The 72,089-nt window shown below is 38.2% G+C and overlaps 5 protein-coding genes and 1 pseudogene across 10 annotated transcripts in view; 5 read left to right on the top strand and 1 right to left on the bottom strand.

Annotated features, from left to right (window-relative positions):
• The window catches only part of LOC113671136 (methyltransferase-like protein 27), a 26,332-nt gene extending 23,949 nt beyond the window's left edge, over positions 1–2,383 (top strand). For 3 of the 4 annotated variants that reach the window (XM_089193937.1, XM_089193939.1, XM_089193936.1), the window contains exons 2-4: positions 308–437; positions 1,268–1,643; positions 2,054–2,383. In XM_089193937.1, coding sequence (XP_089050063.1) covers positions 309–437; positions 1,268–1,643; positions 2,054–2,232 — 684 coding nt within the window. In that variant the 5' untranslated portion in view covers position 308 and the 3' untranslated portion in view covers positions 2,233–2,383. Of the gene's footprint in view, positions 137–307; positions 438–1,267; positions 1,644–2,053 lie in introns of all 4 variants that reach the window. The other variant, XM_089193938.1, reaches the window with a different exon arrangement.
• Positions 2,384–10,964: 8,581 nt separating this feature from the next.
• Positions 10,965–15,835, top strand: LOC149034373 (methyltransferase-like protein 27). The gene is made up of 4 exons (XM_089192964.1): positions 10,965–11,077; positions 13,178–13,307; positions 14,170–14,545; positions 15,381–15,835. Exons 2-4 carry the CDS (start codon positions 13,179–13,181, stop codon positions 15,557–15,559), a joined length of 684 nt encoding a protein of 227 aa, XP_089049090.1. The 5' UTR covers positions 10,965–11,077; position 13,178; the 3' UTR covers positions 15,560–15,835.
• An 18,745-nt stretch (positions 15,836–34,580) lies between these two features.
• On the top strand, positions 34,581–41,723 carry LOC113673326 (methyltransferase-like protein 27). 3 transcript variants are annotated; one of them, XM_027189718.2, is made up of 4 exons: positions 34,581–34,696; positions 39,299–39,428; positions 40,231–40,606; positions 41,389–41,723. In XM_027189718.2, exons 2-4 carry the CDS (start codon positions 39,300–39,302, stop codon positions 41,565–41,567), a joined length of 684 nt encoding a protein of 227 aa, XP_027045519.2. In that variant the 5' UTR covers positions 34,581–34,696; position 39,299; the 3' UTR covers positions 41,568–41,723. The 3 variants fall into 3 exon arrangements, with proteins under 3 accessions (XP_027045519.2, XP_089050814.1, XP_089050815.1); XM_089194688.1 differs by lacking the exon at positions 34,581–34,696 and adding an exon at positions 38,136–38,234; XM_089194689.1 differs by lacking the exon at positions 34,581–34,696 and adding an exon at positions 38,147–38,246.
• A 17,025-nt stretch (positions 41,724–58,748) lies between these two features.
• Positions 58,749–67,645, bottom strand: LOC149034372 (uncharacterized; annotated as a pseudogene).
• On the top strand, positions 60,303–62,082 carry LOC113673307 (methyltransferase-like protein 27). The gene is given in 4 exon segments (XM_027189698.2): positions 60,303–60,431; positions 60,802–61,177; positions 61,848–61,871; positions 61,874–62,082. Coding segments are annotated over 4 exon segments (738 nt in total).
• Positions 67,646–68,062: 417 nt separating the features above from the next.
• Positions 68,063–71,888, top strand: LOC113673314 (uncharacterized). The gene is made up of 4 exons (XM_089194681.1): positions 68,063–68,139; positions 69,121–69,475; positions 70,270–70,407; positions 70,991–71,888. The coding sequence occupies exons 1-4, from the start codon at positions 68,068–68,070 to the stop codon at positions 71,479–71,481; spliced, it is 1,056 nt and encodes a 351-aa protein (XP_089050807.1). The 5' UTR covers positions 68,063–68,067; the 3' UTR covers positions 71,482–71,888.
• The last annotated feature ends 201 nt before the right edge of the window (positions 71,889–72,089 follow it).

Raw genomic sequence — 72,089 nt, 5'->3', positions numbered from 1 at the left:
TATGAAGTTTTTCAACTTGTTACTCAAAGAACAGCTTGGCTAAGAACGTGGATGGGAAATGAATTGCTTTTGTAAACCTCGTCTTCCAAGGATCACTTTGTCAGTCAATCATCAACCCTACAGAGTGGCACAAAAGGCGAGTGACGTGTCAGCGAGTGACGTGTAAAAAAAACTACCGTAATTTTACACGTTAGCTGTTGAGGCTTTTCTCAGGGCTTGAAATAATTACAAAGCACCGCACTTCATATACTAGAAGCCTTCATCAGACAACTGTATATGACATTTTGCATTTTGTTCCTTAATATAGAATGGATGAGAAGCATTTAAAAGCAAGCTTAATGAAGTACTTCGGAGAAACAACAGCAAAAGTAACCAAAGAAACAACCGAAGATGAAATCAAAAGTATCTATGCTGCACGGTCAGCAACATATGACGAGGTACTCTAAAATAGTAACATGATAATAATAAGGGTCTAGGAGAAGATGTGGCACATTGCTGTCTGACCCACCGGACACCTGATGCGTCATTCAAGGTTGCGTTTCTCGAATGTTCCATTACTACTAGAACATTCGGGCCCGCTACAACATTCCTAGATCTTAATTAAGGGAATAATAGTGCAGTCTTAGTATAGGTAATCAAAGAATTTGGAGTGCCAATTTGTGGTCTTTGAAAAGATTTACATGTGCTTATTTATTCCAAACTGCACGAGAAAAATCGTGTGATTACGTATTTATAACATACATGAAAAAATACGAGATAGTTTATCATAACCATGCAGAAGCAAAGCGCGCGCATCAAGTGCAAAAATAATTTATTTAAACCCTGCAAGTGACATTTTGCGTGCGGTCAAAACAATCGCATGCGATCAAAACAATAACATACAATGATATTTTCACATCTCTAAGGCGCAAAAAAGTTCAAAATCCGGTTAAACAGTTCAAGGATATTGTGCGGTCTGGTTTGGCACTGAATTAACTCTCTTCTGCATTGAATTACATTAATTAACCAATCAGAACTGAGTAATTTCTCATGTATCTTATTAGCTCAACAACTAGTTTATTATACCTTGTTGCCCAACATTTCTTTTGTTTAAGTTCAAATTTCTTAAAGTAAAATCTCGATTTTGATTGAAAACAGATCAGCTTTTCGAGTCCGTAAAGTTACCGGAGCTCTCGAGGAAAAGGGGCCCAAGGCGACACCAGACTTGTGTCGTCTTTATCGAACATCTCTAATCGTAATAACCGGCTTGAACTTTTTCATCTTATAGGAACATTCAGCGGCGCGCACTTCATATTTCAAGCCACTGGCCGAATCTTTGCATAAAGCCCTTAAAGAAATTTACCAGGACAAACCAATGAATCAGATCAAAATCATTGACGCTGGAGCTGGGACAGGTCTGATTGGAGTTGAGCTCAAGAAACTCGGATACACCAACCTATGTGCTTTGGACATCTCAGCTGAGATGTTAACGGAAGCAAAGAAGAAAGAGGTCTATACTGAATTCATCTGCACGTCTTTGAACGGGCAGCCGATACCTCAGATTAAATCTAGGCAATTCGATGCTTTGATTTGTGGTGGGGCACTCATTACAGGACGTATCGGCTCATCTGCTTTCGTGGAGATGATAAGAATGGTTCAAACTGGTGGGTCTGAGTATGATTTTAGATTGAGGAGCTAACATGTAAAATATTCTCACAAGTTTTTTGCTGGTTTGTTTTTTTTGAAAACTCAAATCATGAGATAGATCAGGTAATGAAAACTCACGTAACACCCTTCTTGATAAATTCCCTTAACATCTGGCATCTGACCTTCAAATCATCTGCTGAGGTCAAATCCTCTCTCTGCAAATTCGCTTAAAGAAATTTTTGATGTATCAAGGTCACGCCCCCAAGCTGGTCTCAACTTCTCTTTGGATGATGTCACAGGTTAACGGTTAACCAACTCTTTGAGTTAAATCTAATGAATACGTGGACAAATAAAAAAAAAAATGGAAACTTCCTATGATAAAACCTTACAAGATCCACACTAAATTCCAGTGCTAACTTCTTTGCAGATGGCGTTCTCTGTTTCAACATAATGAAAAAGGAATTAGAACACTATCAAGAGATGATGACGGAGCTGGAAAAAGCTGGCGAATGGACGTGCATGTCCAAAGAGTCTTCACCTTTCTCTGCAGCCGAGGACATGCCCAGTGATTGCTGGGGGTTCGTTTACAAAGTTTCGAAGCACTAAGAAACATGTATCATGGCAGCTACGCCTAACTTATCTAGGCCACACTGGAAAATCATTGTTTTAGCTAGCTTGAAACATCAGTTATAATGCTGCTGTGAAGTTTTGATGTTTAAAAAGCAAGTATATGAAATAAATCAAACTGCTTAAACTACATTGTCCTGATGTTGTACTTACGTATTTGCACGTGCCGGTGGGCGGCGAGCCCGTAGCCATTTCAAATATTCGTTTAAGGCTTGTGTTTCGTTTCCTGATATTTTTTGTTGTATTTTAATGCAAATTAAAATTTCGAAACTACCGATTCATTTTTCAACATCGAGGAGTTCTCTATTTTGAAAATAAAGCCATTTCTAATTTCGGTTTTTCTTCGCTCGACGCAAAAGGTGTAAAATATGAGCTCTCGTGTGACACTTTATTCCCTGTGCATTAGAAAGATTAGAAAATGTGTTTAGATCAATGTTTACCATTTCAAAATCGATAACCAATCGCTTTAGAAGCGAAAAAAGACAGCAAATGCTTGCATTACTTCATGGCCGCCATGAACTTGGCGTTCCCATCCGAAGCGCTATAAATTTACGTCAGACATTTTGGCTAATAACTTATCAGCGAAAATGGCTACAGACCTGAAACTTGGGAAATATTCTATAATAGCTCACTCTCTATTGCAATCGAGCTCTATAGACAACGATGGAGATTGGCGAAGACTACAACCACCATGAAGGACCAAAAAAATATATAAATAGTAATAATTAAAGATTGGTAAAGTGCGTTCGATCTTTAGTAAAAGTCTTTTTTATTTTATTGATTGCGCAGAGAAAAAAAATCTGTCTTCAGCTCGAGACGGCCAAGCAAACATTTGCATGTGAGATCGAGGCTATTTATGCCACATAGCCAGCTAGCCAGCCAGTCCAAAATGGCGCCCAATGCCTGAGGGACTAGTCCATAAAACCCTCGAGAGTGATTTCCTTAAAAACGGCACGATTAGTATGCGTTCCCCAACGTCGAGCGCAATTATAGGACGAGGCAACATTTTCTCAAAAATTAACGGCTGCATGTAAACATATATACCGTGCGCTTTCACGCGAACGGAATCGAAATAAAGGTGTTCGACTTCAAGTTAATAGACTCTGCGGTTATCAAATATTTCAACTGAGACAAAACTTAACAAGATTTTTGGCAGAGTAGATTAATTTTGAAATCTAGTGCATATGGTACTATACAAAGTAAATCTCACAAATGACATGGAATGCATCCTATCGTTTACAGTTGTTTTTTTTTTAAGGTCATTAGTGTTCTTACCCCACAAGTTACAAACTGGAGAAAAGACTTCAAAGTTAGGGTTTTCAACAACAGTTTAATGATCAGGAGGACACCTTCGAGAGCATCACAGAGTACATATATTCGGACTGACTGACTGAATTACGTACGTACTATCGAATTGACTGACCCACTTAAAGACAAATTAATCGTCAGCCTGGTTGACTTGCCAGGCAATCAAGTTTTAACTTACTTCATGTTTCTATGTAGAAGAGCGAGAATAAATGAGTTCAAGTCCATTTTGCAACACTTTGGATTTTCACGACATGTTACCTTAAAATAAACAATAAGCAAATAGAATAATTAAATCTTACGAGAAAAATAGAAGACCCTCGATGCTGGGCTAACCGTACGGTAAAAAAATAGTGAAGAACTTGTGAAATATTGAAATTTTTCTCTGCGAATGTCATGTTATCACTCACATTTAGGAATATTCTGAGCAGCTCCGTTTTCTTCTGAACAGATTCCAGCAATGCAGATGTAGCGGTCTTATAAATGAAATAAATCTCAGAACCAGATTGAAATGACTTTATAAGTGCAGGATTGATATCTGTGTCGTGTTTGTTAACGCCTCTGTTACATGTTCAAAACTGAACATTTAATGTTTGCAATCACTAAATATGTACAAGGTGTTCAAAGGTGTAAAGTATACAAAGGTCCGTGCAATAATATAGTAATACATGTTGGTGCAACGAAGCATGTGATACATAGTTGTGTAACATGTTCATAAAACGTTGGATATACGAGAACACTTTACCTGCTTTGAACAGTAAATTTCGTAGGCTTGAAAGAAATCTACGCTCTCCGAAAGAACGCTTCCAATGTTAACGTTAGAAAATTCGCTAGATGTAATAAAGAAAGAAGAAGTCACTTACAAAGACAACTGAAACGTGTGTTAGAAATACAATTTGGTCCTTCAACATATTTCAGATTTATGCTGTTATGTTCTAAAGCTATCTTGGGGTATACCCTACGGTATACATGAATGACAGAATCCTACGAGCAAGCGTTCGAGTTATCAGAACTGGGATTTGCATCCATTTTTGCAAGCTTTCTCTGCAAATGTTTTAGAAAGTTCTCTGGATAACCTTGGAATTCGGACTAGCATAACTTTTAAACGATACTTGACATAAGGGCGTAACAAGTGGCAGCTCTGTTATTGACAGTTCTTTCAGAGTCTGTCACGTGACCGTTTAATATAAAAGGTACCTCATCGTTATGAAGGTCATTCAAGGTCTTTTCACTTCAGAGAACGCTACCCTCTTAACTGACAAATTCCAAATGAAATTTTGTCTTTGATGGTGTGTACCGCGGCAGCAGTGGTGTTCCTACTTGCACGTAACTAATATTGTGTTGTAATAACAAACAAATACTTCGAAAAAAATGTGTGCCTACAGTACCATGCACCAAAGTTGTCAGGCCAACGAGCCTGATTTCAATCATCCATGACCAAATATAGTCATAACATGAGATTAGTCAAACCACCCTGTGCAGTGAGACAAAGGTATTGATTGATTAACGCAGTCAGCTGTGACCGACTTGACCGCATGATTCTGAAGTTTCTCGCTTGAATACATTTCTAGATCAGGTACACATGGTTTTAGTTCGGCTACACGACTCTCAAACGTCGCAACCTCAAGACAGCTGTGCACCCATGAACAGATTCAAGACCATCACTCCACAAACTTATTGAAGCAGAGATACAAAAAACCGTTGATTCAATCAATTCCTTTTCATTATATTTTCTTCCAACATCTGATATCTCCATGTTCTATACAGGGTATCCACTAGTTAACCATATTGTCACTTTGAATTAACAATTAGTTTATACTTTAGCGTACGCTCATGGCCGATATACGGGAAATTTAGACAGCGACAGAGAAGTTGCTCAAGGCGCTCCATGTCTCCATGAACGCGCGTATGAACCAAGTGTTTTAAAACAACATAAACGCAGTTGTGTATATATATATATATATATATATTGTTTTTTTGCAATTTAAATCTTTTGGGAAAAGACGTCACTCGATAAATGCAAAACAGATCGAATTTTTATTAAAAAAATCTCTAAAGAAATAACGGTTTAACAATTTGCTCTTAAACTAAAACAAATAATAGTTTTAGCCAAAATGTACTTTTGAGTATTTTAAAATCTTATCGCCAAGTATTCTGTACTACTTTTATCTAAGATTTTGATCAACGGAGAACGGAGAATGGAACCATTTAGTGGCACTTTGAAAAATTCTGACCGCCGGGCTTTATCCGTGTCCGGCAATCTAATCAGAAGCGTACAAAGTGTCGACAACCGAGCGATGTTATAGGCTGCACGGCACGGAGAATTTGTCCACTAAAAGCCAACTATCTTTGACATTTCTAAACAAACATCTGATAATCTTAACAAGTTTGAAAGAACCTGTTGGTGGAAATTCTGTGGAAAATTTCTGACGGCCAGACATTTCATCTATTTTAGGACGTACCTGGTTGCAGGGCATTTAGAGACAGCGTATTCTGAAACTAGAGAAAATGATAGTTATAGCTACTTTTAAGTATTTTGAAATCTGATCTTCGAGTATTCTCTAATATTTTTTATCTAACATTTTTTATAAAGAAAAGCTAAATATACCATTTATGAGCGAAAAATGTCTGAATTCTTTGCGTTTAAGCGACCTGCGTAATAGAATCGCCATGCTTGAGTCATTGTCTACTTTGTAGACGTCGTGGTCTAAAATAACCATTCAAGGCCAGGTGACTGGCATGCCCACCCATGCACAAATCACAAGCACAATTCAGGGAGAGGTCAGTAAAAAGTATTCAGAGAGAATCAAATTGTAAGAGTCAAAGAAATTAACCAGAGTTTCACAGACTGGGGTAAAATTGGATGTAAGTAGAATTGATTTTGTATTAGAGAACCGAGAAAGGCAGATCGAGAGTACTTGGTGCCTTTCGCATGGCGGGCTTGACAGCGCATAGTTTCCTCCTTAAGTGCGAACCAACATTATAATGAACTCTTCAGTAACGCGTTTTTTTTTCGCTCAGCTAATGTAAGGTTTTCACATCATTAGTATGAAAATAGTAGCCTTAAAACTGTAATTTCGATAAAAATTTAAAATTTACATTAGACTTCCATTACAAAGTATTGTGAAGCATTGAACGCGAGTGAAAGCAAATTCAATGATGTTCTCTTGGTTTTTCCGATGATGTTCACTTGCCGCAGATACATGGTAACCAGAAATTAGTGTTGTATGCTGAACAGCTTGTTCTTGATTCATTGCATTGTATGATTGTTGTTCTGATTGTCACGTTTTGTTCACCATGAAAATCTAACACCATAGACCGTGTATTTGCTTCCCACAATTTCGGAAATACTATAAGAAGTGGTTAGGATTTTGAGGCAAATTTATAATAAATTCAACAGAAACATTGAGACTAGTGCTATTGTTTGTTTTGTCTGCGGTGGAGAACTGCACTTGACGTGAAGATTAGCTTTATTTGTTTTATAAAGGGCATTCAACTCTTTAAAAACATGTTTCGACAGTTCTACTATTATCTTCATTTCTGTATAATACAAAGTACAAAGTTGAATTAAAGTGTGTAACAAAACGCTGATTGGACAAAACATACAATAGTAACAGAACAACGTATGCATTTACAAGGAAAGTTTTAAATTAACACGATAAAGGTGATGATTAAGTGTAGGTCTCTCCCATTGATTGTGGATACCTTCTTTGATTTTAACTTGAAAAGTTGTGGACGCGTGATCTAAGATGTTAAAACACTCATCAGAACAGAGTGTGACATTGTGGAGAATTATGTAGATGTCTGAAAATGTGAGAGACGAATCGATTCCAGGCTAACCGAACTGTAAAAATAGTACAGTACGTGTGAAATATTGAAATTTTACTCTGAGAAGGTCAAGTTACCACTCACATTTAGGAATATTCTTAGCAGCTCTGTTTTTTTCTGAAGGGATTCCAGCAATGCAGATGCAGCGGTCTTATAATTGAAAAAAATCTCAGAACCAGATTGAAATGACTTTATAAATGCAGAATTGATATTTGTGTCATGTTAATAAAACGTTGAATATGCGAGGACACTTTACCTGTTTTGATCAGTATATTTCGTAGGCTTGAAATAAATCTACGCTCTCAAAAAATTCTTCAAACATTAACATTAGCAAATTCCAAGATGTAATAAAGAAAGAAGAAGTCACTTACAAAGACAACTGAAATGTGTGCTAGAAAAACAAAATTTGGTCTTTCAACATATTTCAGATTTGTGCTGTTATCTTCAAAAGGCTTCTGGGGTATATTCTACGGTATACATAAATGACGGAAACCCACGTTTTGCAAGCTTTCTCTGTAAATGTTTTAAACGATGTCCTGGATAACCTGGGAATTCTGAAAGAGCGTAACTTTTAAACGATACTTGACATAAGGGCGTAACAAGTGGCAGCTCTATTATTTACAGTTCTTTCTAGATTCCTTGATTTGGCTAATTCATGTACACTCTGAGACAACAAGCCACCAGAACATTGTCGTTATGAAGGTCATTCAAGGTCTCTTCACTTCAGAGTACGCCACACTTAACTGACAAATTTCTAACCGGCATTTTTGTCTTTGATAGTGTGTGCCGTGGCGACAGTGGTGTTCCTACTTGCACTTAACTCATATCGCGTTTTAATAACAAACAAATGCGTGCTGTGACGATAGGTTTTCGCTCGCTAACTGGAAACTGAATCTTCGCGGACGGCACAATAACAACTGGGGGAAATAACTCTGAGACGACTTGGCAGCGAGAACGGAAACTCGCCACGATTTCCTGGTACACGGAGATCTGCTTCGAGCGAGCTTATACGGACGTCAAGGATAAGACAATCTTTGGTTCCACAGTACTTTTATTCTAGGTCAGGCCAACAAGCGACATGACCTCTAGCATACTCTAGTTTGTAATCATCAAAGCTGTACAAGGTACTTGCTTAAGAAGTAACTGGTGTGAAGTGCTATGGTGTGAAGTGCTATTGTTACACAAATCGCAATATTTGAATAGGGACACAAAGGAGCGGAAAAAAGTCTCTTTGGAGTTAAACGAAAACTACTTAAATATTCCATCTGTTTCTACGACGGAAAGAACCTCAAAATTAAAAAGACGGATGCAATAAACTCTAGGCCATTAAAGTAGGAAACCTAGGTGCGAATTTACAGCTCTGATATAGAAAAAAATACCTATCTTAATTGCAGTAGCGCAGCTTAGGAAATAAAAAACGGAAAAGCAATTAAAAGTTTCTGCTTATTTATGCAAGATTGGTTTGGAAACCATCGCATGAAAAGAAATTAAATTTACGAGCTATCTACCATGAAAACCAATGTTTCCAGAAAGACCATTAACACTTATATTTACCTAAAAAAAACCATGTAATAAATGACAAAAGTGCCGACAAGCAGGTGCATAGTAAAAGCGAGTAATCAATAAAAATCCATTCTAAAAGCTACTGTGGTTTTTATACATTTTTTGATTTTTTTTAAATGAAGGGACTTGAAATGGTTAAATGTGAAAGTTTACAAATAACTATGTACCGAATAACACACACGGGAAAATCAGTAAATTTTCCCGTAACAGTGCCTACAGTACCACCCACCCAAAATTGTCAGGCCAATGAACCTGGTGTCAATTGTCCACGACCAAATATAGTCATAACATGAGATTAGTCAACCCACTCTGTCCACTGAAACAAAGATTTTCATTGATTAACCCAAGCAACTGTGACCGCATGGGTCTGAAGCTGTTCGCTTGTATACATTTCTAGATCAGGTACACACGGTTTTAGTTCGGCTACACGTATCTCAAACGTCGCAACCTCAAGACAGCTGTACGTCCATGAACAGATTTAAGACCATCACTCCACAAGCTTATTGAAGCAGAGATATAAAAAACCGTTGATTCCATCAATTCCTTTTCATACATGGTATCCACTAGTTTACCATACTGTCACTTTGAATCAACAAATAGTTCATACTTTAGCGTGCGCTCATGGCCGATAAACGGGAAGTTTAGACAGCGAAAGAGAAGTTGCTCGAGGCGTCGTTTAAAATCTTTCCACGCGCTCCATGCCTCCATGAACGCACGTATGAACCAATTATTTTAAGAAAACGTAAACGCAGTCGTTTGGATACTGTTTTCTTGCAATTTAAAACCTTTGGGGAAAAACGGTGCTCCATAAATGTAACACAAATCGAAATTTTGCTTAAAAGCCCTAAAGAAATAACAGTCTAAGTTTTAACTGCGACAGAGAAGTTGCTCGAGGCCTCGCCGAGAGCAACTCTAGCTTCTTGAGTGATCTCAAAACTTTCCACGCGCTCCATGTCTCCATGAACGCACGTATGAACCAATTGTTTTAAGACAACGTAAACGAAGTCGTTTGGATATTTTTTTCTTGCAATTTAAAACCTTTGGGAAAAAACGGCGCTCCATAAATGTAAAATAAATCGAATTTTTACTAAAAAAAGCTCTTAGGAAATAACGGTTTAACAACTTGCTCTTAAACTAAAACAAACAATAGTTTCAGCCAAAATGTACTTTTGAGTATTTTAAAATCTTATCGCCATGTATTCTGTACTATTTTTATCTAACATTTTGATCATTGGAGAATGGAACCATTTAGTGGCACTTTGAAAAATTCTGACTGCCGGGCATTTGGTCTATTCGAGACCGTGCCCCCCAATCTGATCTTAAGCGTACAACTGCAAAGTGTCGACAACCGAGCTATACTATAGGCTGCACAGCACGGAGAATTTGTCCACTAAAAGCTAAATTAGTCTTACACATTTCTAAACAAACATCTGATAATCTTAACAAGTTTGAAAGAACCTTTCGGTGGAAATTCTGTGAAAATGTCTGACTGCCAAACACTCTGTCTATTTTAGAACGTACCTGGTTGCAGGGCATTTAAAGACAGCTTATTCTGAAACTAGAAAAAATGATAGTTGCAGACAAAATGTACTTTAAAGTATTTTGAAATCTGATCTTCGAGTATTCTCTTATATTTTTATCTAACATTTTTATCAAAATGGTGGAAAAAACTAATACAGAATACTTGGTGATCAGATTACAAAATCGGTTTGCACATTGGAGGTTTAACAAAATACCACGTGCTAATCGAAAACTATGATTATAAGGCGAGGCAAATATTGCAATTAAATATTTTGTGGCAAAAGCTTTATTTAAAGAAACACTAAATATACAATTTATGAGCGAAAAATGTCAGAATTCTTTGCGCGACCCACGTAATAGATTCGCCATGCTTGAGTCATTGTCTACTTTGTAGACGTCGTAGTCTAAAATAACCAATCAAGGCCAGTTGATTGGCATGTCCGCCCATGCCTATCGATAGGGACTATATAAGCATGTACTTCATAGTTCATTTTGTAGCATGCGCAGCACAAATCAGGGAGAGGTCAGTAAAAAGTATTCAGAGAGAATCAAATTGTAAGAGTCGAAGAAATTAACCAGAGTTCCACAGAGTGGGGTAAAATTGGATGTAAGTAGAATTGATTGTGTATTAGAGAACCGAGAAAGGCAGATCGAGAGTACTTGGTGCCTTTCGCCGAGTATGGTGGACTTGACAGCACATAGTTTCCTCCTTAAGTGCGACCCAACATTATTCTGAACTCTTCAGTAATTTATTATTATTATTATTATTATTATTATTATTATTTTGCCCAGAAAATAGTAACCTTGAAACTGTAATTTCGATGAACAAATCACAAGCACAATTTAGGGAGAGGTCAGTAAAAAGTATTCTGAGAGAATCAAATTATAAGAGTAAAAGAAATTAGCCAGAGTGGGCTTGACAGCACATAGTTTCCTCCTTAATTGCGACCCAACATTATTCTGAACTCTTCAGTAACGTATATTTTTTGCTCATCTAATGTGATGTTCGCAACATCATTAGTATGAAAATAGTCGCCGTTGAAACTGTCATTTCAATGAACATTTAAAATTTACATTGTACTTCCATTCCAAAGTACTGTGAAGCATTAAAGAGGAGTGAAAGCAGATGCAATGAAGTTTTCTTGGCTTTTCCACCAGAAATTAGTGGTGTATGGTGAACAGCTTAGCTTGTCCTTGATTTATTCAGTTGTATGATTGTTTCTCTGATTGTCGTGTTTTGCTCACCTTAAAAATCTAACACCATCGACCATGCATTTGCCTCCCACAATTTCGGAAATACTATAAGAAGTGGTTAGGATTTTGAGACAAATTTATGTTAAATTGAACTGAAACATTGATACCAGTGATAAGGTTTGTTTTGTCTGCGGTGAAGAAATGCACTTGACGTGAAGATTAGCTTTAGTTGTTTTATAAAGGACATTTAACTCTTTAAAAACATGTTCTTCTGTCATCTTCAGTTCTGAATAATACAGAGTATAAGGTTGAATTTAAAGTGTGTAACAAAATGCTGATAGGACCTCTCACATTTTCTGACATCTACATAATTCTCCACAATGTCGCACTCTCTGTTCTGTTGAGTGTTTTAACATCTTAGATCACGAATCCACAACTTTTCAACTTAAAATCAAAGAAGGTATCCAGACTCAATGGGAGAGACCTACACTTAATCATCACCTTTATCGTGTTAATTTAAAACTTTCCTTGTAAATGCATACGTTGTTCTGTTACTATTGTATGTTTTGTCCAATCAGCGTTTTGTTACACACTTTAAATTCAACTTTGTACTTTGTATTATTCAGAACCTTCAACTCTGTAAATCACTGCAGTTATACATGAAAGAACGTAGATAATAGCACGTTCTAAAGGCCGCACACAAAGCTATATACTCTTATGATTGGCCCAGAAACCCTCAGCTTGAGCAAGTAAAACATGCTAGAAATTTACGGTCATCAAGTACCATAAATCTAGTCATTCCCGATGCCTTGGACACTTTTCAGTATAATGCGGCAGCCCTCTTCAATTCTCTACCATCCAATGTTAAATGCAATGATAATTTAAAATCCTTCAGTAAGCAAACATTATGTATTTTAAGGGAGCGCTGCCGGAATAAGGCGGAATAATTTCTTGCCCAGTTTTAAATAATGTATATATTGTATAATTACATTTTACTGTTTATTACCTAGCTTTTTGCAAATTCATAATTCAGATTTATGTATTTTTATTTATTATTTATTTTTTTTTAATCTCATATCAGGCGAAGAGCTATACCATGGATGTACCGATCATAAACCGTTATTATTATTATTATTATTACTATTATTATTATTATTATTATTCATTGCTCGCTGCCAGTTAGAAGGCTAAGCTATGAATTTTTTTCAACTTGTTAAAGAACAGCTTGGCTAGGAACTTGGATTGGAAATGAATTGCTTTTGTCAAACTCGTCTTCCAAGGATGGCTTTGCCAGACAATCCTCAACCTTACAAAGTGGTGCAAAAGGCGATTGACGTGTTAGCAGCTGATTGGCGATAACAAGCACATGTAAAAAAAAATAATCGTAATTTTGCACGTGTGCTGTTAAGGCTTTTCTCAAGGCTGAAATCATTACAAAGCACCGCACTTCACATAATAAAAGCTTTCATCAGACGAGTGCATATGACATTTTGCATTTTGTTCCTCAATATAGAATGGATGAGAAGCAGTTTAAAGCAAGCTTAACGAAGTATTTCGGAGAAAAAACAGCAAAAATAACCAAAGAAACAACCGAAGATGAATTCAAACGTATCTATGCTGCACGGTCAGCAACATATGACGAGGTACTCTAAAATAGTAAAATAATAATAATAATGGTCTGGGGGACCATGTGGTACATCTCCGTTTGACCCACCAGACACCTTATTCATCATTCAGGGTTGCGTTTCTCGAACATTCGAGCCTGCTGCAACATTCCTAGATCTTAATTAAGGGAATAATGGTGCAGTGTTAGTATAGGTAATCCTATGATTTCGAGTGCAATTTGCAATAAATGAGCACGAGTAAATGTTTTCAAAACAAAATTTCACGCGCCCTTAGGGCGAGTGCAATTTGTGGTCTTTTTAAAGATTCACATGCGCTTTTTTATTCAAAATTGCTAAATACTGCTCTATTATTCCCTTAATTAAGACCTAGGAACTAGAGATAGTTTATCAAAATTATGCAGAAGTAAAGCGCGCACATTAAGTGAAAAAATAATTTATTCAAACCCTGCAAGTGACATTGTGTGTTTGGCCAAAACAGCCGCGTACGATCAAAACAATAACATACAATGATATTTTCAGATCTTTCGGTTCGGGGAATTGTGCAGTCTGGTTTGTTACTTCTTTGCAATGAATTAACCCTCTTCTGCATTAAATTACCTGAAAACTTCATGTTTCTTAACCAATCAGAACTGAGTAATTTTTTCATGTATCTTATTAGCTCAAAAGCTAGTTTATTGTACCTTGTTACCCAATATTTTCATAGTTTAAGTTCAAAATTTTTAGGTCAAAATCTCGATTTTGATTGAAAACAGATCAGCTTTTCGGGTTCGTAAAGTTACAAGAGCTCTCCAGGAAAAGGGGCCCAAGGCGATATTAGACTAGTGTTGCAGTTATCGAACACCTAATCTTAATAACCAGCTTGAACTTTCTCATCATATAGGAACATTCAGCGGCGCGCTCTTCATATTTCAAGCCACTGGCCGAATCTTTGCATAACGCCCTTAAAGAAGTTAAACAGGACAAACCAAAGGATCAGATCAAAATCATTGACGTTGGAGCTGGGACAGGGCTTATAGGATTTGAGCTCAAGAAACTCGGATACACCAACCTATGTGCTTTGGACATCTCAGCTGAGATGTTAAAGGAAGCAAGGAAGAAAGAGGTCTATACTGAGTTCATCTGCACGTCTTTGAACGGCCAGCCGATACATCAGATTGAATCTGGACAATTCGATGCTTTGATTTGTGGTGGGGCGCTCATTCCAGGGCTTATCGGCTCATCTGCTTTCGTGGAGATGATAAGAATGGTTCAAAGTGGTGGGTCTTTCGCAGGAGTTTACCGAGGCACAGGCACGGATGTCTTCGGGGAGTGTGTTCCGTGGCTAATTGTTGGACTTGACGCTAAAGAATCATTTATTCGCAGTTTCAAAGCATCTGTGGGTGAAGAAATTTGCCCACAATGTTTTTAATCTTTCAAACGCTGTAAAAAAAAGAAACAACTACAACAAAAACGGACACTACCCTTTAAACATCATACTTTGATAAACCTTTGAGGAAATAATAATATTTTAAGCAAAAATGAAAAAAAAAGATCATTTGAGATTGAGGATATATCAAGATTTTACAAAACGTGAAAAATCCTATCAAAAGTTTTTTGAAAACTCAAACCGTGAGATAGATCTGGTAGTGAAGACTCACGTAACACCCTTTTTGATAAATTCCCTAAACATCCGGCATCTGACCCGTAAATCTTCTTCTGGGGTCAAATCTTCTCTTTGCAAATTCGTTTAAAGAATTTCTTGATGTATCAAGAGCACGCCCCCAAGCTGGTCTCTTCAACTTCTCTTTGGATGATATTACAGTTTGTAGGTTAACTCTTTAATTCCTATGAGTGACCAAGACAGAATTTCTCCTTACAGTATCAATATGATATCAAGCAGACAAGTAATTGGAAAACAAAGAATATGTCAATTAACCAACATCATAGGAATTATATGACAGACATAAAAGAGGTCCAAGGAGTGAAAGGGTTAACCAACTCTGTGAGTTAAATCTGATAAATACATGGAGAAATATAGGAAAAAGGATGGAAATTTCCCATGATAAAACCTTACCAGAAACACACTAAATTCCTATGTGAACTTCTTTGTAGATGGCGTCCTCTGTTTCAACATAAAGAAAGAGGAATTAAAACACTATCAAGAAATGATGACAGAGCTGGAGAAAGCTGGCGATTGGATATGCATGTCCAAAGAGTCTTCACCTTTCTATGCAGCCGAGGACATGCCCAGTGATTGCTGGGGGTTCGTTCACAAAGTTTCGAAGAACTAAGAAACATGTATCATGGCAGTTACGCCTAACTTATCTAGGCCATACAGGAAAATCATTGTTTTAGCTAGCTTGAAACATCAGTTATAATGCTGTTGTGATATTTTGATGTTAAAACAAAGCAAGTTTATGAAACAAATCGAACTGTTCAAACGACATTGCCCTGATGTTGTACTTACAATTTTGCAAATGCCGGTGGACGGCGACTGCCCGCAGACATTTCAAATTTTCTGTCACGGCTTACGTTTCATTTCCTGATATTAAAATTTCGAAAATATAGATGCCTTTTTCTTGAATTTGAACACAGTGGTAAAAATAAAAGCTTTTAAGGTGGAACCGATAAGTACCAAGACTCTCCAAAAATTTAAGGTCAAGACGGAGAAGAACTGCTTATCCACTGAACAACTCAGGGGTCTTAGTATTGACTTAAACATTCAACACAAACTCAAAAGTTGTTTTCGAAGCATAAATCTAACACAACCCTTGGTTTTTATTTGTCTTCCACCATAACAGTCCAAAATAAGAGGGGATATTATGGTTTAACTCCGAAAGACGAAAGACCCCTGAAGCCTTCAGAAAGGTTTCAGCATCGTGCAGTTCTCTATTTTGAAAATAGAGCCATTTCTAATTTCGGTTTTTCTTTGCTCCACACAGGAAAGCTGTAAAATATAAGCTATCGTGTGACATTTTATTCCCTGAGCACAAGAAAGATTAGTAAATGTGTTTAGATGAATGTTAGCAATTTCAAAATCGATTACTAATTACTTTAGAAACGAAACAAGACAGCAAATGTTTGCAGTACTTCATGGCCGCCATGTTGGTATCCCTTACATGGGCATCAACTTGGCGTCCCCATCCGAAGCGCTATAAATTTATGTTAAACATTTTGGCTAATAACTCATCAGTGGAATAATGATTGGAAATATGTGAAAATCATATATGTGCGCTGCAGGGAAGAATCCTTGCAGCTATCCTTGCAATCTATGCAGCTATGAACACTAATGAACGAGTAGTTGAAATAAGACCTAAAAAAAATTCAGGCCCGTACGGGATTTGAACCATGACCTACGGGCCTGAATTTTTTTCAGGTCTTATCAAACTTCTCATTCAGTAGTGGTCATAGATGTGAGGATCGCTTATATCCGTCATCAGTGGAAATTGCTGCAGACCAGAAACTTGGGAAATATACTACAATAGCTCACTCTCTACAGTAATCGAGCTATGAGGACAACGATGAAGATTGGCGAAGACTAAAACCAACATGAAGGACCGAAAAAATCTATAACTAGTGATAATTAAAAATTGATATAGTACGTTCGATCTCTAGTAAAAGTTTTTTTTTTATTTTACTGATTGCGCAGAGAAAAAAAATATCGGTGGCTTCAGCTCAAGGCGGCCAAGAAAACATTTGCACGTGAGATCGAGGCTATTTGTGCCACATAACTAAGTCAGCCGGCCAGCCAGTCCAAAATGGCGCCCAAAGCCTGAAATCGCATGGCATCACGATCGATTCCCTTGGAACTAGTCCATGAAACCCTCGAGAGTGATTTCCCCAAAAACGACACGATTAGTATGCGTTCTCCTTCGTCGAACGCAATTATACGACCGTGCGTTTTCATGCGAACGGAATCGAAATAAAGGTGTTCGATTTCAAGGTAATAGATCCTGCGGTTATAAAATATTTCAGCTGCATGTATAATTACCAAATTTATAATTAAGCGGAGATAAAACTTAACAAGATATTTGGCAGAGTAGACAAATTTTGAAATCTAGTGCGTATGGTAGTATACAAAGTAAATCTCACAAATGACATGGAATGCATCCTATCGTTTACAATTGTTGTTTAAGGTCATTAGTGTTCTTACCCCACAAGGTACAAACTGGAGAAAAGCCTTTCAAAGTTAAGGTTTTCAACAAACAGTTAAATGATCAGGAGGACACCTTCCAGAGCATAACAGAGTACATATATCCGAACTTACTGACCGAATTACGTACCTACTATCGAATTGACTGACCCACTTAAAGAAAAAATTAATCGTCAGCCTGATTGACTTGCCAGCCAATCAAGTTTTAACTTACTTCATGTTTCTTTGTACACTTTGGATTTTCACGACATGTTACCTTAAAATAAACAATAAGCAAATAAAATGATTAAATCTTACGATTTCACATTTAGGAATATTCTTAGCAGCTCCGTTTTCTTCTGAAGGGATTCCAGCAATGCAGATGCAGCAGTCTTATAAATGAAAGAAATCTCAGAACCAGATTGAAATGACTTTATAAGTGCAGAATTGATATCTGTGTCGTGTTCATAAAACGTTGGATATACGAGGACACTTTACCTACTTTAAACAGCACATTTCGTAGGCTTGAAAGAAATCTACGCTCTCCAAAAGTATGCTTCAAACGTTAACGTTAGAAAATTCCTAGATGTAATAGAGAAACAAGAAGTCACTTACAAAGACAACTGAAATGTGTGTTAGGAAAACAAAATTTGGCCCTTCAACATATGTCAGATTTGTGTTGTTATCTTCTAAAGGTATCTGGGGGTATACCCTACGGTATACGTGAATGACGGAATCCCACGAACAAGCGTTCGAGTTATCAGAACTGGGATTTGGATCTAATTTTGCGAGCTTTCTCTGCAAATGTTTTAGAAGGTTCTAACTTTTAAACGATACTTGACATAAAGGCTTGACAAGTGGCAGCTCTGTTATTTTCAATGCTTTCTAGATTCCTTGATCTGGCTAATTCATGTACACAGAGTCTGTCGTGTTGCCCTTTAATATAAAAGCCACCTGATCATTATGAAGGTCATTCAAGCTCTCTTCACTTCAGAGAACGCCACACACTTAACTGACAAATTCCAAACGAAATTTTGTCTTTGATGGTGTGTACCGTGGTGGCAGTGGTATTCCTACTTGTACTTAACTCATATTGCGTTGTAATAACAAACAAAATACTGCGAAAAAAATGCGTGCTAACAGTACCATCCACCCAAAATTGTCAGGCCAACGAACCTGATGTCAATCATCCATGACCAAATATAGTCATAACATGAGATAAGTTAACCCACTCTGTGCAGTGAAACAAAGATTTTGATTAATTTACCCAAGCAGCTGTGACCGCATGGCTCTGTAGCTGCTCGCTTGTATACATTTCTATATCATGTACACACGGTTTTAGTTCGGCTACACGACTCTCAAACGGTGCAACCTCAAGACGGCTGTGCACCTATGAACAGATTTAAAACCATCACTCCACAAGATTATCGAAGCAGAGATATCAAAAACCGTTGATTCAATCAATTCCTTTTCATGAAATCTGATATCTCTATGTGTTATACAGGGTATCCACTAGCTATCCATACTGTCACTTTGAATTAACAATTGATTCATACTTTAGCGCGCGCTCATGGCCGACATACGAGAAGTTTAGACAGTCACAGAGAAGTTGCTCGAGGTGTCGTTTGAAAACTTCTTACGCGCTCCATGTCTTCATGAACGCGCGTATGAACCAATTGTTTTAAAACAACTTAAACGCAGTTGTTTATATACTGTTTTCATGCAATTTAAAAATTTTGGGAAAAGAAGACACTCCATGAATGCAAAACAAATCGAATTTTTGCTAAAAAAATCTCTAAGGAAATAACGGTTTCACAGCTTGCTCTTTATCTAAAACAAACAATAGTTTTAGCCAAAATGTACCTTTGAGTATTTTAAGAGTGGTCGTCTGTAAAACTTTTGTTGAAAATAAAAGAACTGAAATTTTTTCAAACTTTGCCAGAACATAGGAATGAATGGCCTTAGTTACGGAAAAATATCAAAAATGTCGAAAAAAAATTATTTTGGGAAAACGGTGGCATTTTGTGTTTTGGGGGTTCATAATCGTATTTTCCCGGTGAAATAGGGCACCTCAAGGTAACGGCCGAAAAAATATATTTCGCCAGCATTTCGGAAACCACATAATAATTCTAAAACAAGAGGTGTTTTTTAAAGGTTTTAAAGTATTTTTTTATTCCAAGATTCCTTAAAAAACAATTTTTTTGCTAGTTTTCTAATTCAAGTAAAACTTCACCCATCAAAACATAGCTCAACTTTGGCGACTAAAATCGGCCATTGTTACATGGCTCCATAAACTGATACAATAACCATTGTCAAGAACAAGGTTTCTTCGTTTAGAAACTGCAATAAAACTTTGGCTACTTAAACTCCGAATTTTTAGAGAGATTTATATAAGCGTATTTGAGCTCAAGAAGCGCGTCACATGACCAACGTGACTTGCACGTCATACTAAAAAAAAGATTCCAAAACATTCGAATTCCCTCTTATATCAAATAAAAACTTCGAAACAGGTCTCCTTCATATTCAACATACATATAATTTTCTCCTGAAGCCAAAGAGTCAAGGCAATCTGGGCAGTTTTCGATAGTCTAGCATCTGCAAATTGCTGGTCTATGTTGTTACAACGGCTATACTCGCAACTAATACCAACCCAACAATAAAAAAAAAAAAATTTTACATCAGAAGGAATTGCCCAGACTACAATTACACAAAATGTTACCTTTAGAGGTGGTTTTCATGCCAAGAGTATGTACTTTAGCCCGCTCCACCGTTTTCAACACTTATCCATGCTACCATTTCTCGCCACTGTAGGGCGATCGATGGTATGTGATTGCGTTACACACAGGAAGCCCATTAAGTAGAATGATGCGGAAGATGACCAACGTTTTTGACAGAGCAAGGTTGGTCTTTATAAATCCTTTCGATCTAAAACGTGAGGTTTTCACTGCCAATTTTTTTTAAAACAAGGCTACAAAGGGATAATCACATATCGTAGCCGCGTATGGCGCATATGCATCTATTGTACTTATTTCTATCAAGACAATTGGAATAATGTTAGTGTCTCTCTATTCCAGGAGTCCTTACTTTCTGAATACGAAGACTATGGTCACTTCTAGCTGGAAAATAAAAAATAAATAAAATCTCTCCCAAACCCAGAGGTGGTTGTCTGGAATAATTCCTTAAAGAGCATACATAGAAAATGTCAGAGTTCAATTCTTCCATTCTTCTGCTGTAAGCTCCCATAATTTGTTCCTATTTTCCGTGGAATTCTCCCATTGGATGTTGCTGTATTTAATTCTTCAATCTTCTTACTTAGTTCCTTTAATTGCCCCTTGCTAAGTACATTCATTCAGCCTAAAGCTTAAAGACATACTTGGAAGTTCCAAGAAACAAATTGTGCATTGGATCAATGACATGAAATCGAACACAGTCAAAGTATTCAAAGAAGTTTCCAAAGATTTTTGAGCCAGAGTGTGCTCTCTTCTTCTCAGAGAATCAAGCGCTAAGGAATAGTGATCTTCCATCCCCGTATTAAAGTTATCAGTAATTAACGGATGGTTATACATGTTTTCAGCGATATGCTGATAATCATTCAAAGGACTCATTCAAGAAAAAATAAATCATGGAATTTAAGCACTTAGCACGTTACAATTTAAACATACTGTGGTCAAGAAACTTTAAAAGCATAACCTTACTACCATACTTTAAAATTGATGGGAGGTAAGAGAACAGTTGAGGGTACGGAATGAAAGGTATGAAGACAAAGAAACAATATTTATTGTGATTAATTCTGTGATTGGTGGATTTAGCCGAGTGGATTTAGTATGAGTGACTGCTTCAACGGTCCGATTTCAGGTGTCCGATTACAACAAACTGCCCGATTACACTATCTGATTAAAACTTTACGGAATGATTAGTGATGCGAATGTACCAAAAACATTTGAGGAATTTGGAATGGTTATGATCAATCTGAAATAAAGTAATCCTGTAGGCTTGGAGGCTCATCAGGAGGTTAAATTCTTACATATCGCTGTAAAGTTAAATGGATATCCCATTCTGAAAGCAAAGAACAGAATGATGTATAAACTGGAATGTTGGAATGTAAAATAAAGTATTAATTGTTTAGGTCGTCAATCAGTAGTCAGTCGACAGAAACGAGCACGATTTTCTGCAAAATTGACTGGAGAGCAAAGGATGATGGGATGTGAAGCTTTACGGACTTAGTAACAGTATTTTGCCTCTGAGGCCTCTTTTTAAAAAGGGTTAAGGAGTCTCTCGGAAGATTTTTTCCACCTCGCCATACATTTCTTATTATTTTTGTTCAAAGATACCCTTAGGGGTGATTCAGTGCGGGTAAGACTCGATGATCTATTCCGTAGTCTTCCAGAAAGGCCACTCACAGTTTAGAAATAAGATGTATTTAAATACCTCGAGAATATGTGCGCTGAAAAGCCAAATTAATCTTTGACATTTCTAAACAAACATCTGATAATCTTAACAAGCCTGAAAGAACCTATCGGTGGAAGTCCCCTGAAAAATTTTTGACTGCCATTCATTTCGTCTATTTTAGAACGCTCCTGGTTGCAGGGCATTTAGAGACAGCGTATTCTGAAAGTAGAAAAAATGATAGTTATAGCAAAAATGTACTTTTCAGCATTTTGAAATCTGATTTACAAATACTCTCTAATATTTTATATCCAACATTTTTTCAAAATGGTAGAGAAAAATAATACAGAGTACTTGGCGATCAGATCACAAAATCGGTTTGCACATTTGAGGTTTAACAAAATACCTTGTTGCCTTCCGCTGAGCGTGGTGGGCTTGCTTGACAGCACATAGTTTCCTCCTTAATTGCGACTCAATATTAGTCTGAACTCGTCAGAAACGTATTTCTATTTGCTCAGCTAAGGTAATATTCGCAACATCATTAGTATAAAAATAGTAGCCTTGTGGAACTGTAACTTCGATGAACATTAAAAATTACGTTCGGACTTCCATTCCAAAGTATGGTGAAGCATTGAAGGCGATTGAAAACAAATGCAATGAAGTTCTCTTGGTTTTTCTGATGATGTTCACTTGCCGCAGATACATGGTCACCAGAAATTATTGCTGTTTGGTGAACAGCTTTTCCTAGATTCATTCCATTGTATGATTGTTGTTCTGATTGTCATGTTTTGTTCGCCTTGAAATCTTACACCATAGACCGTGTATTTGCTTCCCACAATTTCGGAAATGCTATATGAAGTGGTTAGGATTTTGAGGCAAATTTATAATAAATTCAACAGAAACATTGAGACTAGTGATATGGTTTGTTTTGTCTGCGGTAAAGAACTGCACTTGAAGTGAAGATTAGCTTTATTTTTAAAGAACATTCAACTCTTTAAAAACATCTTTCGACAGTTCTTCTATCATCTTCAGTTCTGAATAATACAAAGTATAAGGTTGAATTTAAAGCGCACAACAGAATGCTCATTGGACAAAACAGACAATAGTAACAGAACAATGTATGCATTTACAAGGAAAGTTTTAAATTGACATTATAAAGTTGATGATTAAGAGTAGATTTCTCCCATTGAATGTGGATAGCTTCTTTGATTTTAAGTTAAAAAGTTGTTGAAGCGTGATCCAAGATGCTAAAACACTCATCAGAACAAAGAGTGGAGAATTATGTAGATGTCTGAAAATGTGAGAGGTCTTATCACTGACCAAGTGATGAATGGATGTGTTGAAGTCCTAAATGTAATAACATTTGGTCCTAAATGTAATAAAGTCCTAAATGTAATAACATTTAGTCCTAAATGTAATAACATTTAGTCCTAAATGTAATAAGCCTCCAATGAAATCGTTTGACTCCTGCAGTGCATTGTTGTTATGGCGGACATCCACAATGATATGTAAGTGACAGCTGTTTCACCAAAAAAAACCGCTGACCAGTATACATGTCACATTATGGGCTCACTGATATCAATCAGCGTCTTTTTACTTGCTAGACATAAGAAATATCAGCAGTCGAAGTATGGTCCTTAAAGCGGTTTATCGATCGAGTTGAAGAAAATCATTTCCAGCCCAAAGTGGGCTAGTGCTTGGCTGGAAGCTTAATAGGATGGAATCGATTGGTACGTAACCATTAAGACTTTTTGGAAAAGAAATTGTCTACAATTGATGATGAACTAAGTCTTTAGTAGTGATGCACCATTTTAGAGCAGTTTGAATGATTTCGCTGTGTCACATGTTAATCCAAAAGAAAATTATTATTATTAGTAGCGTTATTGAAATTTTGCACATCAATGTTATTCAGTGTCGATTGATTCTGATGAAGCATTTGAGTTCATTTTTAAGAATGACTATCCTGATTTATTCAATTTTGAACTTAGGGTATTGCATTTCCAGCCCTCTATGGCTATACTCCACCTCAGTAATCAGTTCATGTACCATATGACTATAAGTGGAAACTGTTGAGCTTTCTTTTTTCATTCATCTATTTATCTATTCATTTTCTTCCCTCACGGCGGGGAGAAGAGGTGAAGACAAAGAATGAAATATAAACTTGAGATCAACTGTAAAATATACGTTTTCCTAATATTTCGGTTCGCGGAACTGATGAACCCGTCATAAGGGGCTAAAGGAAAAAAATGAATGGTTCATTAGACCGTCAACTGACCATCATGTGTTGATTGGTGTAGCTCAATGGTTCAATTTGACTCTTGCGTGGAAAAAAGGTAACATGTCAAGACCTGTGATCGTGAAATGGGATAGCATATGATTGGTCAGTCGATATCTTGCTCACTAGTCACTTTATCAAATAGCTAGCAGCGCACGTGGGCAAGATGAAGCGAATCCTGTGTTCTGATTGGCTACCTGAGCGGGCATGATGGGCCCACCCTCGCCCGCTCGGGATACCCCGTATTGATCCCACGCAAGAAAACTTACAAAGTTCGTAACTTTTGGACAATGTTTGCATATACATAGAAAAAAATAAACGACCCTCTTGGGTTTATTGTACTGCAAACACAGTTGGCTTTCACTATCGGCTCTCGAAATAAACAGGCCATTCTTGATTCTTATCAAAGCGAAATCTTTTGCCATACAATGAATCCTTTAATGATTAAGCCAAGAGAATATAAACTCTCTTGACCAAGCTGGTATGGTCAAGATTACTGGATATTAGCCTCGTTCTTTTTCTACTTTTTTATGGACCGTGACCTCGTCTCCGTCCATAAAAACGCAAAAAAAAAAACTCAGCCAATATATAGCCATTTTGACCTCACGCTCGGTCAATAACGCCTATGAATATATTTTATGCAGACCCGTACAAATCTGGCAAGGGAAGACCGTACAAAGAATGCCCCTCTGAGCCCAGAATTTGTCTAACGTATAAGTCGGTGGACTTCTTTTTCCTTGTAATTCGGTTTATTAAGTGTTAACTTCAGCACTGAAGACAGAAGTATTTCGTCAAAATCTGTTACACTGAAGAGTCTGAGCCAATGATATAGAGAGGGCTATTAGTCAACGTTCTCGTTGCTTTTGCGTCCGTCAATTTGATGCCAAAAGTACATCAGTATCAGTATAAGGTTTTGTAGCCAATGCTTCTCAACCTACCTCTTTAACAAATAAAAAGACGCTGATTAATATCAGTGAGCCTGCAATAATCCATAAATATTGGTCAGAGGATTCTTAAGTGCAACAGCTGTCACTTTAATATTTCAATGTTAGCGCAGTTAAACGATTGCATAGGAGGCTTATTACATTTAGGACCGAACGTTATTACATTTAGGACTTTATTACATTTAGGACCAAATGTTATTACATTTAGGACTTTATTACATTTAGGACAGTTATTACATTTAGGACTTCCACATGGATGTCTGCGGGGGATCTGTTTTGTGGCTAATAGTTGGACTTGACACTAAAGAATCGTTTGGTCGCTGTTGCAAAGCATCTGTGGTTGAATAAATTTGCTCACAATGTTTTGAATCTTTCAATTTGATTGTCTTTGATTTGTGGTGGGGCGCTCATTCCAGGGCTTATCGGCTCATCTGCTTTCGTGGAGATGATAAGAATGGTTCAAACCGGTGGGTCTTTCGCAGGAGTTTACCGAGGCACAGGCACGGACGTCTTCGGGGAGTGTGTTCTGTGGCTAATTGTTGGACTTGACGCTAAAGAATCATTTAGTCGCAGTTTCAAAGCATCTGTGGTTGAAGAAATTTGCCCACAATGTTTTGAATCTTTCAAACGCTGTAAAAAAAAACAACCACAACAAAAACAGACACTAGCCTTTAAACACCATACTTTGATAAACCTTTGTGAAAATAATAATATTTTTTGACAAAAATGAAAAAAGGATAATTTTAGATTGAGGACATATCGGGAAAAACCTGTAAAATCCTATAGCAAGTTTTTTGCTTGGTTATTTTTGTTTTTTGAAAACTCAAACCGTAATGAAGACTCACGTAACACCCTTCTTGACAAATTCCCTTAACATCTGGCATCTGACCCGTAAATCTTCTTCTGGGGTCAAATCTTCTCTCAATTTGCAACCAGAATTCGCTTAAAAGAATTTCTTGATTTATCAAGAGCAGGCCCTTAAGCTGGTCTTGAAGATGTCAATTAGGGTATCATTGGTTAATCCAATACCAAATTCCCCTAACTACCATCATAGTAATTGTATGACAGACATTAAAGAGAAATACTACAGAGATCTTAGGAGTGAAAGGGTTACCCAACTCTGCGAGTTAAATCTAATAATAACATGGACAAATAGGAAAAAGGATGGAAATTTCCCATGGTACAACCTTACAAGATCCGCACGAAATTCCGATGTTAACTCCTTTGCAGATGGCGTCCTCTGTTTCAACATAAAGAAAGAGGATATAGAACACTATCAAGAGATTATGACGGAACTAGAGAAAGCTGGCGAACTGATGTGCATGTCCAAAGAGTCTTCACCTTTCTCTGCAGTCGAGGATATGCCATGTACAAGAAACATGTACCGTGGCAGTTCAGCCTAACTCATCTAGGCCATACTAGCCTTGATCATACTTTCAACATCATTTATGATGTTTTTGTTATGTTTTGATGTTAAATCAAAAGCAAGTATATGAAATAAATCAAACTGTCCAAACGACATTGCCCTGATGTGGTACTTACAGTTCTGCACGTGCCGGTATTCACTGAACAACTCAGGGGTCTTAGTATTGACTGAAACATTCAATATAAACTCAAAACTTGTTTACGAAGCACAAATCTAACACAATCCTTGGTTTTTACTAGACTTCCACCATAAATATCCAAAATAAGAAGGGATATTACATTGTACCTCCAAAAGACGAAAGACCCCTGAAACCTTCAGAAAGGTTTCAGGATCGTGCAATTCTATTTTCTATTTTGAAAATAGAGCAATTTCTAATTTCGGTTTTTCTTTGCTCGACATCGGAAAGCTGCAAAATATGAGCCATCGTGTGACATTTTATTCCCTGGGCATTAGAAAGATGAGAAGATGTGTTTAGATGAATGTTAGCAGTTTCAAAATCGATAACTAATCCCTTTAGAAACGAAACAAGACAGTAAATATTTGCATTAATACATGGCCGCCATGTTGGTGCCCCTTGCATGGGCATCAACTCGGTGTTCCCATCCGAAACGCTATAAATTTATGTCAGAAATTTTGGCTAATAACTCATCAGCGTAAAGCAGAAATTTTTTTGGGATCACTTTCTGAAGGAGCTCAGACACCAGGCTCAATTAGGTAACCAAGCCTTCTGATGATTTGTTAACAATTCTACACTCACCTCCCCCGACTGGTTGAAGTGCGATGGGGCTGGGGGACAGGGAGGGGAACATTTTTGTTACTTGCGCGAGAAAAAACAAATGGGAAGTTATCTATTAACCCTATTTTTTTTGTAATTTTCGCGGGAAAAGATATTACCTCATCTCGCTGCGCTCCGTTCAAATACGAATCTTCTGCCTTTTGCTAAAATACGCCTTCTTCGTGAATTCTGAACACCACTCACGGTCAAATGGAACCAAAGGGAATTTCAAACCTAGGAAATACTTACCTCTGAATAGTGTCTTACAAGCTCTGCTCTCGGTGACATGTTTTTCCGAAGGGCTCGCTGGATTACAGCACAATCGCAAGAAGTGCACCTCATCGAGTACAGGTCTTGAAAATGTATTCAATGTTAAAAAAATCCCAGCGGGCAAACAACATTAAACTTTCGGTGAACGTAATCCTTTTTTTAATGGACCACAAAATTCGTCATAAGTGTAGTAATCCGCTTATTTATTCTTGACATTAAGCTGATTTCGACATAATAAAGCAATTGGTATCAATCATATCAAAATACGTATTTGACAACTTGATAATCTTGTTAGAATATCATAGGAAGTTGTACCTTTAAAGAAGCTACGAGTAAAATCTGTAAGGCCCTTTCACTGTTTATAGCGGTAAATTTATATTAACCCTGGAAGCTTTGCACGTCTTAGTTATTTGCTTGATTATTTTTTGACGCTGTTGTGTTGAGCATCCATCTGAAGTGTGCGTATACGAGTGCTCAGGGTGCATAGAGTGAAAATGGTACGCAAACCTAATAATTTCGACCACTCCAACCCTCCCAGCCCCACCCTCTACAAAAAATGAGTAGTTTCCGGACCATATTGACTTGAAATTTTACACCTGGAAATTTCTAAATTGACTGATGCCTCACACAAGGGAAAATTATTTTCATATCAAAACTGTGCACCACTGAGGCCTTGCATTAATAAAAAGGCTATTCTGGTATGTTCCACTAATTATATTAGGTCAGATGCGTTTGCAACAAAGGATGGAAAAAATGAATTATTATTATCATTAACATTATTATTATTATTATTATTGTGTTACATACTCTTAACCAAATTTGAAACTTTACCACTCCCTCCCTTAAAGCAGCTACATGTCTACAATATAGGGCCTTCTTAAAAGTCCTCATTGTTTAATGCCTCAAGGCTTGCTAGTTTGGCAGTCAGAGGAAAAGGAATACATGATAATAATGATTATAATGAAGATTGAAATATCAATTCTAACTGAGCAATGACTCGGGATACAGGAAAAAAGACATTGATTGCATTACATTAGGTGGCTTGATCCAAATGTGCCAAGAAAGTATTTTTTTTTGTTTGGTACATAATCATAAAAAAGCCCGATATTCTGTAGTTGTAAGTCATGGAGTGAAATTCAGCACTTAAACTATATTCAATAGACCTTACTGTAGTTTTCAACACCACCTTGATGGGTTGGTGGGCAGGTGTGACCTTGCGGTATTTGTATAAGACTTCAATGTCAAATAGTTTTTGTGAAAATTCTGTTATGATAAAAATATCAGTAATATGGCAAACGTAAGCAACAGTTGTACACGTTACAGGAAAAGGATTCTTCTGTAAAAAATTTTTCTTCTTGCAGACCAAAATTTCCTGAAAAAAATAACAGACAATGCATGGAAAATCTATTACAAACTACAGGGCAGATTCAAGGACAGGTCCATAGCCACTATGAATTAAGCATCCCTACCACTCCCAAAATGCATTATCAGTTGCCCCAGATGTCCAGGCAGTCCAGGGAACAATTTAAACATTAGCTCAGTCTTGTGTTATCAGATCAATTGTTGCTAAGAGTGCATTATTTCGTGACAACGTACTTCAACAAGTTAGGTATACATAAAGTATATACCACAAAAGCAAATGATTTCTGGTGTTATCGCTAATTGAGATATCAGATCAAGAAAGTATAAGGTTATTAATAAAGAGTTGGATTGGACAAAAAAGGTCACGCAAGCAAGAAAAGGCTTGGGCACAAATTCAGTAGGCTTGGCTACCGAGTTGAGCCTGGTTTCTAGGCTCCTTCAGAAAGTGATCCCAAAAAAATTTGTGCCAGCGGAAATGGCTACAGACCTGAAACTTGGGAAATATTCTACAATAGCTCACTCTATAGAAATCGAGCTATGAAGACAACGATGAAGATTGGCGAAGACTACAACCAACATGAAGGACCGAAAAAATATATAACTAATAATAATCAAAGATTAGCAAAGTGCGTTCGATCTCTAGTTTTATTTTACTGATTGCACAGAGAAAAAAATCGGTGTCTTCATTTCAAGGCGGCCAAGAAAACATTTGCATGTGAGATCGAGGCTATTTGTTCCACATAGCTAGCCAGCCAGCTAGCTAATCCAAAATGGCGCCCAATGCCTGAAATCGTATGCCATCACAATCGATCCCCTTGGCACTAGTCCATTAAATCCTCGAGAGTGATTTCCCCAAAAACGACACGATTAGTATGGGCGCAGCAACGTTTTCTCTCAAGAATTGAAGGCTTGATGTAAACATATATACCGTGCGCTTTCATGCGAACAGAATCGAAATAAAGGTGTTCGATTTCAAGGTAATGGACTCTGTGGTTATCAAATATTTCAACTGCGTATATAATTTCCATATTTATAATTTATCGGAGACAAAACTTAACCAGATTTTGGCAGAGCAGACAAATTTTGAAACCTAGTGCTTACAAATGACATGGAATGCATCCTATCGTTTACAGTTGTTGTTTTAAGGTCATTAGTGTTCTTACCGCACAAGGTACAAATTAGAGAAAAGACTTTCAAATTTAAGGTTTTCAACAAACAGTTTAATGATCAGGAGGACACCTTCTAGAGCATCACAGAGTACATATATTCGGACTGACTGACTGAACTACGTACGTAGTATCGAATTGACTGACCAACTTAAAGAAAAAATTAATTTTCCGCCTGATTGACTTGCCAGCCAATCAAGTTTAACTTACTTTACGATTCGATGAACAGGAGCGAGAATAAATGAGTTCAAGTTTTGCGACACTTTGAATTTTCACGACATGTTACCTTAAAATAAACAATAAGCAAATAAAATGATTAAATCTTACGGGGAATATAGAGAAGTAGTTGATTCCAAGCTAACTACTTTAAAAAATAGTTAAGTACTTGTGAAATATTGAAATTTTACACTACGAAGGTCAAGTTACCATTCACATTTAGGAATGTTCTTAACAGCTCCGTTTTCTACTGAAGGGATTCCAGAAGGCATAAATAGATTTTGCTCGGCAACTTTTGAACAACGTTTAGCGCTTTCAGCACCTTTTTATACTGCGAGCAACCTAAAGCAACTTTTGCCTTCCTTGGCAACTTTTTTTTAGTCAACAAATAGTTGACTAGTACATCCTATTGAGAGGATATCGACCCTAATGAGGTTACCATAGTCGCTTGGGCAACTCTTAGTAGTCTTGCAAGAGCTTCAATTTCGAGAAAACGCAAAATTCACGTCAAAGAAGGGAAATACAAACAGCGAGGAAGCAGTAGCTCGACCTTGTCCCCAGGGAAAAGAAACACAACATGCTCTTGGATTCGCGTGAAAGACTATCCAAAACAACATTTCGCAATGGTGAGTAGAAATTTGCGTTGTAACGCTTGCAATGAGACCCTTTCATTACAGAAAAGCTTAATCGACAAGCGTATAAAGTCAAGCAAGCATGCAAACGGAGTTGCTCGCATCACGAAAGACAAGAAGCAAAGCCAGTCAATCATGGACTGTGTTAAAAGGCGAGACATGCGTGAACACCCCAGTGGATCGACATTGCCTGCGGAAATCCGTTTGTTCCGATTTGAAATAGTCGCGTGTGTTATTTTTGGAGGTATACCACTATTAAAAGTGGATATTCTACGTCCTTTGCTGGAGAAATATGGCCATAGATTAACCTACAGCGCCAACCTCCCTGAAATCATTACAGTGGTATTGGAGTAAGAAAGAGAGAAACTCCTGAGAGAGCTTGAAGGTGTGAAGAAGGCCAGTGTTACTTTTGATGGAACAGCCAGAATGGGTGAGGCCCTTGTTGCTATTGTTCGTTTTGTTCAGGAAAACTTCATACCTACACAGCGCCTTATACGACTTGAAGTACTAGCAAAGACATCGAAGGGAGATGAGCTGGCCCAGAGGTTGATGTCTTGCCTTGCTGTGAAGCATAACTTTGGTCCTAACACGATCGTTGGTGAATCAGGGATGGGGCTTCAGTGAGTGGGGCAGCCTTGCGACAACTCATTTTTTTCTACTCTAACCTGTTTGACGTTGTGTGGTAACCATACAGATGCAGCGGTCTTATAAATGAAAGAAGTCTGAGAACCAGATTGAAATGACTTTATAAATGCAGAATTGATATTTGTGTCGCGTTAATAAAACGTTGGATATACGAGGACACTTAACCTGTTTTGAGTAAATTTCGAAGGCTTGAGAGAAATCTACGCTCTCCAAAAAAATGTTTCCAACTTTAAAGTTACAAATTCCTAGATTTAATAAAACAGAAGAATTCACTCACAAAGACAACTGAAATGTGTGCTATAAAACAAAATTTGGTCTTTCAGCATACTACAGATTTGTAATGTTATTCCGCCCACCCTTCCATACCCCTTCCCTCCCCCTCCCCCCCCCCCCCCCGCCCCCTGATAAAACATGCCCTTACTGAGGAGCTAATAGCGCTGGTTTCTTTTGAATTCCAAAGTTGAAATTACAAGTTATGAAAGGCGGCAAAAACTGATCAAGAAAACAACGGTAAAGCAGTTTCCGTTGGGAGCTCCCCTGTGTCATGATTACACCTTGGCATCAGTATTCATGTTCTCCATACTGACCTCCATACATCAAGGAGAATTTATTTAATAATCAAGAGCTTCTTTACTAACTGATCATTTCCTTTACTCTCGTAAACTTAATGTGTGATTCAGGGGCGATATTGTGAGAAGAAATTAGATTCTGGTCACTCTTAGGTGATTGTAGGGTTTAAGAACCAGAATAATATAAGAACAATCATGCTCCAGCCTTGTACTCATTAATTACCTCGTCGCCTTTTGCAACGAATTCTTCCAAACTTTTCTGAAGCTTTGTGCAAAACCCTGAATTCATCTCTAGAAATTCCTGGTGACAAAATGAACATTTGATATCACATTTGTTTTCAAAACTGTATTTAGTTTTTTTTTTGTTTCTGTTATCGTGGAACAAAGGGATAATTAATCTTCATATTTAATAATTAGTTGGGACACTTCTCCTGAAAAACTTTAAAAATCCCTCGTGAAGAATTCCTGAAAAGAGAGACCGAAAAATACAATTTTGAATGCTCATGCATTTGAAAATTCCTGATTGGTTGATATATTTTGTTATTCATTATGTTCGGGTTATCTTGACGTGGGAAAATATCGTATCGGTAGATTGCAGGTACACTTTATGGACTAACACTTATTACTAAAATTGCGTGATTTTTCCACAAACTATATATCAAATTGTTCCATACGCTCGAGACTTTCTACCTGTTAAGTTGTTTAAGAATTGTTTCTTCAAAAACCCTTGGTTCCAAATACCGCAAAATGTACCTTGAACTTATAAGTTCCCCTCTGGCTCAGACTGACAGCCAATCCACAAAAAAAATTCTCGGACTATAGAACTATACATGAATGTCAAAATTATTAAGCTGAAAAACTCCAGTATAAATACTTCCTAAGCTAAACGCTCAAATCAAAAAGCTCCAAAATTGTAGAAAAATTGTAAGATATGATTCCTTAATTGTTAATTATTAACAGGATAATTGAAATTCCACACAAAACTGTTGGCTCAAACCCCACTTAGAGGAACTATTGTTCGTTTCCCTTAGGAGTACGAGTGAGCGCTGTTGTACTATATACATGAATGACGGAAACCCACGAGGAAGCTTTCGAGTTCTTAGAACTGGACTTTACTTCCAACTTTGCAAGCATCCTCTGCAAATATTTTAAACGATGCCCTTGATAACCTTGGAGTTCTGATGAGCATAACTGTTAAACGATACTCGACATAAGGGCGTAACAAGTGCCAGCTCTGTTATTTGCAGTTCTTTCAAGATTCCTTGATCTGGCTAATTCATGTACACCCTGACACAGAGTCTGTCACGTGACCCTTTAAGATAAAAGCCACCTGAACATTATCGTTATGAAGATCACTCAAGGTCTCTTCACTTCAGAGAACGCAACATTCAATCAATTCCTTTTCATGATATTTCCTTCCAACATCTGATATCTCCATGTTCTATACAGGGTATCCACTAGTTAACATACTGTCACTTTGAATTAACATTTGGTTCATACGTTGGCACGCGCTCATGGCCGATATACGGGAAGTTTTGAGAGCAGCAGGGAAGTTGCTCGAGGCGTCGCCGAGAGCAAGTCTAGCTTCTTGAGTGATCTCAAAACTTTCCACGCGCTCCATGTCTCCATGAACGCACAACGTAAAACAACGTAAACGCAATTGTTTGGATACTGTTTTCTTGCAAATTTGAAACTTTTGGGAAAAGACGGCGCTCCATAAATGTAAAATAAATTGAATTTTTACTAAAAAAAAAAAGCTCTTAGGAAATAACGGTTCAACAACTTGCTCTTAAACAAAAACAAACAATAGTTTTAGCCAAAATGTACTTTTAAGTATTTTAAAATCTTATCGCCAAGTATTCTGTACTATTTTTATCTAACATTTTGATCGATGGAGAATGGAACCATTTAAAGGCACTTTGAAAAATTGTGACCGCCGGGTATTTGGTCTATTTTAGACAGTGCCCCGCAATCTGATCAGAACCGTACAATTGCAAAGTGTAGACAACCGGGCAACATTATAGGCTGCACAGCACGGAAAATATGTCCACTAAAAGCCAAATTAATCGTTGACATTTCTAAACAAACATCTGATAATCTTAACAAGTTTGAAAGGACTATTCGGTGAAAATTCTGTAAAAATTTCTGACTGCCATTCATTTCATCTATTTTAGAACGCACCTGGTTGCAGGGCATTTAGAGACAGCTTATTCTGAAACTAGTAAAATGATAGTGATACCCAAAATGTACTTTTAAGTATTTTGAAATCTGATCTTCGAGTATTCTCTAATATTTTTATCTAACATTTTTTATAAAGAAAAAAATACAATTTATGAACGAAAATGTCGGAATTCTTTGCGTTTACGCGACCCGCGTAATAGATTCGCCATGCTTGAGGCATTGTCTACTTTGTAAACGTCGTGGTCTAAAATAGCCAATCAAGGCCAGTTGATTGGCATGCCTGCCCATGCCTATCTATAGTGACTATATAAGCATGTACTTCATAGTTCATTTAGTAGCATGCGCAGCACAAATCAGGGAGAGGTCAGTAAATAGTATTCAGAGAGAGAATCAAATTGTAAGAGTCGAAGAAATTAACCAGAGTTTCACAGACGGAGGTAAAATTTGATGTAAGTAGAATTGATCGTGTATTAGAGAACCGAGAAAGGCAGATCGAGAGTACTTGGTGCCTTTCGCTGAGTATGGTGGGCTTGACAGCACATAGTTTCCTCCTTAATTGCGACCCAACATTATTCTGAACTCTTCAGTAATGTGGTTTTTTGCTGAGCTAATGTAATGTTCGCAACATCAGTAGAGGGAGAAAAGTAGCCTTGAAACTGTAATTTCGATGAGCAAATCACAAGCACAATTCAGGGAGAGGTCAGTAAAAAGTATTCAGAGAGAATCAAACTGTAAGAGTCAAAGAAATTAGCCAGAGTGGGCTTGACAGCACATATTTTCCGCCTTAATTGCGACCCAACTTTATTCTGAACTCTTCAGTAACGTATTTTTTTTTGCTCAGCTAATGTATTGTTCGCAACATCATTAGTATGAAAATAGAAGCCTTAAAACTGTAATTTCGATGAACATTTAAAATTTTACATTGTACTTCCATTCCAAAGAATTGTGAAGCATTGTAGTCGCGTGAAAGTAAATGCAATGAAGTTTTCTTGGTTTTTCCGATGATACATGGTTTTTTGCCGCAGATACATGGTAACCAGAAATTAGTGTTGTATGGTGAACAGCTTGTTCTTGATTCATTGCTTTGTATGATTGTTGTTCTGATTGTCGTGTTTTGTTCACCTTCAAAATGTAACACCATCGACCGTATATTTGCTTCCCACAATTTCGGAAGTACTATAAGAAGTGGTTAGGATTTTCAGACAAATTTATGATAAATTCAACAGAAACATTGATACCAGTGATATTGTTTGTTTTGTCTGCGGTAAAGAACTGCACTTGACTTGAAGATTAGCTTTAGTTGTTTTATAAAGGACATTCAACTCTTTAAAAACATCTTTCGACAGTTCTTCTATTATCTTCAGTTCTGTATAATACAAAGTACAAAGTTGAATTTAAAGTGTGTAACAAAATGCTGATTGGACAAAACAGACAATAGCAATAGAACAATGTATGCATTTACAAGGAAAGTTTTAAATTAACATGATAAAGTTGATGATTAAGTGTGGGTCTCTCCCATTGAATGTGGATAGCTTCTTTGATTTTAAGTTGAAAAGTTGTGGAAGCGTGATCTAAGATGCTAAAACACCCATCGGAACAGAGTGTGACATTGTGGAGAATTATGTAGATGTCTGAAAATGTGAGAGACGAATCGATTCCAGGCTAACCGTACTGTAAAAATAGTAAAGTACTCGTGAAAATATTGAAATTTTACTCTGTGAAGGTCAAGTTACCACTCACACTTAGGAATATTCTTAGCAGCTCCGTTTTCTTCGGAAGGAATTCCAGCAATGCAGATGCAGCGGTCTTATAAATGAAAAAAATCTCAGAACCAGATTGAAATGACTTTATAAATACAGAATTGATATTTGTGTCATGTAAATAAAAAGTTGGATATACGAGGACACTACCTGTTTTAAACAGTAAATTTCGTAGACTTGAAATAAATCTATGTTCTCAAAAAAATTCTTAAAACGTTAACGTTAGAAAATTCCAAGATGTAATAAAGAAAGAAGAAGTCACTTACAAAGACAACTGAAATCTGTGCTAGAAAAACAAAATTTGGTCTATCAACATATGTCAGATTTGTGCTGTTATCTTCTAAAGGCATCTGGGGGTATACCCTACGGTATACATGAATGACGGAAACCCACGAGCAAGCGTTCGAGTTATCAGAACTGGGCTTTACTTCCAATTTTGCAAGCTTTCTCTTCAAATGTTTTAAACGATGCCCTGGATAACCTTGGAATTCTGAAAGAGCATAACTTTTAAACGTTACTTGACATAAGGGAGTAACAAATGGTAGCTCTGTTATTTACAGTTCTTTCTAGATTCCTTGATCTGGCCAATTCATGTACACCTTGACACAGAGTCTGTCACGTGACCCTTTAAGATAAAAGCCACCTGAATATTGTCGTTATGAAGGTCATTCAAGGTCTCTTCACTTCAGAGAACGCCACACTTAACTGACAAATTTCTAACCGGAAATTTTGTCTTTGATGGTGTGTACCGTGGCGGCAGTGGTGTTCCTACATGCACTTAACTCATATCGCGTTATAATAATAAACAAAATACTGCGATAAAAATGTGTGCCTACAGTTCCACCCACCCATAATTGTCAGGCCAATGAACCTGATGTCAATCGTCCATGACCAAATATAGCCATAATATGAGATAAGGCAACCCCCTCTGTGCAGGGAAACAAAGATTTTTATTGATTAACCCAAGCAGCTGTGACCGCATTGGTCTGAAGCTGCTAGCTTGTATACATTTCTAGATCAGGGACGAACTGATTCAAGACCATCACTCCACAAGCCTATTGAAGCAAAGATATCAAAAACCGTTGATTCAATCAATTCCTTTTCATGATATTTTCTTCCAACATCTGATATCTCCATGTTCTATACAGGGTATCCACTAGTTAACCATACTGTCACTTTGAATTAACAATTGGTTTATACTTTAGCGTGCGCTCATGGCCGATAAACGGGAATTTTAGACAGCGACAGAGAAGTTGCTCGAGGCGTCATTTCAAAACTTTCAACGCGCTCCATGTCTCCATGAACGCACGTATGAACCAATTGTTTTAAGACAACGTAAACGAAGTCGTTTGGATATTGTTTTCTTGCAGTTTAAAGCTTTGGGAAAAAACGGCGCTCCATAAATGTAAAATAAATCGAGTTTTTACTAAAAAAAAAAAAGCTCTGAAGAAATAAGGTTTAACAACTTGCTCCTAAACTAAAACAAATAATAGTTTTAGCCAAAATGTACTTTTGAGTATTTTAAAATCTTATCGCCAAGTAGTCTTTACTATTTTAATCTAACATTTTGATCAATGGAGAATGGAACCATTTAGTGGCACTTTGAAAAATTCTGACTGCCGGGCATTTGGTCTATTCGAGACTGTGCCCCGCAATCTGATCTTAAGCGTACAACTGCAAAGTGTCGACAACGGGGCGATATGTTCACTAAAAGCTAAATTAATCTTTGACATTTCTAAACAAACATCTGAAAATCTTAACAAGTTTGAAAGAACCTTTCGGTGGAAATTCTGTGAAAAGGTCTGGCTACCAGACACTTCGTCTTTTTTAGAAGGTACCTGGTTGCAGGGCATTTGGAGACTTATTCTGAAACTAGAAAAAATGATAGTTATAGCCAAAATGTAGATATTAGATATTTTGTGGCAAACTAAATATACAATTTATGAGCGAAAAATGTCTTAATTCTTTGCGTTTAAGCGACCCACGTAATAAATTCGCCATGCTTGAGGCATTGTCTACTTTGTAGACGTCGTGGTCTAAAATAGCCAATCAAGGCCAGTTGATTGGCATGCCTGCCCATGCCTATCTATAGTGACTATATAAGCATGTACTTCATAGTTCATTTAGTAGCATGCGCAGCACAAATCAGGGAGAGGTCAGTAAGAGATATTCAGAGATAATCAAATTGTAAGAGTCGAAGAAATTAACCAGAGTTCCACAGACTGAGGTAAAATTTAATGTAAGTAGGATTGATTGTGTATTAGAGAACCGAGAAAGGCAGATCGAGAGTACTTGGGGCCTTTCACTGAGTATGGTGGGCTTGATAGCACATAGTTTCCTCCTTAATTGCGACTCGTATGAAGATAGTAGCCTTGAAACTGTAATTTCGATGAACATTTGAAATTAACATTGGACTTCCATTCCAAAGTACTGTGAAGCATTGAAGACGAGTGAAAGCAAATGCAATGAAGCTCTCTTGGTTTTTCCGATGATACGTGGTTTTTTGACGCAGATACATGGTAACCAGAAATTAGTGTTGTATGGTGAACAGCTTGTTCTTGATTCATTGCTTTGTATGATTGTTGTTCTGATTGTCGTGTTTTGTTCACCTTCAAAATGTAACACCATCGACTGCGTATTTGTTTCCCACAGTTTCGAAAATACTATAAGAAGTGGTTAGGATTTTCAGACAAATTTATAATAAATTCAACTGAAACATTGATACCAGTGATAAGGTTTGTTTTGTCTGCGGTAAAGAGCTGCACTTGACGTGAAGATTAGCTTAGTTGTTTTATAAGGGACATTCATCTCTTTAAAAACATGCTTCGACAGTTCTTCTGTCATCTTCAGTTCTGAAGAATGCAGAGCACAAAGTTGAATTGATAGTGTGTAACAAAATGCTGATAGGACCTCTCACATTTTCAGACAACAACATAATTCTCCACAATGTCGCACTCTTTGTTCTGATTAGTGTTTTAAAATCTTAGATCACGCTTCCACAACATTTTCAACTTAAATTCAAAGAAGCTATCCACATTTAATGGGAGAACTTTCCTTATAAATGCATTCATTGTTCTTTTACTATTGTTTGTTTTGCCCAATCAGCATTTTGTTACACACTTTAAATTTAACTTTGTACTTTGTACCATTCATAATAGTATCGTAATTATACACGTGTGTGTTAAGGCTTTTCTCAGGGCTCGAAATCATTACAAAGCACTGCACTTAATATAATAAAAGCCTTCATCAGACAAGTCTATTTGACATTTCGCATTTTGTTCCTCAATATAGAATGGATGAGAAGCAGTACAAAATAAGCGTAACGAAGTATTTCGGAGAAGCAACAGCAAAAGTAACCAAAGAAACAACAGAAGATGAAATCAAACGTATCTATGCTGCACGGTCAGCAACATATGACGAGGTACTCTAAAACAGTAAAATAATAATAATAATGGTCTGGGAGACCATGTGGCACATTGCCCTTTGACCCACCGGACACCTGACCATCATTCAGGGTTGCGTTTCTCGAATGTTCCAGGCTACCGACCTGTAATACCAGTAATACCTTTCACGAGCCCGAAGGGTGAACGCAATTTGTGGTCTTTGAAAACATTTACACATGCTTATTTATTCCAAATTGCTCGAGAAAAATCATGTGATTACGTATTAATAATATACATGAAAAAATACTAGATAGCTTATCATAATTATGCAGAGGCAAAGCGCGCACATCAAGTGCAAAAAGAATTTATTCAAACCCTGCAAGTGACATTGTGCGTTCCGTCAAAACAACCGCGAACGATCAAAACAATAATATACAAAGATATTTTCACATCTTTAAGGCGCAAAAAAGTTCAAAATCCGGCTAAACAGTTGAAGGAATTGTTCGGTCTGGTTTGCTACTTCTTTGCACTGAATTAACCCTCTTCTGCATTGAATTACCTGAAAACTTCATTTATCTTAACCAATCAGGATTGAGTAATCTTTTCATGTACTTTATCAGCTAAAACTTGTTTATTTTACCTTGTTGCCTGATATTTTCTTTGTTGAAGTTCAATTTTTTTAAGGAAAAGTCTCGATTTTGATTGAAAACAGATCAGCTTTTCGGGTCCATAAAACTACCGGAGCTCTCGAGGAAAAGGGGCCCAAGGCGACACCAGACTAGTGTCGGATTTATCGAACACCTAATCTTAAAAACCAGCTTGAACTTTCTCATCATATAGGAATATTCAGCGGTTCGCGCTTCGTATTCGAAGCCACTGGCCGAATCTTTACATAACGCCCTTAAAGAAAATTACCAGGACAAACCAAAGGATCAGATCAAAATCATTGACGCTGGAGCTGGGACAGGGCTGATTGGAGTTGAGCTCAAGAAACTCGGATACACCAACCTATGTGCTCTGGACATCACAGATGAGATGTTAAAGGAAGCAAAGAAGAAAGAGGTCTATACTGAATTCATCTGCACGTCTTTGAATGGGCAGCCGATACCTCAGATTAAATCAGGGCAATTCGATGCTTTGATTTGTGGTGGGGCGCTCCTTACAGGACGTATCGGCTCATCTGCTTTCGTGGAGATGATAAGAATGGTTCAAACTGGTGGGTCTTTCGTAGGATTTTACCGAGGCACAGATATAATTGACCCACGGATGTCCGCGGGGAGTCTGTTCTGTGGCTAGTTGTTAGACTTGACACAATCAATCATTTGATCGCGTCCAAAGCATCTGTGGTTGAAGAAATTTGCTCAAAACCTTTGAGGAAATAATAATTTTTTTAACAAAAATGAAAAAAAGGATGATTTTAGATTGAGGACATATCAGGATTGTAAAAAAGGAAAAACGTGTAAAATCCTCTGGCAAGTTTTTTGCTTGGTTATTCTTGTTTTTTGAAAACTCAAACCGTAATGAAGACTCACGTAACACCCTTCTTGATATGTTTCCTTAACATCTGGCATCTGACCCTTAAATCTTTTTCTGGGGTCAAATCTTTTCTCTGCAAATTCGCTCACTGAATTTCTAGATACATCGAGAGCACGCCCCCAGGCTGGTCTCTTCAACTTCTCTTTGGATGATATTACAGGTTATAGGTTAACCCTTTAACTCCCATGAGTGACCAAGACGGAATTTCTCCTTACAGCATTAATATGATATCAAGCAGAAAAGTAATGGGAAAACAAAAGATGTTAATGAGGGTGTCATTGGTTAAGCCAATACCAAGTTCTATCATCATAGGAATTGTATGGCAAACACTAAAGAGAATTACTAGAAAGATCTCAGAAGCGAAAGAGTTAACCAACACTGAGAGTTAAATAAATGGACAAATAGGAAAAAGAATGGAAATTTCCCATGATAAAACCTTAAAAGATCCGCACTTCTTTGCAGGTGGTGTCCTCTGTTTTAACATACTGAAAGAGGAATTAGAACACTATCAAGAGATGATGACAGAGTTGGAGAAAGCTGGCGAGTGGATGTGCATATCCAAAGAATCTTCACCTTTCTTTGAAGCCGAGGACCTGCCCATTGAATGCTGGGGGTTCGTTTACAAAGTTTTGAAGAACTAAGAAACATGTACCATGGCAGTTAAGCCTAACTCATCCAGGCCATACTAGAAAATCATTCTTTTAGCCGACTTGAAACATCAGTTATAATGCTGTTGTGATGATTTGATGTTAAAACAAAAGAAAGTTTATGAAATAAATCAAACTGCTCAAACTACATTGCCCTAATGTTGTACTTACGTTTTTGCGCGTGCCGGTGGGCGGCGAGCCCGCACCCATTACAAATATTCTTTTACGGCTCGCGTTTTGTTTCCTGATATTTGTCATTGTACTAATTTCGAAACTACCAATGCTTTTTTCTTGGATTTAAACACAGCAGAGAAAAACAGCTTTTAAGGTGGAACTGATAAGTACCGGGACTCTCGAGAAATTTAGGGTCAAGACGGAGAAGAAACTACTTGTCCATTGAACAACTCAATGGTCATAAAATTGGCTGAAACATTCAACACAAACTCAAAACCTGTTATCAAAGCACAATTCTAACACAACCCTTGGTTTTTACTTGACTTCCACCATAAAAATCCAAAATAAGGAGGGATATTACAGTTTACCTCCGAAAGACGAAAGACCCCTAAACCTTAAGAACGATTTGTAAATAGAGCCATTTCTAAATTTGGTTTTTCTTTGCTCGACACCGGAAAGCTATAAAATACGAGCTATCGTATGACATTTTATTCCCTGAGCACAAGAAAGATCAGAAAACGTGTTCAGATAACAATTGAAAAATTGATAACTAATCACTTTAGCAGCAAAACAAGACAGAAAATGTTGCATTACTTTATGGCCGCCATGTTGATACTCCTTGCCACCAACTTGACGTTCCCATGCTAAGCGCTATAAATTTATATCAGACCTTTTGGCTAATAACTCATCAGCGAAAATTTCACAGACCTGAAACCTGGGAAATATTCTACAATAGCTCACTCTTTCTAGCAATCGAGCTATAAAGACAACGATGGAGAACGGCGAGGACTACAACCAACATGAAGGACCAAAAAAATATATAATTATATGACGAGGCAACATTTTCTCCCAAGAATTGACGGTTGCATGTCAACATATTTACCGTAGGCTTTCATGAGTACTGAATCTAAAGGCAGGTGTTTGATTTCAACGTGGACTCTGTGGTTATCAAATATTTTGGTGTTTTCAAGTACATATGTAATTACCAAATTTATAATTTAGCTGAGACAAAACTTAACAAGATTTTGGCAGAGCAGACGAATTTTGTAGCCTAGTGCGTACGGTACTTTACAAAGTAAATCTCACAAATGACATGGTATGCATCCTATCGTTTACAGTTGCTATTCAACCCTTTAACCCCTTAGAGTGACTGGCATCTAATTTCTCCTGACAATATCACCGCTGAATCACACATTATTGTCATGAGAACAAGACGATCTAAGATCGTAAGTCGGGCTACAGGTAGACGCGCTATTACAAGTGTTGACCATTCACGGTGCGCAGTGGTTCTAAAAGAAATACAGAGGTACCATGGTTCTTGTTTGTGGGCGTGGCGTAAAATTTTTTCACCCTTGAGAGGCACCAATTCTATAACGACACACTGTCACATATTTTTGGTGCAATACCCTGACAGGTATTACAGAGGTTGCTGCTGTGGACCTTTTTAGGCTGGACAGCCCAAGAGGTACTAAACCCGCCCTTTTTAACCTATGAAAGCTATAATGAGCACCTCAATCCCTTTCTAACTTTCTGAGCCTTATTACACTGTAGATGGTGTGCTTAAATGATGAAGAAAAAGTAATATGCTGAGTTTTGCTGTTATTCTTTAAGAAGGTTCGGTTAAGAAATTTGTTAATGAAACAAGTCAAACACATGCTGGTTCATTGCAAATAAATTATGAGATCTTTATCACATATAGTCTGTGTATTCATGTACTGTTTGAATCATTTATGATCAATAGCTTGGTAAGACAATGGGATCCCATTGGAGGTGTCAGTATGTTCTATAGCTAGTTGGAAAGTTTTGGACCCTCAGTGGATTGATGGGGTCTATAGCTCACCTAGAAAATTTTATCCTCTTAATTTTAAGATATCCTATCTAGTACATTTCATAAATCTGTGGTCTCCAGTGATAAACAGGATCCCTCAAAGGATTTTTCTGAAAGTGGGAAGCCATCTGTAATTTTATGCAGGGTCTAAACTGGGATTGGCAGAATCCCAGATGCAATCCCGCCTGGGATATGATTTCCCAGGTGGGAAACTATCTGAAATTTGAGGCAGGATCCTAAGACGGATTTGGGATTCTAGGTTTAATCCTGCCTGGGATGTGCTTTCCCAGGTGGGATGCTATTAGGAATTTAAGGCGGGATCCCAACTTCAATTGGCAGGATCCCATGTGGGATCCCATGCGGGATGTTCCATAATCCCAGGTGGGATCCCATGTGGGATGTTCCATAATCCCAGGTGGGATCCCATGCGGGATGTTCCATAATCCCAGGTGGGATCCCATGCGGGATGTTCCATAATCCCACCCGGGATGTTCCATAATCCCACCCGGGATGTTCCATAATCCCACCCGGGATGTTCCATAATCCCACCTGGGATGTTCCATAATCCCACCCGGGATGTTCCATAATCCCACCCGGGATGTTCCATAATCCCACCCGGGATCCCATGCGGGATGTTCCATAATCCCAGGTGGGATCCCATGCGGGATGTTCCATAATCCCACCCGGGATCCCACCTGAAAAAGGCGGGATCCCACCTGGGACACACATGGGATCCCAGGTGGGATTGGCGGGATCCCACCTTATATTTTTACCTGGGTTATACAATGTATTATTTGCCTTAAGCCATTGCAAGGCTTGTAAGGCAAAGTGAGGCCTTACTGCTTGAAAGTATACATGACCTCTGAATTGTGAATTAACAGGATTATATCAGATCTCTCAGGAGGGCATGGCAAAAGACTACTTGTTTGATCACATTCAACCGGTACATTACAAATTGCACCTTTTACTTTTCTCTGTTGACCTTTGGGCATAACGATAATCTTTTCAAATACTATTCTCTGAGCTATTAGTATCTGCTCTAGTTTTTAAGAGAGGCAAGCTCAAGTGTATCATCAACATACATGTTGTTTATCACAGCTTAACAAGGAACTTTACCTTGTTTAACTTTTGAGTTACATGTATTACAAACATACCTCTTACCATCAAATGAAGTCTGAATGCTAAAATAGTGTTGATTGGAGTATTTAGTACTTAAGAAGTTTTTAACTGATTTCTCATACAGCATTCTATTACATACACAGCATACATTATAAGGACCTTCTCTGATTTTCTCTTTGAATTCTTTAATGCAGACATCAATAGTTGGGATTGTCTCACTCTCATGCTGTAGTCTAACTTTGTATTTGATTTTTTTTTTTAGAACTTACCTGTTGCAGTCTTTTCTTTTTTGGAGCAGGTTCCATGTTGTCATAATTGCATTTTTGTCTGTGCTTTTCCATGATGTGTTTGATTTGATGAAGGTCCATGTTAGATGTGCAAGACAAAAATTGCATTTCATAGTGAACAATATCTGCTTTAAGTTTCTTTGTAACAATGTTAGAAATGGCTTGTACTAATGGTGGTTTACCACTTATTTTTATTTGTTGTATTGCAGGGTTCACAAGTATCTTCATAGGTCAATAAGGAAAACGTGTACTTTACTCTGACTGTTTGTTGAAAAATACAAGTAATACAGTAACTTGCAAGCCACAATAATAAACCTGTATTTCCACTGTAGTTGTTGAAAATTAAGTTTTCCAACTTGTTTTTTGTATTGTTTAAACTAGTGGATAACATCCCATAGCTTTGAGCTTTATGTTGAACTGATATCTCAACTCCACAAATATCAAGACTTGTGTATAAATCTGCCATTCTTAGACACCTGTTGATGCCCGTGTTATGATATAATTTATTTCCTTGGTCAGCTATGCAACAAAGAGTTCTGGAATTTCAATAACTACAAGACTTTGCCACTGAATGACACATTGTATAAAGCCCCACAGCAGAACATTGTTTGCAAGAGCAGTTGTGTTCTTCTCTCAAATTGTTCACTCTAGTTACTTCATATGTACTAATCTGCACTCCTCTAAGTTCATAATTGTCACTGAGGGAGTGTATAGTCTGGAAACACTGTACTAAGCCCTGAATAGATGGTACTTCTAATAGTACACATGTACCTGAGGGATGGCTTCTACCATATTCGTCTCTTGCATGAGAGTCAAATATCTTATAATTCCCATTATCAGTATGATAGATACTGACACCGATACATTCTATTGTCAGAATAAATGAAGAGTAATTTTGTGATAAGAGTTATTCAAAAGACCTGTCTCTAGACATACTGTGCTGATATCCCTCAATTATTGAATTAAGTGTAGCTTTCACTATAATTAAGTTGGTAGTTTTCCTCAGACAAATCAATCATTGACAGTAGGTAATTCAGTTTGCAGTTTAAATACACCTGCCCTGTAAATTGTGACAGCGTTGAATACAATTAAGAACCCATCTCCAAAATTTGTACCAGGTCATCGCAGGTATGTATTCCTTTTATCTTCTTATAAATCAAAGCAATCAAACTCATAGCAACACATTGTTTTCCAGCATTTTCACCAAAAGTACACAATATCACCTTCACTATATGGTGCCTTCATTGTTAGAGTAGGATCAATACCATATATAGGAGGTCCAGGATTTGTTTCAATGTCATTACACAGATTCAGCGTAGCACAATGACCTCTGTGGCTCGTATTCTTGTACACACTTAATAATGTATTACAGCTATACAAAGATAGATATTTGCCCAAAGACTCTCGACAACTCGACGATTTTCGATTCAGTGTTGACCGTGTAGAATGCCATTTTTTTCTCTTCTTTTGTACAAACTTGATACTGTCATTATTGCTCCTTGTTCTAAGTCTGCATTTGACGTAGCAATACATTTTTTACGAGACAGAAATTTTTTAAGCATTCGCCTGCACACTAACTTCTCTATTTGTTTGTTTTTACAGGTATTCTGCTGGGCTCAAGATCGAATCGTCTTCGCACATGGTAATCACCATTGTTAATACTACAATGATTAACAAACATCGCATAACGAGACCTGAATTCTTTTGCATATTTTATTTCTTTTGCAACATCATTTTGTTGTGTACACAACGCTGATTCGCCACTCTTTTGTTCTATACATAGCGCTACATTGTCCAATACATCATCACATTCATTTGACACCACTTCGTTTGGTACCAAACAAACATTCCTCCTCAACAATATGCGCACAAATGCGACAAAACTACTGGAAAAAATGGAAAAATAACAGCTGATAATGTACTCTGTTTGAGCAAAAACATAACGAATGTAAGCTTAATAACCACGAGAGAGGTCATATAAATATAACAACCATGTTTGTCCTCACTCTGATGAAAGTCCAACATGGCATCTTTGTCGTCGTTTCCTAGAGTTTGATAACGAGGCACCTTGTCTTTATCAGCAAATGTTCTTCGGTCACTCTGTCCACATTTTCTGTTCACTGATAACTCATTTGATTTCTGGTTTGATTATAGTGTGACCTTCGCTAAATCATTTTATTCTTTTGCTATTTTGAGTTCGCGGAACGACCCGTTTCGAAATATACGCTCATTACACAGGCCATCTTTTAGAGTGGGTCTACCGCGAACGGTGTGTAGGTCTGTATGCCTGAGCGTAGAAAAGATGACACCATTCGCTAAGGGCGACCCTAAAAGCCGGAACGGCGGAATGGCGGAATGGCGGAATGGCGGAAAATGACCCCAAATCCTAAAACACGGAACGGCGGAAAATGACCCCAAATCCTAAAACACGGAACGGCGAAAAATGACCCCAAATCCTAAAACACGGAACGGCGGAAAATGACCCCAAATCCTAAAACACGGAACGGATGTCAGGGCATGTTGCACAAATTTTGTACAAAGACACCAAGCGCTTGGCTCATTTATCCTCACGACGATAACGCGCGTGACTAAAATTAAGTGTTACTAATTTTTTCCTTTCACTGAGTGGTATAAATAATAATGAACCATTATGCATGAAAGATAACTGCGTTTTCGCGTTGTAAACCTGTTTAGTTACCTTTTGTTATGCAAAATTTGCCATGAGTTTTAGTCGCGGCATAAAAAGTCGCACAGCATGTGAAAACCAACTCGACATACCACATTACAATAAACAATTATAACTTTGACACGTTTCCTGGTCACGTCTGCATTGATTTATTGAAACAATAATATCTCATATGCTTGTAACTGTGAGAACATCACAGGAACGTTTTCAGGCTTCTCAAAATATGACAACGTTCAGCCCTAGCTCCAAACTTAGACTAGCGTGAGAGCAAGCCCTCGTTACGAGCCCTTCAATACGAGCGTCTTTTCATCCACGACTAAGTTTTGGGACTTGAGTAACACTAGTTGAAGCGAGGTTTGCAGTGTGTCACGCGCGTGGGAATTTCTCATGGCGTGAAAAGACAAAAGAAAGTTAGCAGAAGGAAGCCGTCAAGAAGAATTTAAAGAATTTCTTCGCGACCAGGTGTCCAAAATACCACCGTGCCCAAACTTAGACTAGCGTGAGAGCAAGCCCTCGCTACGAGCCCTTCAATACGAGCGTTTTTTCATCCACGAATAAGTTTTGGGACTTGAGTAACACTAGTTGAAGAGAGGTTTGCAGGGTGTCACGCGCGTGGGAATTTCTCATGGCGTGAAAAGACAAAAGAAAGTTAGCAGAAGGAAGCCGTCAAGAAGAATTTGAAGAATTTCTTCGCGACCAGGTGTCCAAAACACTACCATCCTTCTGTGCACACGGTTCCATGCACACAGCTTGAAACCTAACGATATGTTTACTTTTAATCCCATGGAGTATTTTTGCCTCTTTGAGGAAAAGACGCTTTTCCTTCTCGTCCTCACCTAACAGTTTTTTGATAACGACCTTCTCAGAATTGTTTCTCGCCACAAAAACCAAACCATAGGATCCTCGACCGATAGCCTCTTCTTTGTCTCGCAACTGCTTCCACTCGAATAATGGTAAACCATGACAATCCAAAGATCCGTCTGAATTACACTTCCCTTTCAGAAAGGGCAATTTAAACGCCATAGAATTGATGATTTGCAATTTGTTGAGGAACAGAAGAAATCCGCTGAACGAATTGGTGAAATAGCCTCTTTTTTGTTTAGAAAGTTTATTTCTTCGCTGATATGTAAGCCGTAAATTTCACAATAGGATGGTGGTCTTTTGGACACCTGGTCGCGAAGAAATTCTTCAAATTCTTCTTGACGGCTTCCTTCGGCTAACTTTCTTTTGTCTTTTCACGCCATGAGAAATTCCCACGCGCGTGACACACTGCAAACCTCGCTTCAACTAGTGTTACTCAAGTCCCAGAACTTATTCGTGGATGAAAAAACGCTCGTATTGAAGGGCTCGTAACGAGGGCTTGCTCTCACGCTAGTCTAAGTTTGGAGCTGGGGCTGAACGTTGTCATATTTTGAGAAGCCTGAAAACGTTCCTGTGATGTTCTCACATTTACAAGCATATGAGATATTATTGTTTCAATAAATCAATACAGACGTGACCAGGAAACGTATCAAAGTTACAATTGTTTATTGTAATGTGGTATGTCGAGTTGGTTTTCACATGCTATGCGACTTGGGGCTGAACGTTGTCATATTTTGAGAAGCCTGAAAACGTTCCTGTGATGTTCTCACATTTACAAGCATATGAGATATTATTGTTTCAATAAATCAATACAGACGTGACCAGGAAACGTGTCAAAGTTACAATTGTTTATTGTAATGTGGTATGTCGAGTTGGTTTTCACATGCTGTGCGACTTTTTATGCCGCGACTAAAACTCATGGCAAATTTTGCATAACAAAAGGTAACTAAACAGGTTAACAACGCGAAAACGCAGCTATCTTTCATGCATAATGGTTCATTATTATTTATACCACTCAGTAAAAGAAAAAAATTAATAACACTTAATTTTTGTCACGCGTGTTATCGTCGTGGGGATAAATGAGCCAAGCGCTTGGTGTCTTTGTACAAAATTTGTGCAACATGCCCTGCTATCCGTTCCGTGTTTTAGGATTTGGGGTCATTTTCCGCCGTTCCGTGTTTTAGGATTTGGGGTCATTTTCCGCCGTTCCGTGTTTTAGGATTTGGGGTCATTTTCCGCCGTTCCGTGTTTTAGGATTTGGGGTCATTTTCCGCCGTTCCGTGTTTTAGGATTTGGGGTCATTTTCCGCCGTTCCGTGTTTTAGGATTTGGGGTCATTTTCCGCCGTTCCGCCATTCCGCCATTCCGCCGTTCCGCCGTTCCGGCTTTTAGGGTCGCCCTTCGCTAAGATATTCGACAAATCCGCCATGTTCGACATGGTGGAAAGAAGGTTGCGCCTCTATTACGTGTCTGCGGTATTTCCCATCGCACGTGACTGGGCTTTGTGGAGAAACCCGAGGGTAAACCTATGGTCGGTCGCCCGACTAATAAAGGAACTGATCGGCAACTAAAGAAACTCTTGATTGTTAGACAAATTCTCCTTGTCAGCAACTTAGTTATTGTACAGAGAACAGTATGGAAATATGAATACTGATGTTACGGTGTAAAGGGTTGAGGTCATTAGTGTTCTTACCCCACAAGGTACAAACTGAAGAAAATCCTTCCAAAGTTAAGGTTTTCAACAAACAGTTAAATGATCAGGACACCTTCCAGACCATCACAAAGTACATACAGTCGGTTTGACTGACTGAATTACGTACATACCATCGAATTGACAGACCCACTTAAAGACAAAATTAATCGTCTGGCTGATTGACTTGCCAGCCAATCAAGTTTTAACCTACTTCATGATTCATTGTACAAGAGCGAGAATACCGCGTATCTGTAGATTTCAGGTACACTTTATGGACTAATAATTATTATTAAAATTGCGTGATTTTTCCACAAACTATATATCAAATTGTTCTATACAACTACCGCAAAATGTACCGTGAACCGATGAAATGACGCGCGTGATTAGTGTCAGTACAGGCATAAATTTGGTCCATCATATCTCTAAAGCAAACACGGTTACCTTTTTTTCCTTTGGTGTGTTTCGAGACAGATATTGGTGGGGAACATGTAAGGAACGTTTTAAAAAAATTGTTCAGTAACATTTTTTTTTTCTGAGGAATCACCTTCAAATGCCTATCACACAAAACTTTTGAAATTACGACCGATAGCGATGTATACTTACCTTCAGCAAGCTCTACCGAGAGTTGTGATACATCTTACTAAAGAAGCAAAGAAAAAATGGAAGTTGCGAGCACGGTTCAGCCCCACAAAGGAGAACCGCCTGCATCAAACGAAGATTTCGACGAAGACTGACTAAGATGCTTTCTCGCCTGCGGTTTTCAGGTCAAGACTAGAACAACAAACTCCCGTTACTAAATAATTAGTTTGTTGCGTTTTTGTTTTGTTTTCTATAGCGAAATCTATGTTAAAAATGGGTAGTGTGTTCGCTTCTGTTGCCATAACACTTCCTTGCACTAAGAGCGGCGAAGGTTCCCCTCGCTCAGTGCTCTAGAGTTTCGTTACTGTAGAGTAATTCCCTTAGCAAACCAAAAGCGAACTTTTGACGAAAGAATCAGCTGTATCGCGAGGCACGATCATTTTTCGCCGAGAGGTCATCGGGCAGTTTCACTGCAAGTTGCTCCTTTCCTCAGAGGGTGCAAAGGCAGTGGCTATCGTCGTCGAGCTGGTCAAACCGAAAACGAGTGATTTTATAATAATCTGATTCAAGTTAATCTTAAAGAGGGATTTTAAAAGAGAAAAACTTCTTTAGTTTAAATGCAGCATTGCCATATTACCCATTTCGCCCAAAGGATAAATGAATATTTCGTATGTATCGACTTTCAAACAGCACTTGGATTCGCTATCATCCAATTCAATAAAACTTGTGTTTCTTTATTTATCTCGTTGCAGTGCTGTTATCACAATGACATTGCCACCGTTGCTACTTTTAGTTTCTTAAGAGCAGGGAGAAATGATGGCTCGTGGGATTGATTTTCGGAAACCTAGGTTGGGAGAATGCACGGCCGCCTCGAGCTTGTGTTTATGCCAGCATCCGCCAGAGGTTTTGCACTGTTCACGCAACAGAATATCGGTCAGTTCAGGAAAGGGCTTGAACTTTATTACAAATGATATAGTTCTGTTACTAAAACACGATGGAAACAAGAATTGGTTCGATTTTCATACGATGAGAAAAGTGCAAATGTAGTTATGTGTGAAGACAAGGAACGTAAGTACATCTGTAGCGCGTGAAATAAACAACAACAAGGAGCTTGCCATTCTTCGCTTGCGAAATGCCAGCCGAAAAGAATCAATCGTGTTCGGTGTGGGAACAGGTCCCTTTTTTTTAGCAGAATTCATTGGTTATCTTCCCCTGATTTGACTAGTGGTATGTGTTAGTAAGAGCCGTCTTCGAAGCCGGTACGGAGCATAAGGCCAATGACTTTGAAGAGTAAAATCTCCTCGATGACAACGATCGAAACGCGTCCATTTTGGCCATACAGCTTCATCCTTTGGAAAGTAATGTATAGAAATACTCGGTATATGTGTATTATTCTTGTAGCTAACATCATTTGGCGCTCCGGCAACGCAATACGTTCGTCCTTTCCTCTGGATTTCTCCTCTCTCCATTGTAGTTGCCGACGTGTCTTCACAGTTTCCCACGTCACAGCTATGTAATATGATCGTTTTGGTTGCGCGCTTTAGAGGGACACTTTTTGGCCGCCAAATCGTACTTTCAATGCACGAAAAAGTGAACAAGGAGAACTCGTCAGGCGCTAAGGTCGATTAATTCTAATTCTGAATACCGCTATCAGCCAGAAAATCAAAAAAATTTTCGTGTCATAGGCACGTTAAGTATCTATTTTTATAAGTTCCACTCTGGTTCAGTTCTTTGACTGACAGCCAATCCACAAAAAAAATTCTCGGATTAGAACTATACATGAATGTCAAAATGAATCTTGAAGGGGGGGGGGAATTTAGCGATCCCTTGAGCTTTTAAACTGGATATTTATTGTAAAAGGGGTTTGAACTGTTGCTAGGTCGTCCAATTTCAAAGCTGAACCCCCAGATTATTAAGCTAAAAAACTCCAGTGTAAATACTTCATCATCTAGGTATGCTAGCTGAAATTGTTTTTTCCCGTTTAAGCCTAACCGGTTTTCAACTCGCACCCGTTAGTTATTTGTACAGCTCTAAGTATAGGAGCCAAATTTTCAGTGAACAAGGACAGTGCTGTATTCTGGAACGGTTATTACGTGTACATGTATTTAGAACCACTAAGTTTACTTTATCTATGTAAAAATGTATGTCTTCAACTTCTGTGCTCGATATCTTAGCTCTTGTTTTTCTTCCATACATTCGGCTAAACTTCCTAAGCTAAACGTTCTTATCAAAAAGCCCCAAAGCGACAGTTTATTGTACAAGAATGGTAAGATATGATTCCTTAATTGTTAATTATTAACAGGATAATTGAAATTCAACACCAACCCGTTGGCTCAAACCCCGCTAAGAAGAACTATTGTTCGTTCCCCTTAGGAGTTAGAGTGTGCGGTGTTCTACTGTATGCATAAATGACGGAATCCCACGAGCAAGCGTTTGAGTTATCAGAACTGGGCTTTACTTCCAATTTTGCAAGCTTTCTCTGCAAATGTTTTAAACGATGCCCTGGATAGCCTTGGCGAGGACGAGCATTACTTTTAAACGACATAAGGGCGTAACAAGTGGCAGCTCTGTTATTTACAATTCTTTCTAGATTCCTTGATCTGGCTAATTCATGTACACTCTGACACAGAGTCTGTCACAAGACCCTTGAATACAAAAGCCACCTGAACATTATCGTTATTAGGTTATTCAAGGTCTCTTCACTTCAGAGAACGCCTCACTCTTAACTGACAAATTCCAAACGAAATTTCGTCTTTGACGGTGTGGTGTTCTTACTTGCACTTAACTCATATTGCGTCGTAATAACAACAAATACTGCGATAAAAATGCGTACGTACAGTACCACCCACCCCAAATTGTCAGGCCAATAAACCTGATGAGATTAGTCAACCCACTCAGTGCAGTGAAACAAAGATTTTGATTGATTTACTCAGGCAGCTGTGACCGCGTGGGTCTGTAGCTGCTCGTTTGTCTACATTTCTGTGCACCCATGAACGGATTCAAGACCATTACTCCACAAGATCGCCCCGTCTTCAAGGTGGCCTTCTGGTATTCCTGGCTCGTATCTCGGGAGACCTTTATTGCCTTCCAGAAAACCTACGATGAGATTGTTAACACTCTTTTTACTTGCCAAGATGAAGACGAGCGTTGGAAGTTTATGCGAAGCATGTTCGATTTCGATGATTACGTCGACACAGTTCCAATTAACGCAGCCAACCTTCCCGTCACCTTCGAGGAATTCAAACGTCTCATGAGTTATTGTGTTGAGTTCTCGGGAAAGTTTCTTTACTCTCATAGTCACTCTCTCGAACAAGGCGAATTAATGACAACCATAAGGAAGTGCTAAGGGTTAACCTGCAATGCACTGGGATAGTGGAAATATTGCCTGTTATTTCACGCAAAGAAACTGACATAAGCTCCAGTGGGGTGTGTCCTTAAGCTTGCCAGTAGACTTCACCAGCTTGTCCTTATATGTAATTTACAGTTAAAACCAAACGGTCTTTACCCGTAGTTTTTGTAAGCCGTTTGGATCGGTTCTCAATCCGTTCAAATCTTTTCTATCTTAGACCACTAATATCCTCTTGAAATCGTCATATTCCAGCCATTTTCAGCGTTTGTCTGCCTTTTAAAAGACTGTCAAACGACTAACATTCTCATAAAACACAAAGCTTATCTGCGAATTAAGTGCACTAGCCTTCATAAATCGCTTTTCACCACGAAAACGAAAGCTTTAGTTTGTTACTGTAAGATCATAATTTTTTTTTTATTATTCACCATCCAACAGTTTGGTAACGAGTTATAGGCATTTATTGTTCAGTTTATACTGTATTGACGCTGAAAAACCTATTCAGGGAGCTTCAACTGATAAAGATCTGCTTCTATATCTATCTGTATATATGTATCTAGTTCAAACAGCTTAGATCGTTTCAGCAAACAATATTGGATTTTAACCGTCGCCACGAACAGCCAATGAATTTGAACAAATATTTAAAACTTTCGGGCGAAATAAAGCTATGTTAGTATTAAGAACAATTGTAATATATCAATTGCACGTTCTGCAATCATTTGCCTATCAATGTCGCTGCTGTTGACACTAGTGCACTTTGCAGAATCAGGTCATGAATATGCAGATGGGAGTGTTTTCCGAGTCACGTCCACTCAAACTGAACCTATGATTCAATTTCTTTTTTGTGAGAATACAAAACGAAGGAAAAAACTAATTCTTTTTCCATTTAAAATCCAGGTGTTTCACTTGAGCGGCATGCGCTTACCAGCTAAATTCCTAATCGAAAAACTCCACCGGAAGAACCAGAAAGTTGATATTCATTTGGATGGCGCACAAAACTGGGGAGCATTCAAACACGACCTTAAAGACATCAACTGTGACAGCTACAACGGAGGGAGTCACAAGTAGTTCCTTGGTCCCAAAGAGACGGGTATCTTGTACATGAAGAGAGAAAGTGTGCCCAATTTCTGGCCCAAAGATATTGGGTACAATGGCGGGATGCAGCCTCCGCCTACCTTCCCGGGTGACCCACTGCCAGATGATGCGTCCGGGTTTGAGATGGTTGGCCAACGGAACGATATCAACCTTATTGGGCTGCTGTATACCGTCGATCTGATGGATTTGATAGGCTTCGACAAAATCGAAAAGAGAGTCAAGTCATTGACTGAGCGACTAAGGGGCGGCTTGGACGAGGTTACGCGCGAACTCCACAATGTCTTCCTGGTCCTGACCATCAAATTTCGAGACGATGTCGGAACCGGAGGAGCACGCAGGCAAGGAAAGAGTCAAGAAGTAGAGCCAGTTAACCGAAAGTTATATATTCAGTGGCTTTGGTGTTAGCATCTCTCTCGGCTGAGAATGAAAATCGACAACTGGAAGATTTGCCACCAGCCGATTTTGGCGGTTCACCTGGAAGACTTCTTCTGTCGGTAAGGACAAAGTCAATAATTGAGTTTGCGCCAACGCACTATACGATTGTTATTCAGGGTTGCCGATTCATTTATTTTCATTCATCAGTAAAGTCGGCTATTCTTCTCAGTAAAGGGCAATTGTGTTTATATGATAAACAAAATAATACGTGGTTGCTTGTAGATATGGAGTTCCCTTCTCGTGTTCAACTCGACGAAAAATTCCATATCTACCTGCGCCAATGTATTATTCTGTATACGTTACCCAATACATGCTTTCCGCTAGATTTCAAAACCAAATTTTCCTAAACAAAAGTTCGGAAGACATGGACATGTTGATGTTAGCATAAACTAAATATCTTAGCAATAAACGATAGGGACACGTAAAATTTCTTGACTTATAAATAAATACAAATTGACCTCCTCTGTATATTAGAGAGTCAAGCCGACTCTAGTCCAACATCACCATATAGCGTAACTATTCCATTGGCTAAAAACAAGTGACTGAATCCTTACCTCTGCCATGGCAACAATTGTCATCACCCCCAAAATAGAAGTATTCCCTAATCATCGTAGAATAAAATACCCGAAAATACTTCGTTGCCTTTAATAAGCACTCCACAAGCGTAACTAACAGCATCGGAGTAAATAATTTTGCTATGAGAAAAATTGGTTCGAAAATTTCTTTAATGTCGAGAGTAGTGATATTTTCCCACCAAAATTTGACCTCTGCAAGGCAAGAAATGGCCCATTTCAAATTTCGTATCCCAATTGGGAGAAGCGGCTATGGATGTCGGACAGTGTCTAGTTATGATAGGGGCCAGTCTGCCCACAATAGGACTCATAGTCATAACTGATCATGAACCGAGGACGGAAGATAATAAATTAAACGTGCAGAAACGAAAAGTTTGGATTGGATATAGTCTATAATTGAACATGCCTTGTCAACTCTGCTTTGTTTAAGTAACACCAGGCCAGTCAAGTTTTTTGAACAGGGTTCGAATACTCTTTGATTCATTAATTAATGACAGAACCAGAAGGGCATAAATCACCTTTCATAAGATTAGAAGCGGGATCTAAATATACTTCACAATGAAAACATCAGGACACCCAATACTTAACCAGCGGCCTTAAAATTTTGGTAAAATATACTGAACAGTAGATAATCCAAACAGAAGAACATTAAACATGACGAAACGTTCTCTACCATCAGGGAACATCCACGATAAACTTGTCTATGATGAGGACAAATGTCTAAATGATGATAACGACTTTTAAAATCGAAGTTAAAAGCAAAAGGTCCCATAGAAAAATACTCCAATGCTCTCTTATGAGCCGCGTATTTGAAATTTAATTTGTAGAGATCTTGATTGATCGCCTAAGGATGAGCCTTTTTTCCTTGCCGCAAGGTTGAATACATACCGACAAAGGATTAATATTGTGTAATTGTTAGGAATAGACTTCTAAAAATTTTATCATCTTCAGGATGAGTTCAATGATAGCTTCTGTAACAAAATCACAGTTATCTAAACAAGAACGATTGTTCTTGCTCCAATATCTAGGTGGCGTAGTCAACAAGGGGATCTCACAACCATCGCGAATGTCAGACAGAATAAATTCAGAGGCTCCCAAGAGCTCCCATAGAGAATTATGGGATTTGAGGCGACATTGAACGGAATGAGAGTCAGAGGTTGAACAGGCTGCTTCTCCCTTACTGAAATAGTACCATTGTACCTCAGTTAATTGATTTTCATCAGAAGACTCGTCTTCGTCGCCATCATTTCCCATTAGTTCCAGCTGTGCTGAATTTTACAGACTGGCTATCGATAAAAGCTTCTCAGTAGAAAGCTGAACTGGGCTGTTTGAAGGTGCTCGTACATTGTGAGCTCCAGAGTCCCCCATGGGCACAGGTGAACTACGAGTCGGACGGATGAGGTGTTCGATAGCCTTTTGCAAACAGATACCGAACAAAATTTGCGTTCAGCAATTTAGCAAAAACAATAAAATTTATTCTAACCGTAGGTGCTATCTTAAACCTGAAACCTAGGGTGAACAGTCTTTGTATACGACCTCCTTAAATACTCGGTCAGATAACGAACAATAGCCCATAATTAAAAGATGTAAGAAATTCCTGTCAAGATATGCAAAGCGGAAAAATGCACATACAAAACTGTGCCCTCTAAAAGAAAGGAAATTTGTTTTCATCCTCCCTCACACACTCGTCCGAATGAAAAATATTTTCCTCCTAATTCGTAAAGAATACAAGATAACACAGAGAAAATAAAAGAAGTACTTAAAGTCTTAAACTCTCATCTCGCAGTAAAATTCAAAGAAAGTTAAACAGATGTTGCTTGATTTGAAAAAAGCTTGAAAGGTTAGTGACTATACCCACAAAATGTTATGCAGTAGTGATAGCTCAAGTTCACGTTTTTACGGATTAAAAAAAATTCATTAACCGGGAATTCCATTGAGACCTATCGTCTCTTTTGTTGATTCTCGGACTTATGCAATTTCTAGTTATCTTGCGAGAATTTTGTCGCCTGCTGTCGGGAATACTGATTTTATTGTAAAAAGTTCTTACGAATATGCGGATTTCATAAGAGATAAAACTCCTAACGCTGGTGAAGAATTAGTATCTTTTCAAATTCTCAGTTGATCTTGCCGTTCAAGTTACGTAGGAGAGACTCAGAGGAGACGCCCTCCTGGAACAAAGAACTTCTTTGCCTGTGGAGGATAAAATTCATCTGCTGCCATTTTGCCTTAAACCACACAATTTGCATACAACAACACCTACTATCGACAGGTTCTTGGTAAAGTGGTCTTCATTTGCAAAAAAGAAAATTCAGCATTGACGGAACACACATGCCTCACTAACCATACAATCGGGTGGGATAAGTCTAAAATAATCACCACTCATCGACGTTACCACCAGCACCTTTGTTTGGAAGCCTAGCATGTCAACTCCGCCCCCGCTCCTTTAAATCGTGGTGATGACGGCTTATTACCTGACGCCTATTTAAACCTCGTCAGAAAAAAGGGCAGCTAATTAGTAGGCTTGGAAAAGGACCTCTTATTGCAGCCATAAGATCACCCCTGATGAAGGCACTAGACACGAGTGTAAAAACGTTGGGTCTACGAATTGCAACTTCTCGGTTGCATTCATTAAATCTTTAAACCAGAGTAAAATCAAACCATGTCCAAGAATAAATTGGTTGAATGAAAAGCGCCCGTTGATACTGTGGAAATTAAGAGTGCTGATTTGAGAGATAAATTTTTGTTCTGCAGTTTTGCGGGTTTCCAAACTGCCTAGATGTAGGGAATGCTGCTTAGAATGATTAGGGAGATTAAAGTGTCAGACGACTGGTTTGGATGCTCTTGACATTTCTTTTTAGGTCGCGAAGGTGTTCTCGGAATCGGTCACCTAGTCGTCTTCCTGTTTCCCCAATGTGTAACTTTGGTAATAAGTGCAAGTTATGCAGTAAATGACATTGGCGAAGGTACACGAAAAGTGATCAGTGATCTTAACTGATCTCTTGGGTTCCGACATTTTCTCTACGTTACGAATGAAAGGACAAGTTTTGCATCGTGAGCGAGCGCATTTGAAAGTTCCAGTTTGGTCATTGGTTTGAAATGAACTTCTGACCAAAAAGTAGCCTGTTTTTGTCGCGTTTGAATGAAATTAGTGAAGGTTGCGAAAAGATAGTACCAGTCTCTGCATCGTTTTGAAGCAATTGAAAGTTTTCAAGAATAATAGATTTAACTGCGTGGTTGTGAGAGAAACAGGATAGTCATGTTTATCGAAAAAATAGCACATTGCCCCTGATTTTTCGGAAAAGTCAGAGTCGTCACTACATAAACGACGAAGGCTGAGAAACTGTGAAAAAGGTATGGATGCGAGGATGGATGGGAAGATGAATAAAACAAGTAATTGTGGGAGTCTGTAGGTTTGCACTAAAACACTAGTGTATGGACCGTTGCCTTCAAATGCCGGAAATTTCCCAGGTATATTGCAGAGCCGTGTGAAAGGAATCGACGGAGATTATAAATTGAGTGAGCTCCTCTCTGGTAGAGGAGGAAGCGCCGATGCAGTCGTCAATGTAGCGACAATGGAGTTCAGATTTGGGGCCATGGTATTAACTAAAAAGCCTATGAAGAATTGTCTTCGGCTGATAACCTGTACCTCGACCTTGAATATTCTGAATACCACAAAAGTAATTGCTTATCAAGCTAATGATTGGACAAAAGTCTATTTCTTTTTTTATTTAGATAATTATTTTACGCTCAAACAAATACTTTGCTCCATAGGCCTTTACGGACATGAAATTTCAGTAAACGACCTTGCACTGAGAATGGTAAATGCCTTGCCAATCAATCATCGACCTTACAAAATAGTGATGCCAAAGGAGAGTGACTTGTCAGCAGCTGATTGGTGATAACAAGCACATGTAAAAAAAATACCGTAATTTTACACGTTTGCTGTTAAGGCTTTTCTCAAGGCTGAAAATCATTGCAAAGCACCGCACTTCGTATAATAGAAGCTTTCATCAGACAAGTGTTATGACATTTTGCATTTTGTTCCTCTATATAGAATGGATGAGAAGCAGTTGAAAGCAAGTTTAATGAAGTATTTTGGAGAAATAGCAGCAAAAGTAACCAAAGAAACAACCGAAGATGAAATCAAACGTATCTATGCTGCACGGTCAGCAACATATGACGAGGTACTCTAAAATAGTAAAGCAATAAAAATGCGGGTCTAAGGGACGATGCGGCACATTGCCGTTTGACCCACCGGACACCTAATCCATTATTCACGGTTGCGTTTCGTGAATGTTCCGGTACTACCGGAGGGAATGATTGTGCAGTCTTAGTTCAAAACTAATTTAGTTTACTTTGTTCCCCAATATTTTCATTGTTAAGTTCAAACTTTTTAAAGCAAAATCTCGATTTTGATTGAAAACAGATCAGCTTTTCGGGTCCGTAAAGTTACAGGAGCTCTCGAAGAAAAGGGGCTCAAGGCGACACCAGACTTGTGTCGTATTTATCGGACATCTTATCTTTATAACTGGCTTGGATTTTCTCATCATATAGGAACATTCGGCGGCGCGCACTTCATATTTCAAGCCACTGGCCGAATCTTTGCATAATGCCCTTAAAGAAGTTTACCAGGACAAACCAGTGGATCAGATCAAAATCATTGACGCTGGAGCTGGTACAGGTCTGATTGAAGTTGAGCTCAAGAAACTCGGATACACCAATCTATGTGCTCTGGACATCTCAGCTGAGATGTTAAGGGAAGCAAAGAAGAAAGAGGTCTATACTGAATTCATCTGCACGTCTTTGAACGGGCAGTCGATACCTCAGATTAAATCAGGGCAATTTGATGCTTTGATTTGTGGTGGGGCGCTCATTACAGGGCGTATCGGTTCATCTGCTTTCGTGGAGATGATAAGAATGGTTCAAACTGGTAGGCATGTCTTAGGAGTTTACCGAGGCACAGATGTATTTGACCTTCCCATGTCCGCGGGGAGTCTGTTCTGTGACTAATTGTTGGACTTAACACTAAAGAATCATTTGGTCGCGGTTCCAAATCATCTGTGGTTGAAGAAATTTGCTCACAATGTTTTGAATATTTTATGCGCCATATTAAAAAAAAAAAAAACCAACTACAACAAAAACGGACACTAGCCTTTAAACATCATATTTTGATAAAGCTTTAAGGAAATAATTTCTTTTCTAACAAAAATGGAGAAAAGTATGATTTTAGATTAAGGACCTAACAGGATTGTAAAAATGGAAATACATGCACAATCTTCTCGCTAGTTTTTTGCTTGCTTGTTTTTGTTTTTTGAAAACTCGAACCGTGAGATAGATCAGGCGATGAAGTAACACCCTTAACATCTGGCATCTGACCCGTAAATCTTCTTCTAGGGTCAAATCTTCTCTCTGCAAATTTGCTTAAAGATTTTTTTTCACTGGTCTCTTTAACTTCTCTTTGGATGATGCTACAGGTTATAGGTTAACCAACTCTTTGAGTTAAATCTAATAAATACATGGACAAATAGGAAAAAAAATAATGGAAATTTCCTATGATAAAACCTTACAAGATGCGCACTAAATTCCGAACTTCTTTGCAGATGGCGTCCTCTGTTTCAACATTATGAAAGAAGTTTAGAACACTATCAAGAAATGATGACAGAGCTGGAAAAAGCTGGGAAATGGATATGCATGTCCAAAGAGTCTTCACCTTTCTATGCAGCCGAGGACATGCCAAGTGAATGCTGGGGGTTCGTTTACAAAGTTTTGAAAAGCAAGAAACACGTACCATGCCAGTTAAACTCATCTAAGCCATACTGGATAGCACTCTTCTGACTGACTTAAACATCAGTTATAATGCTCTTATGGAGTTTTAATGTTAAAAAAGCAAGTATATGAAATAAATCAAATTGCTTTAACGACATTGTCCTGACGTTGTACTTAAGTTTTTGCACGTGCCGGTGGGCGGCGAGCCCGCGGCCATTTCAAATATTCTTTTAAGGTTTGCCTTTCGTTTCCTGATATGTTTAATACTCGTGCGTTTTTCGGCATCGAAGAGTTCTCTATTTTGAAAACAGAGCCATTTCTAATTTCGGTTTTTCTTCACTCGACACCGGAAAGCTGTAAAATATGAGCTATCGCGTGAAATTTTATTCCCTGAGCATAAGAAAAAATGTGTTGAGATAAATGTTAGCGATTTAAAAATCCGTAACTAGTCACTTTAGAAACTAAACAAGACGGCAACTGTTTGCATTACTTTGCATGATAGCCGCCATGTTGTTGCCTCTTGCATGGACGTCAACTTGGCGCTCCCATGATGCTGAGCGCTATAAATTACGTCAGACATTTTGGCTAATAACTCATCAGCGGAAATCCGTACAGAACTGAAACATGGGAAATATTCTATAAGAGCTCACTCTCTATAGCAATCGAATTATGAAGACAACGATGGAGTACATAATGACCAGCTCACAGTTGGCTTGTTAGCTCAGTTGGTATACCAGGTTTTGTTTACTAAGGCTTATTATTTTTAGCAGGTATTTAGCTTTTCAATGAGTATCAGCCAAAGGCCCGATCTCCGTGACTTAAATGTAAGAGATTTCGATCTTCACAACAACAAAAAAGCTCAGCAGCAGAGTGACGTCTTTTTACTTTTCCCTTACCCTACCCCCAAAAAAATAACTTTCCATTGTATGATTTGGATTGCGTGGCGACTCTCCGTGTACAAAACTGCGTTGACTGCAACGTATGTGTAGAGCCAATTTTAAAAGCATCGATCAGATCTACTGCACCACAAACCGAACAACACTCAGTCAACTGAACCGCTGGATAAGATGCCACAGTACAGAAAGATGTCAAACGTTTTACAACGAAGGTTGGTGACAGTTCGTAGATTGACAGACAGTTTCATCGGACGTTAGAAATACGATGAGCGACGAGATAACCACAGTAAAATGGTCTTTAGATCTTTCTTCTACGGCAAATGAGGTTAGAGCATTTGGAAATGTGTACCCATTGTGTTTACAAAAATCGTTTTGTGAGGTCTTATGAGGTTGAAAAAGAAGATTTAAGTGTTAAAAAGATGAGATTGTGATTCGTTTTTGAATGCGAAGCCCTCGAACTTGTGCAATAATTTGTAGCTAAAAATGACGATTTTAACGTTATTTTGTCATTTGTATTTTTCTCTGAAATAAAAAGATATTTTGCCAAAAAAAGTATCCAGTGATTTTTGTTATAGTCTAGCCTATCTAATATTAAAATAAGAAATAAATCGAATTTTTCACCCTTGCCGCGAAATTTAGAATTTGTCTGATTTTTACAGACAAGTGCTCTTAAAAGCTTAAGCTCACTACCATAGTTTAAAATTGATGGGAGGTAAGAGAACAGTTGAGGGTATGGAATGCACCAATAACATTTGAGGAATATGTGATGGTTCCTACAACCTAAGATAAAGTAGTCCTGTTGGCTTGGAGGCTTATCAGGAGGTTAAATTCTTACCTGTCGTTGTAAAGTTAAATGGATATTCCATTCTGAAAGCAAAGAACAGAATGATGTATAAACTGGAATTTTGGAATGTAGAATAAAGTATAAATTGATTAGGTCGTCAATCAGTAATCAGTTGACAGAGACGAACACGATTCTCTGCAAAATTGACTGGAGAGCAAAGGATGATGGGAGGTGAAGCTTTACAGACCTAGTAACAGTATTTTTCCCTTGAAGCCTCTTTTAAAAGGGTCAATGAGTCTCCGAAAATTTTTTTCCACCTCACCTTACATTGAATGGCATCCAGCATATTGCAATAGCTGACACGACAGCAGAGTGGCTTGAGCGATTTTTTTTCTTTTTGGCGCGTTGTTCAATTCTTTTGTTGGCAGATGGCTCTCAAGGAATCTTGTGGGACAGACGACCACGAGGTGGGAGTCCGGTTTGCTTATCACGAGTGTGATTGCAGACAGAGTTGGACGATAAGAATTCCTCTTGCCAATTAATCATTACCAGCGTAAACAAAACATAAAAGCACCAGTCACGTGTCTGTCAGGCAGGATGGCTGGTTCATTCCAAGCTCCGCTATTTCTCTTAATTTTGGCTCTTTACATTAACAGTGAATTGGTTTATTTAACTGGCACATTTATCTACGACGATGAACTCCTGGAAAAGTCAGCTCTTGGCTTTAGGGTTTAATAGAACATTTTGCAGGCTAAGTAGAATTAGTAGAGAGGCCATCTTAAATTCTCCCAACTCAAAATATGGGTACCTATGTAGCCTTCTTTTTTACTTTGTGGTGACGTTAGCACTCACCCAGGACTCAATCGGAAATAACCATGTGGCTTGTGTTTTAAACCAATCAAATCTAATCAACGCGGAGTGCATTGCATTGTTGGATACACCTATTTCTTCATTAGAGGCATCAAATTCCTTTGGAATGCTATCAAACCTGACTTCACCGATAAAGCAATCTACGCCCATGAGTAGGCTTGCAACCACTTCTCATACTGTCAAGAGACCTCAACATCACCAAAATTTGCGTATTTATGACATCAATTTTCAGAGCATTAGGAACAAACACAGTAAACTTCAGGCTTTTTTGGAAAATGAAAACCCAGATGTTATTATGGGAACAGAGACCTGGCTTAATTCTCACATTCCAACAACTCCAAAAGGATAGACCAGATGGGTATGGAGGGGTTTTAGTTGCAGTCAAAGATCTGACATGTCAAGAACTTGGCGACCTTTCCTCTTATAGTGAGCTAATCTGGGCTAAGATATTACTCGCGAATAAGAAACATGTATACGTTATTGCCTTTTGTAATCCTAATAGCTCACTTGAGGCATTAAATGGACTTAACTCCTCCTTCTCCAAATTACAGAAGAAGTCAGGGAACTCTTTAATGCTTCTTGATGGTGATTTTAACCTTGGAGGAGACATGTGCTGGGGAAGCAATACTATTGCAATAAACAGTCAATACTCTACTGCCTGTGAGAAATTGAAAGCACCTGGAAGATCTTGATGTGCTTAGTAATTTTCAACATGGTTTCCACAAGCAGAGGAATTGTGAAACCCAACTTATAAAGGCAATACATGACCTAGTTAGTGCAAGGAACTCCAAGGAACAGGTTGATGCCTTTATATTTGATTTCTCTAAAGCTTTTGATAGAGTACCTCATCAGAGGCTGCTCTATAAGCTAAGTCATCATGAAATTCAGGGCGTCCTGGATCCAAATGTTTCTTACTAAGAGAACACAGAGGATAACCTTGGAGGGCGTTTTATCAAATCAGTGTTTTGTGACATCAGGAGTCTCTCAAGGCACGGTTTAGGGCCATTACTGTTTCTGATTTACATCAATGACTTTTCCTTACGTATTTCATCAACAATGAGATTGTTTGCAGATGACTTTTCCCTATATCATAGTATAAATAGTCCAGTTGAATGCCAAAACAGACAGAAAGATTTAGATGCCTTAACTAAATGGGAAAAAGATTGGCAAATGTCATTCAATGTTGATAAATGCCATACCAACTGCTTCTCCTCTAACAAATCTAATTTAGGTACAGCACATGTTCTTGATAATCATGTTCTAACTAAAGTCCACCACCATTCCTACTTAAGTGTGATACTTTCTGAAGACCCTAAATGGTCAGAGCATATTGCACATATGACATCAAGTGCCAAACAAACTCTTGGTATCATTAGGAGGAACTTTAGAAATGTCTCTGTAGACTGCAAATCCAAGTTTTGTAATAGTTTAGTTAGGCCTAAGATTAAATATGCAAATTGTGCCTGGTATCCATATTCACAAGAAGACATACATCGATATGATATGATCCAACGTTCAGCTGCTAGGCTTTGGTTCAGTAATTATTCCTAGGAACCAGGAGTAGTAACAGATATGCTAAATAAATTGGAGTGACCATCTCTTGAAGGAAGACGAATTCTCTCTCGATTATTGATGTTTCATCGGATTGTTTATTGCACTGTTGATATCGAAAGAGATTCGTTTCTTACTCCTTTACCTCGCACTTCAAGGAGTGGTAACTCCAAAACCTTCATAGGATCACATTCAAATTGCAATCAATATGCATACAGCTTTTTTCCGTAGTCAGTCAACCGATGGAAAAGACTTCCAGTGGACATTGTAAATATAGATGATAATTTAAAATTTAAGGCCGCACTGTGCGACCATCTTATCGAAACTGGGAAGTGGTTTTAAAAAATTTCTCTGATCACATATATATGTTTATTATTAGTGTTTATTTAGTATTTATTTATTTATTACTTTGTTGTATTTATATTGATGTGACTCGCTTTATCTATAATAATAAAGTAGAAGTAGAAGCACTTGGGAATGAAGCATGCATCGTTATCTAAAAAACTAATACCGTTGCTTGAAAGAGTTAGCCTCATTTTTTTACTAAACGAGTATCATTAAGTACTATTACTTTTCATTTGGAGCTACAAAAGTTCCATCTCAATTGTGATGGAATGGGAAATATAAAAGCTTGACAGGTTTGAAACCTGGCGGCTAAAATCCACTAGAATTCGTGGATGAATTTAATATTATCAATTGAGTTGATAACATAAATTGGCCACCGTAAAGAATTTAAAAGCTGACGTTTTGAGCGTTAGCCCTTTCGTCAGAGCGATTAGAGGAATTGTGGGTTGTGTGTTGGTTTATATGCAGAAAATGGAGCCATGCTATCGGTGGGAATATGGCGATGAGAAAACAAGAAAAAATTAGTTGAGTGACAAGTGCTCGGTTGATACCATGCGGATTAAGAGTGCCGATATGAAAGATGAATTTTTGATCCGGCTAAAGTTTTGCGGCTTTCCGAAATGCCTAGATGTAAGGAAAGGTCGTAAACTGCCATATGCTGCTTAGAATGATTAGGGAGATTAAAGTGTCTAGCAACCGGTTTGGGTGCGTCCTTGTCATTTCTTTCTACGTCGTGAAGGTGTTCTCGGAATCGGTCACCTAATCGTCTTCTTGTTCCGCCAATGTATAACGTTTTGCAATAAGTGCAACTTATGCAGTAGATGACATTGGCAAGGGTGCACGCGAATTGATCGGTAATTTTAATGGATCTTTAAGTTCCCTATATTTTCTGTACGTTATGAATGAAAGGACAAGCTTCGCATCGTGAGCGAGCGCATTTCAAAGTTCTGGGTTAGTCATTAGTTTGAAATGAATCTGTGACCAAAAAGTTGCCTATGTTTTTGTCACGTTTGAGTGAAATTAGAGGAGGTAGCGAAAAGATAGTACCAGTCTCAGAATCGTTTTGAAGTAATTTAAAGTTTTCAAGAACGATAGAGTTAACTGCGTGGTTGTGAGGGTAAAATATGTGAGTGTATGAAACGCGATCAGTATTTTTCTTCTCAGCCGTTTGTATATGAACTCTCATATTCAAAATAAACAATGGACAGAAATTAAAAGATTGCCGCTAATTAAAATTTTCCCTGAAAATGGCCAATATGATAAGTGATCAAAGCGAGTAAGTTTTTAAAGAAGCCGTGGTGCGGCTTCGGTGGGAGAGTTTAGCAGAGTAATTTAGTAGTATCAACTGAGTTGATAACGTAAATTGGCCACCGTAAAGAGTTCAAAGCTGACGTTTCGAGCGTTAACCCTTCGTCAGAGCGAATTCAGTTGATAATACTAAATCACCCTGTTAAGGAAACACCTGCTGCTCGTCAGAGACTGTTCCTTCCAGTGCCTCTTAAAAATAAATAAAATAAATCATTTATAAAAATGAAAATTTGTCAATATTATGTTGCCTTGACAATCTATTTTTGTAAGATTTACACTGGTACGTGATATTCGTCAATTATGTATTGCGAAGTTGCAAAGGAAAGTAAAAACAGGACTGTATTGTTTCGCTTTCTGCTGTTAACGAGGACGGTAAGCATTTTTTTTATTTTTTTTATTTTCCATTTTCCACTCTAGTAGCTGTCTGTCTTGCTCACAAGAAGCGTTCCATTATAAGACACCACATGCTAAAGTAACTGACCTAACTATCCGTAACGTGATGGAAAAAATATGTCTTCAAAGAATTTTTCAAAATTCTCCTGATTAGATAAGTATCATCTAGAACTAAGAGAAATCTATCAGACTACTAGCTTTATCAAAGTTCGGCCGTAAGTTACGTACCGGAAACTGTTTTCGGATTTGAACAACTTTATTTATAACAGCAAAGATTTCGATGGGTTTATTTCAGTTGCAGCAAATGTAAGGTGAAACGAAAAAAATTCAGGCTGCAGTCATGTTACCCCTTTTATCTGCGCCATTCTCCAGCATTGGATACCATCCACTCAGCTTTGTCTTGAAAAACAATTAACCTTGCTTTAGCCATAACCGTGCAAACCACTTGCGTTGAAGGGTTTTTGGGATGAATTTGGTTAAATCTTAAGCTTTATTTTGGTGAACCAATAATCGTATCAAAATCAGTTTGGAAAGCTCCTCTTCACATCAACAAATTTTTTAAATCGCATCTGAGGTTTGATATTTGCCTTGCTTCTTCCATGAATCCATTTTAATTAAAATTTCGACACCTACTTTAATTTGATGTTGTCGCCCTAAAAATTACGCAGGCTTATAATAGTTAGAGGTCCGAGGTCCGTCAGGCGAGTCAAAATAATTCGGCGAAAAAAAAATTGATGTTAAATTCGACGTGGCTAAGCCTTAGGCTATTTTTGAGGAAAATTTCAGCCCTGATACAGCGAATATGGAGGAAGTTTTTAATTTTCGTTGCGGTTACCGGGCTGTCGCGCTTGTGTGGAAATTTCCTCTTTAACACAATATCTCGGTAATTTGTGTGGTAATAAACGTGTGATAACAAATTTATATTGATAATACAATAATTTCCATTTTTTTACCGGGTAGTTCTTTCTTTTGACGGCATTAAAGATCCCCATACAGTCAAAAATGAATTCAAAGTTCTGGCTGACAGTTATGTTTCTCACATCCCGGATTGGTATACTTGACGCTATTGGCCAATGTCATTTGGCGGAATACTCCATTGGTGGAATGTTCCTGAGAGGTCACACGATTAAAACATATCGGGTAGGACTCCCTGAGGACTGCTACTTCAAGTGCTTAGAAGAACTCATTTGTCAAAGCTACAACTACGTCCGCGGCCAAAACCTTTGCGAATTGAACAAGCGCACCAAGGAAGCAAGACCTGAAGACTTTGTGCCCGACTGGAAGAGATTTTACGTAGGGCGCGTCACTCATAGAGGTACATTTTGAGATTAAACTTTTTAAATATTCTTTACGAGATCCTCCATTCTACAATGACTGATGCGATTTCATATGCGAGTCTCAGAACGGTGGGCTTTTTTAAATCTTCTTTATTAGTAATAATAATATACAGGGGTGTAGCTAGGTGGGGTGTGGGGAGAGGAAGGGATCTTAAGGTGGGAGGGAAGAAGACTCCTAAAGTAAGTGGACGGAGGGAGGTCCTAAGGTGCCCGTGACTGACCTTTGTGGGAAAGTTTGTTGTTTGTTTGCTTGTTTTGACGTTAATCGCAGGCAAATCTCATAATTCAGGTTTGAGAAAACGCGCAAATCCCAAGAGTCTAGGTCCTAATGCTAGATGCCCCATTTGTTGGTCCTTCTCGCCTCATGACCACGAGTCAGTGGTATAAGCCACTTAGCATAAGTCATGTGGAAATTAGTAACTGTGTATCCTCCCCTTTAAAAAATCCCAGCGGCGCCCCAGTCATCGTTAGTGATAACGTCAAGGTATTTGTTACTCTCACCTTTGTCGTTATCGTTTCGTATCTTCAGTATTATTTCTGTTTCCCTTATCATTTCAGGCTTTATAAATAAGGAGAGGTTGTCCATTTAGCAAAGAATATAGATTCAAATTTCAGCATTTCAGCGGCCTGGGTAGTAGGAAAAAGTCAAAGTGGATTTTTTTAACGCTGAATGTGAAATTGATACTCATAACTGTTCTCTTAATTCATAAGCGGCAACGTTCAGAATACGTGGTTATGATAGTAATCATATTTTGTCTTTTTCTTGACACAGTTCCTCTCGGAACCATTAGAGAGCTTCCAGCAGAATCGTGCTATGAGATCACAGCGAGCGAAGGAAATGAGGTGGTTAAGAGGAAATACTGGATATACTCTGATGGGAATAGTGGGGCCATCGAGGCCTACTGTGAAGGTAAAATTAGTTTGATCCCACTGCCTTCTTGATCATGATTTTTAAATTCATGTAAAAATTTCCAGAAACGTCCTCTTCTACTCAATTGGTAGCAATAAGCTTCCTTTTCAAATTTAGTTATTGCAAGAAAGAATAAAGCAAGAAGTTGAAGATCTGTCACGGGCGAGAGATAAGGAAAACGTTGAATCCCTCATGACATTAGAATCCGAAGTTCTTCCTCTTTTACTTTTGCTCTTTAGCAACTTCCTTGCGGAGGACTCATAGGAGGGTGGGTCAGGGGACTGGGTAAGACCCTGGGCCATTCTTTGCGTTCCTATGTGACAAATGGCCCAGCATATTCCGAGGATATGCAATGTCAAAGTCTGAGTCCTCCGTGACGAGTCGAACTCTTGCAATTGTCAATTAGACACTGCAGTGTTCTCAAGAAAAAGGGTAATAATCAAAATACATTTGAAATCCAGTCATAAAAGAAGAGATCACCTGTTTGAGTTGAGGCTGCTTGTAATCGGATTGGTGAAACTGAACAATTATACAAAAATTGATAAAAGTAACAGAGCAGTTACTTCCATATATCCCATTTTAGATGGCTGGCAAAAAATTAATGGCGAAAAGCCTGTCTGCTTTGGAGCCAAAGATAACGACTATGGTGCCTTCAACATAACAAAGAGTGGACGAGTGAAGGCAATGAAGCTTATTCACAAGTCAGGGTCGGTGCACTGCAATCCTTCAACTGGCGCATCTTATTGGGGCTGCACAAATTCGTTTCATTATAAAGATAAGTTAATGACAATCGTCACAGATGACAGCAATAACGCCATTCTGCCTCCCGTTAAGGACATCGAAAGATTAAAGCCCGGTAATTCTCACCCATGTGGTATCAAAAAACACTTTTACAGTCTTGATGGCGCCAGCCTTAATTCACCACAGCTCACTTTTCGCAACCTTTCAAATCCATTCTCTGTGTCACGCGGTCAAGAGATGCGGATATGGTATGGACAGGATTGGAAAGACTGCTCGGAAAATGACGGTAACAAGGGCAAAACCTGTGTTGATGTGTACGCATGGTATGTTTAAAAACCAAACTAGACGGTACTCTTGGCTTATCTGACATTCACAAGAATGACTGAGATCAAATCAAACGCTTCTCAAAGGACTTTGATGGCAAATAACAACCTCATCATATGTTCATATCGTTCATATAGTAAAACCTCTGTTAAAATGTAAGGACGAATATGTCTGTAAAATTGGATGCCTGAGCCCTCTATTTATCTCTGGATTCGTGCTTAAACGATCACGATCCGCCAGAGATATGATTATCGATCATAGTAAGTCTTAAATAGTTAGAACATCGATCGATTGTTAAAGGACTTGCGTCAGTTTGGTGTAATAGGATTCTCAACAATTTGTAGTTCAATGGAGATAGAAATGTTCATTTTAATAAACATACAACTAGTCAAACCAGATAGTTAACTATCAGGAAACTCAGTGTGAATTCTAACGTCTAACACTATCACAACCGTTGAGCGATGGTAACCTTAAAAAAAACCCTGAACCAGAATTAACCAACACACTTCAGAACACTTCATATAATTTTGAATCTTTGATCGGTCACGTGCGAAAATTATTTTGTGCGTATGACATGCGCGCATGATGTGCGAGTATCAGCATATGTTTACAATTAT

Source organism: Pocillopora damicornis, chromosome 14, assembly GCF_964200805.1.
Source record: "Pocillopora damicornis chromosome 14, jaPocDami1.2, whole genome shotgun sequence".
In the NCBI taxonomy this organism is placed as follows: Eukaryota; Metazoa; Cnidaria; class Anthozoa; order Scleractinia; family Pocilloporidae; genus Pocillopora; species Pocillopora damicornis.
The sequence above is the reverse complement of the archived record's forward strand: the minus strand, read 5'-3'. Positions and strand labels throughout refer to the sequence as shown.

Bases quoted from the DNA above. Each gene is read 5' to 3' on its own strand.
- LOC113673326 (XM_027189718.2), top strand. From the start codon at position 39,300: ATGGATGAGAAGCAGTACAAAATAAGCGTAACGAAGTATTTCGGAGAA. The intron at 39,429-40,230 runs GTACTCTAAAAC...CTCATCATATAG, and splicing joins GGTCAGCAACATATGACGAG to GAATATTCAGCGGTTCGCGC. The intron at 40,607-41,388 runs GTGGGTCTTTCG...ACTTCTTTGCAG, and splicing joins GATAAGAATGGTTCAAACTG to GTGGTGTCCTCTGTTTTAAC.
- LOC149034373 (XM_089192964.1), top strand. From the start codon at position 13,179: ATGGATGAGAAGCAGTTTAAAGCAAGCTTAACGAAGTATTTCGGAGAA. The intron at 13,308-14,169 runs GTACTCTAAAAT...CTCATCATATAG, and splicing joins GGTCAGCAACATATGACGAG to GAACATTCAGCGGCGCGCTC. The intron at 14,546-15,380 runs GTGGGTCTTTCG...ACTTCTTTGTAG, and splicing joins GATAAGAATGGTTCAAAGTG to ATGGCGTCCTCTGTTTCAAC.
- LOC113673314 (XM_089194681.1), top strand. From the start codon at position 68,068: ATGTATTGCGAAGTTGCAAAGGAAAGTAAAAACAGGACTGTATTGTTT. The intron at 68,140-69,120 runs GTAAGCATTTTT...TTTACCGGGTAG, and splicing joins TTCTGCTGTTAACGAGGACG to TTCTTTCTTTTGACGGCATT. The intron at 70,408-70,990 runs GTAAAATTAGTT...ATCCCATTTTAG, and splicing joins CATCGAGGCCTACTGTGAAG to ATGGCTGGCAAAAAATTAAT.